The sequence below is a fragment of the Rhineura floridana genome, chromosome 3 (genome assembly GCF_030035675.1).
Source record: "Rhineura floridana isolate rRhiFlo1 chromosome 3, rRhiFlo1.hap2, whole genome shotgun sequence".
In the NCBI taxonomy this organism is placed as follows: Eukaryota; Metazoa; Chordata; class Lepidosauria; order Squamata; family Rhineuridae; genus Rhineura; species Rhineura floridana.
In genome coordinates this window covers 219,279,844-219,346,902 of record NC_084482.1, presented here as the reverse complement: position 1 = coordinate 219,346,902, position 67,059 = coordinate 219,279,844, and the positions used below count along the sequence as shown (strand labels likewise).

General features: G+C 43.4%; 1 protein-coding gene across 2 annotated transcripts; it reads left to right on the top strand.

The window, feature by feature from the left end:
- Nucleotides 1-15,904: 15,904 nt before the first annotated feature.
- LOC133381666 (zinc finger protein 420-like) lies at nucleotides 15,905-59,424 on the top strand. Of its 2 annotated transcripts, none has more exons than XR_009761707.1 (2): nucleotides 15,905-16,005; nucleotides 59,174-59,424. XR_009761707.1 is itself a non-coding variant. In XM_061621030.1 (2 exons), the coding sequence occupies exon 2, from the start codon at nucleotides 43,704-43,706 to the stop codon at nucleotides 45,450-45,452; it is 1,749 nt and encodes a 582-aa protein (XP_061477014.1). In that variant the 5' UTR covers nucleotides 15,905-16,005; nucleotides 43,620-43,703; the 3' UTR covers nucleotides 45,453-52,844. The 2 variants fall into 2 exon arrangements, 1 of the variants encoding a protein (XP_061477014.1); XM_061621030.1 differs by lacking the exon at nucleotides 59,174-59,424 and adding an exon at nucleotides 43,620-52,844.
- The last annotated feature ends 7,635 nt before the right edge of the window (nucleotides 59,425-67,059 follow it).

The window sequence follows — 67,059 nt, the reverse complement described above, 5'->3', positions numbered from 1 at the left end:
CGGGGCACACTCTTGATTTGATCTTCGCCACTGGGCATGGAGATGGTGATCTGGAGGTGGGGAATTTTTTTCGACCCCATTGTCATGGACAGATCACTGCTTGCTGAAGTTTAGGCTTACAGCCGCCCTTTCCCTCTGCAAGGGTGGAGGACCTATTAAGCGGGTCTGACCTCGGAGACTAATGGATCCTTTGGGTTTCCAAAGGGCTCTGGGGGATTTTCCGGCTGATAAGACAGGCGCTCCTGTCGAAGCCCTGGTCGAACTGTGGAACACGGAAATGACCTGGGCCGTGGACACGATCGCTCCTGCGCGCCCTATCCCATGCAGAGCTCATGCAGCCCCGTGGTATACCCCGGAGCTGAGAGCGATGAAGCAAGAGAGGAGAAGGCTTGAGTGCAGATGGAGGCATACTCCTGACGGATGCAATTACGCCTTGGTAAGTGCCTCCACTAAACTGTATACAGAAGCGGTGAGGGCAGCAAAAAAGGGATATTTTGCTGCCACTATTAAATCATCTCTCAACTGCCCAGTGGAGCTCTTTAAAATTGTCTGAGGGCTTTTACATCCTAGCCCTCAGGAAATTATAGAACCTTCAGACATCCGCTGTAATGAGTTCACTGGGCACTTCCAAGATAAAATCTCATGCATCCGCCGGGACTTAGACTCTAGTATTATGGCAGTTGAACCTACTGAGGTATCCGGAGCATGGTCTTGTCGTTATTTATTGGATGAGTTTCAGTTGGTACAGCTTGAGGATGTTGACAAGGTGCTTGGACAGGTGCGTGCAACCACCTCTGTACTGGATCCTTACCCCTCTTGGCTAGTGAAAGCTGGCAGGGCTGGAACAGCCGGCTGGGCCAGGGAAGTGATAAATGCCTCCTTGAGAGATGGAGTGGTCCCTAGTTGCTTAAAAGAGGCAGTAGTGAGACCACTCCTGAAGAAACCTTCCCTGGACCCAGATAATTTGAACAACTATAGACCGGTAGCGATTGTTCCATTTCTGGGCAAGGTCTTAGAATGGGTGGTTGCCAGCCAGCTCCAGGTGCTCTTGGATGAAACCGATTATCTGGATCCGTTTCAATCCGGTTTTAGGCCCGGTTTTGGCACTGAAACAGCCTTGGTTGCCCTGTATGATGACCTATGTCGGGAGAGGGACAGGGGGAGTGTGACTCTGTTGATTCTCCTTGATCTCTCAGCTGCTTTTGATACCATCGACCATGGTATCCTTCTGGGGAGACTCATGAAGTTGGGAGTTGGAGGTACTGCTTGGCAGTGGTTCCGCTCCTACTTGGTGGATCGTCTCCAGAGGGTAGGGCTTGGGGAACATTGTTCGACACCCTGGACTCTCCATTGTGGAGTCCTGCAGGGATCGGTCCTGTCCCCTATGCTTTTTAACATCTACATGAAGCCGCTGGGTGCGGTCATTAGGAGCTTTGGAGTGCGTTGTCATCAGTATGCTGATGACACGCAACTCTATTTCTCCTTTTCTTCTTCAGGTGAGGCTGTTAATGTGCTGAACTGTTGCCTGGCCGCGATAATGGACTGGATGAGAGCTAATAAACTGAAGCTCAATCCTGACAAGACCGAGACGCTGTTGTGAGTGCCTTCTCTGACCAGATGGTGGATGTTCAACCTGTTCTAGATGGGGTTACACTCTCCCTGAAGGAACAGGTTCGTAGCTTGGGAGTTCTTTTCAATCCATTCCTGTCTCTTGAGGCGCAGGTGGCCTCGGTGGCACGGAATGCCTTCTACCACCTTCGGTTGGTAGCCCAGCTACATCCCTATCTGGACAGTGACGATCTCGCTTCAGTTGTGCATGCTCTGGTAACCTCTAGATTGTATTACTGTAATGCGCTCTATGTGGGGCTGCCTTTGAAGACAGTTCGGAAACTACAGCTAGTGCAAAACGCAGCTGCTAGACTGCTGACAAGGACTAGGTGGTCTGCACATATAACACCTGTTCTGGGTCGTTTGCACTGGCTACCTATTTGTTTCCGGGCCAAATTCAGAGTGCTAGTTTTGACTTATAAAGCCTTACACGGCACGGGACCACAATACCTAGCGGAATGCCTCTCCCGATATGAACCTACCCGCTCACTACATTCAACATCTAAGGCCCTCCTCCGAGCTCTGACTCACAGAGAAGCTCAGAGGGTAGTAACAAGATCTAGGGCCTTTTCAGTGGTTGCCCCCGATTTATGGAACAGTCTCCCCGATGAGGTGCGCCTGGCACCTACACTTTTATCTTTTCGGCGCCAGGTTAAAACCTTTTTATTCTCCCAGGCATTTTAAACCATTTGTGTTTTTAATTTATATCAGGTTGTTTACCTGTTTAATAATGTATACTTTGCTGTTTTTGTGATTTTATTGTATTTTCTCCATGTTGTGCACCGCCCTGAGAGCCCTTGGGCTGTGGGCGGTATATAAATCGAATAAAATAAATAATAATAAATAATAAGGTATTTTTGTCGAATTCCCTCCATGAAAAGGACATGAACAGAGGCAATTCCTCTAACATCTGCTCAGCCCCTCCTTGTTCAACAGATCAAGTCGATCAGCTAGAGGTGGGGCCCCCTCTTGTGGGCTGGCTCTTTATGCTGGCGGGTGAGATGGAGAAGGTGAAAGATTTTCTGAAAGTAACCAACTCTTAACAACTTTAGTCAAGCTCCATTCTCTTTTTTTTTTTGTAATAATTTTTATTATTCAAATTTTCATAAAATAAACATAACAAATTCAAACAACAAAAACAACACAACAAAAACAAAAGAAAAAAAAAGAACTTGACTTCGGATTTGTTACAGATCAGCTATAAGTATATAATATATATCAAACCTGTCCCCTACGAAATTCACTTTTTTCCATAGTCTATCTTAATTAATCGTCAAATCCCATTATCATCATTTCATTTTTTTCTTTCAACAAAAAGTCCAAAAGAGGCTTCCATTCCTTAAGAAATGTATCTGTCGTTTTTTCTCTGAGAAGGCATGTCAGTTTGTCCATCTCAACTAAGTCCATTAATTTCAATAGCCATTCTTCCATTGTTGGTATTGATTCCATTTTCCACTTTTGTGCATATAATAATCTTGCTGCCGTAATCATATATAATATTATTCTTCCATATTTCTTTTCCTTTTGTTTATCCATAAAACCCAAGAAAAAAAATTCTGGCTTTGACTGAATATTTATCTTTAAAAATTTTTGCATCATCCTACCTATCTGTGCCCAAAATAATTTTGCCTGTTTACACGACCACCACATATGATAAAAAGATCCTTCTTGTTGTTTACATTTCCAACATACATTCGAAACATTACTATACATTTTTGACAACTTTTCTGGAGTCATGTACCAACGATATATCATTTTATAAAAATTTTCTTTAAGATTATAGCATAATGTAAATTTCAAACCTTTTTTCCACATATTTTCCCATTGATCCATTTGTATATTATAACCAAAATTTTTTGCCCACTTGACCATACACTCTTTTACTTGTTCTTCCATGTCCATTTTCAATAAAAATTTATACATTTTTGCAATTATACATTCATCATTTGTACACAAACCTATTTCAAATTCAGAATGATAAAGTAGTGCAAGAATGTAAGAAGAAATTAAAAGAGTTTTTTGAACATAATTTATACAAAGGAACAGATGAAAATATTGTTTGGGATACAAGTAAAGCATTTATGAGGGGATATTTTATTAAATGTAATTCTGAATTAAAAAAGAAGAAACAACAGAAAATGCAATTAATCTTGGAAGAAATAAAACAAAAAGAGGAAGAATTGAAAAAGAATCCAACTAAAGTTTCTATTGTAAATCAAATTAAAATGTTACAGAAACAAGTGTCAATGTTGACAGTTAGAGAAATTGAAAGGAAATTAAATTTTGCTAAACAAAGGACTTTTGAATTTGCAAATAAACCGGGGAAATGGTTAGCATATAAATTAAGAAAAGAACGACAAAAAAATCTCATTTTAAAGATACAAGAAGGAGAAGCGATGTTGACAGATAATGTAAAAATCCAAAAAGCTTTTCATCAATATTATTCAATGTTGTACAAATGTCAGGAAATTCCTTCTGAAAAAATAGAAGAGTATATATCTAAACAGAATTTGCCTAAAATCACAGATTTTCAGAGACAAGCTATTAATGGTCCTATTACGTTAAGAGAAATATCTGATGCAATAAGTAAAATTAAACTAGGAAAGGCACCAGGACCGGATGGATTATCGGCAGCGTATTACAAATGTTTGGAGGAGGAACTCTTGTTACCTTTACAATGTACAATGAATTTAATTTTGCAAGAGGGGAAGATACCGGATAGTTGGAAAAATGCTAATATAATATTAATACCGAAAGAGGAGCAGGACCTAACTAAAACAAAAAAGTATCGGCCAATATCTTTATTGAATAATGACTATAAAATTTTTACAATGATTTTGGCAGAAAGAATGAAAATAATATTGCAACAATTTATTCAGGAAGATCAAGCGGGGTTTTTACCTAAAAGACAACTACGTGATAACGTCAGGAATGTTTTGAATGTGTTGGAATATCTAGAACAACGAAATGACATACAAGCAGCTTTGATTTACTTGGATGCTGAGAAAGGATTTGATAATTTGAATTGGAAATTTATGTTTAAGGTTCTAGAGCAAATGGATTTTGGAGATAATTTTATAAAATGGATCAGATCAATTTATACATCACAGAAGGCACAGATAATTGTCAATGGGGATTTAACGGACTCATGTGAAATACAAAAGGGTACAAGACAGGGATGTCCACTGTCCCCTCTTTTATTTATTTTGGTTCTAGAAGTGCTGCTTAGACACATAAGGCAAGACAAAAGGATTTTGGGAATAAAGATAAAAAAAGAGGAATATAAACTGAGAGCATTTGCTGACGACTTGATAATTGTATTAGAAAATCCCTTGGAAGGAATTAAAGTATTGATGGATAAACTAAAAGAATTTGGACCATTAGCAGGATTTAAGATCAACAACCAAAAAACAAAGATGTTGGTGAAAAATTTATCTTTAAGGGATCAAAAAGAGTTAATGGAGAAGACAGATTTTAAAATAGAAGAAAAGGTGAAATATTTAGGTATTATTATGACAAATAAAAATTCAAAGTTGTTTCATAATAATTATGAAAAATTATGGACAGAGATTAAGAAAGATTTGTTAAGCTGGGATAAATTACAGTTGTCATTAATGGGTAGAATATCTGTAATAAAAATGAATGTATTGCCGAGAATGATGTTTCTATTTCAAACAATACCTGTAATATCCTCTGATTTACCTTTTAAACAATGGCAAAAAGATATTTCTAAATTTGTTTGGCAGGGGACAAAACCAAGAGTTAAATTTAAATTATTACAAGACGCCAAAGAAAGAGGAGGACTGGGATTACCAAATTTGAGACTTTATTTTGCTGCTTGTTGCTTAGTCTGGATAAAGGAATGGATTGTATTGAGGAACAAAAGATTATTGGATTTGGAGGGTCACAACCTGAAGTGGGGATGGCATGGATATCTATGGTATGATAAAGTAAAAGTTAATGTGGATTTTAATAATCATTTTATAAGACGTCCTTTGTTGAAAATATGGAATAAATATAAAACAAGTTTTTTTTTCGAAAATACCACTATGTGTTTCAAGTCAAGAAGCATTTTATAGAAGAGAAATGGCTGGAAAAGAGAAATGGTTAACTTACCAAGAACTATTAGAAAATGTGCATGGAGAATATATAATGAAAGAGAGAGAACAACTAATAAAGGAAGGATATAGTTCTCAATGGTTTGCCTATTTACAATTGTTAGAAAGATACAAAATGGATAAGAAAATGTATGGGTTTGAGTTTTCCATATTTCTTGACAGATTTTAGTCAGAATTTGGACTGATTCAGTCTCAGTAGCTTGTAGCAACTCTATTGTTATGCCATCTATTCCTGGTGATTTCTTTCTTCCAAGTATTTTAGGAGAAGCTTTCACCTCGCATTCTAAAATTTCTGGTTCTTCATCATATGGATCCTCTGTGAATGAATCTGTCATCCTGGCATCTCTTTTATAGAGTTCTGTGTATTGCTTCCATCTTCCTTTTATTTTATCTCAGTCGGTCAGTGTGTTCCCCTGTTGATTATCCAACATCCCTACTTTTGGTTTAAACTTCCCTTTCATTTCTCTGATGTTTTGGAACAGGGCTCTTGTTCTACCCTTTTGTTGTCCTCTTCTATTTCTATACAGTAACTATTGTAATAGTTCTCTTTGTCCCTATGTACTAGTTGCTGTATTGTTGCACTTAGGGTTTTGACCGTGTTTCTGTCTCCTTTTGCTTTTGCCTTCCTTCTCTCTTTAACCATTTGGAGAGTTTCTTCAGTCATCCATTGGGGTCTTTCTCTCTTTTTAACTAGAGGTATTGTCTTTTTGCATTCTTCCCTGATAACATCTCTGACTTCATTCCATAGTTCTTCTGGTTCTCTGTCAACTAAGTTTAAAGCCTCAAACCTGTTCCTTCTTTGATCTTTATATGCTTCTGGGATGTTATCTAAATTGTATTTTGGCATTCTGATTGCTTTGTTGGTCTTCTTTAGCTTTACTCTGATTTTCGATACGACCAGTTCATGATCTGTACCGCAGTCTGCTCCTGGTCTTGTTTTCGCAGAAAGTATGGAACTTCTCCATCTTCTGCTACCAATTATATAATCAATTTGATTCCTGTATTGACCATTTGGTGATGTCCACGTGTACAGTTGTCTTTTTGGATGTTTAAAAAATGTGTTCGCAAGAAACAAATTATTGGCTTCACAGAATTGAATAAGTCTTTCTCCTGCTTCGTTTCTGTCTCCTAGGCCCCATTTCCCCATAATTCCTAATTCTTCTGTGTTCCCTGCTTTTGCATTCCAATCCCCCATGATTATCAGCACAACTTGTTTTGGTGTGTGATCAATTTCTTCCTGTACGTCTGCATAAAATCTCTCCAATTCCTCTTCTTCTGCATTTGCCGTTGGAGCATAGACTTGTATGGTGGTTATGTTGATAGGTTTCCCATTTAATCTCATTGATATCACTCGCTCAGACCTTGCGTTGTAGCTCCTAATTGCTCTTGCTACATCACTTCTTACTATTAAAGCAACCCAATTTCTTCTTAATTTTTCATTTCCTGCATAAAATCTTGTGTAGTTGCCTGATTGGAAATGTCCCATTCCTGTCCATTTTAGTTCACTCACACCAAGTATTGTCATGTTGATGTGCTCCATTTCTTGCTTGACAATTTCTAACTTTCCCTGGTTCATGCTTCTCACATTCCATGTTCCTGCTGTGTGCGTCATACAACTCCAGACTTTCCTTTTGCATCTTTGCACATCAGCCTGTGGGCTTCCTTTCGGCTTTGACCCAGCTGCGTCATTAGTCACAGCGCTACTCATACTTGTCCTTTGTTCTTCCCCAGTAGCTTGGTGAGTGCCTTCTGACCTGGGGGTCTCATCTTCCAGCACTATCTCGTGTTGCATTTTGGATACTCTGTTCATAGGGTTTTTGTGGTAAGAGATATTCAGAGGTGGTTTACCATTGCCTTCCTCTGAGTTTGGATGCATCTTAGACTGGTGTCTCAACTTTGACCATTCTGCCTTGGGTGTCCCTGTTAGGAGTCTAGCCTCTTGGTCTAGATTCCTAATGGCATTGCTCTCAGCTTCTTCAACACTCTCAAACCCCTTCACCACGTTAAGGCATGCATCCCAATAGGAGGGTTGGAATGGTTACTAAACATTTAATTAAAGTGGCAATTTGATCGAAGTAGGATAGGCAATGTTTGGCTGTGTACTGGCCTATACTACCTTAATTTATGTCATGGTTGTTTCTAAACACTCTACATTTCCACATTAAATTCACAACTTACATGTAATTTTTTTTTTTTACCAGCAATGTATATTTAGATCATCAGGTCTTCACCTTCAAAAGAAAGCTCTTAGCATTGCAGTATTGGAACTAAAGAAAAATTGTTACAATACATTCATTTTGATGGACAGTTAACTGTCACATCACATAGTAGTTCAGAAAATGTGAAAGCTTAGCCAATGACTGTGTCTCTGGAGACAAAGCTAAAAATAACAACAAAAAGGCACCTCCTACATTTTGAATATAAACATATTGATTACTGTACTAATAAGGTAGAGAATTGGTCTGGTCACAGATGTGAATGTCTGGGAGGGAACTGAAACAATTTGGAATAAACTTGTTTTAAACCTAAGTCTTATTTTTAAAAAAGAGAGAGATAAGAGTGGGGTTTTCTATCAAAGCCAAGAGGCGAGGCTCACAGGGGTATATTTCTGCCCTCTCTCAACCCAGTAGCAAAAAAAGCCTAGTGTATTACAGTATAGTTTGATACACACACACAGAGACGAGAGAGAATCATTTAAAGCATTTTTCTTGCATGATATGTACAAAGGTCCATTTAAAGATAAGTTTTTGTGGGAGCCTCTGTGTTCCCATACTTCATCTGTGACATCACTACTACAATCTAGACTATGAACCGTATAGTAGTGTCCTGTTCTATTGCCCATTTGTTTGTGGTTGTATGAAGGGGGTCAAACCTTTCCTTATCATTCTACCCCATCAAATCTTAATGCCCCAAAGGACCAACGCCAGCAGAAGTCAAAGTGTGTCTCCATATCGTCCTGTTAAGGACAATCATGTAGCCTTTGTACTTGAGTTTAATAGCTATACCAGTGCAGTTGCATAAGTGCAAGGGCCGTAGGATTCTCTTCAGTGGGTCCTCCAAGCATGCACTAGCTTACCTCTGTTGGTTTTTTGTTGTATCACGTTACAAAATGTGTCTTCTCACAGTTCGGTCTGCTCTGGTTAGAGTATTCTCAGTCTGTCACTGGTACTGTGTTCATACAGTGCCTGCTCTCGGGGCTCCAACAGTGGAACTAAACTCATAGTGTGCTGAGTAGGAGCCTGTTAGTTCCCACGAGCAATTGAAACATTCCGATTGGACAACCACTACTTGAATCTGACAAAACAGAAGAAGAGGCAGTGTTTAGTCCCCCCTCCCCCCAAGAAATTAAATAGGGTGATAAGTAGACATAACATTAACAAGCTAACTGCATCCCAGAGTATTGAAAGAACTTTCTGGTGTACTCTCGGAACCTCTTGCCATCATCTTTGAGAAATCCTGGAGAACAGGAGAGGTGCCAGACGATTGGAGATGGGCAAACATCGTCCCGCTCTTTAAAAGGGTAAAGAAGATCCGGGGAATTACAGGCCGGTCAGTCTGACTTCAATACCGGGAAAGATATTAGAACGGATAATAAAAGAGTCCATTGGCAACTATCTAGATGACAATGCTGTGATTAGTAGGACCCAGCATGGGTTTGTCAAGAAAAATCCTGTCAAACTAATCTCACCTCTTTTTTCAATCGGGTCACTAGCTTAGTAGATGGTGGAAATGCTGTAGATGTCATCTATCTAGATTTCAGCAAAGCATTTGACAAAGTCCCCCACGACCTTTTGATTAGCAAACTGGTCAAATACGGACTAGATGGAAATACTGTCAGGTGGATTCACAACTGGTTGGAAAACCGCACTCAAAGAGTGGTCGTCGGTGGCTCTGCTTCGGACTGGAAGGAGGTTTCGAGTGAAGTGCCACAGGGTTCTGTCCTGAGGCCGATACTCTTCAACATTTTTATCAATGACTTAGATGACGGGGTGGAGGGAAGCCTTATGAAGTTTGCGGATGATACAAAACTGGGAGGGATAGCTAACACAATGGAAGACAGGAATAAAATCCAAAGGGACCTGGATAGACTAGGAAATTGGACTGAAATAAATAAAATGAAATTTAATAAAGACAAATGCAAGATTCTGCATTTAGGCCACAAAAACAAAATTCACGGGTACAGGATGGGAAATACCTGGCTTAGCAGTAGTGCATGTGAGAAGGACCTTGGAATTGTAGTGGATCGCAAGTTGAACATGACTTAGCAGTGTGATGCTGCGGTAAAAAAAGGCAAACGCCGTTTTGGGCTGCATAAACAGAGCTATAGTTTCAAGGTTGAGGCAAGTAATAGTCCCACTATATTCTGCATTAGTCAGGCCTCATCTGGAATACTGCGTTCAGTTCTGGGCACCTCATTTTAAGAAAGATATAGACAAGTTGGAGCGGGTTCAGAAGAGGGCGACGAGGATGATAGCCGGTATGGAGAACAAGTCTTATGAGGAAAGGTTGAAGGAACTTGGCATGTTCAGTCTGGTGAAGAGAAGGCTGAGGGGTGACATGATTGCACTCTTCAAGTACCTGAAGGGCTGTCACATAGAGGAGGGTACAGATTTGTTCTCTGCTGCCCCAGAGGGTAGGACTAGGTCTAATGGTTTTAAGTTGCAGGAGCGTAGATTCAGATTGGACATTAGAAGGAACTTCTTGACAGTAAGGGCAGTTCGGCAATGGAACCGACTGCCTAGGGAGGTGGTGGGATCCCCTTCGCTGGATGTCTTCAAGCAGAGGCTGGACAGCTATCTGCGGGAGATGCTCTAGCTGTGGATTTCCTGCTGTGAGCAGGGGGTTGGACTCGATGGCCTACAAGGCCCCTTCCAACTCTATGATTCTATGAAAAACAAGAGAAGCTTGGAGAAATGAGGATGTAGATTACAGCAAAATCTCCCTGTGTTGCATGTTAATCAAAGACTGTTCAGTGGAAAGGCGGTTTTAGCATGGTCATGAGGAAGGATGGAGAAAACCCAGCATTTTTTCATTCTGTATCCTGTATCCAGGTGGAGATTAAGAGTTTGTGGGAAAGGAAGGTATTACTTTCATTAATGCCAGGGAACAGAGATCTCCATTTCTGCTGCAGAGTTTGTTATCGATTGAACAGTACTTTGCACCAAGAAATTGTATAACAATACTTCTGCTTCATATGAACTGAGTGCCAAAAATATAACCACTCTCTTCGCATGAAAAGAAATAAAAATAAGGAAAAGTGGAAACCTTAGATCTGGAATTATCTGTAGTTTCTGCCACACAACACATCAAATTATCAGACCTTTAATGCTTCCTTGTATTTCAGATAAAGCAGTTTCTAGATTATACAAGAAAACATCAGGAGGACAGATGCACAGATTTGCATATCATGTGAAATATATTTTTTTATGAAATCTAAAGCTGCAATCCTAAACAGGATTGCATGGGAGTAAATCCCATGGAACTCAATTAGCATGTCAATTATAGAATCATAAAATCATAGAACAATAGAGTTGGAAGGGGTCTGTAAGGACATTGAGCCCAACCCCTTGCTCAGCGCAGGAATCCCAAGTTAAAGCATACCTGAGAAGTGGCTGCTGCTTAACTGCGTTCAGTGTTGGAGAGCCCACTACCTCCCTAGGTCATTGGTCCCGTTGTTGTACCGTTGTAATAGTTAGAAAGGTTTTCTGATGTTCAATCAAAACTTGAGTCCATTATTCCTTGTCTTGCACTCTGGAATGATCGAGAAGAGATTCTGGCCCTCTTCTGTGTGACAATCTTTAAAGAAGAATGCTATCATATCTTCCCTCAATTTTCTTTTCTCTAGGCTGAAGATGTCTAGTCCTTTCAGTCTGTCCTCATAGGGCTTTGTTTCAAGTCCCCTGATCATCCTGGTTGCCCTTCTCTGAGCCTATTCCTGTTTGTCTCCATCCTTCTTAAAGTGCAGCGTCCAGAGGGAGACACAGTACTCAAGGAGCTGAATTGCAGCAAAAGTCTAGAGGACACAATGTTGGGCACCTCTGAATGACAGAAATGTAACAGAAATGGTACCAGTCATCCTTTGCATGTTCATTTCAATAAATAAATATACAAATAAATAAATAAATAAATTTGACTGTCCTATAAGCTTAAACAACAATAACCCCCGCAAGAGCAACGGTGTAAATTACAATTATTTCTATAAAGCACATTTTATTTATGTGTTCTTAAAACAAAACATCTTTTAAAACATCTGAAAAACAATTGCAATACCCATCCCCATCCCCTTCCAATCCCCTCCTTCCCCTTCCCCCTCCTCCCCCTCCCTCTCCCCTTCATCCTTCCCTTGGTCAGTCTTATCTGTCTTTAGCAAGATTGCACAGAAGTCAATACCATTGAACTCTATAAGCATACAAACGATCAAACCTGCCCTCCCCTTCCCCTTCCTTTGCCCCCCTCCAATACGCTCCTTCCCCTTACCAGTCCTGCTCCTCCTCCCACATGGTCAGTTTTTCCTATCCTAACCAAGATTGTATAGGAGTAAATCCCATTGAACTCAATAAGCATGCAAATGATCAGACCTGCTTTCCCTTTCTCCTCTCCCTGCCTCCTCTGCTCCTCTCTTCGTACTGAATTCAATAAACATGCAAATAATCAAACGTGCTCTCATCCTAGTCCTCTCCTTTGTGTTTCCTCCCCACCCTCCTCCTCCTCTGTGGTCAGTTTCACCTATCATAAGCATGACTGCAGGGGAGTAAATCCCACTCAACTCAATAAGCATGTAAATGATCAATCCATTCTCAGCAAGCTTGCACAGGATCCCATTTCTACCCTCCCGGATTAAAAAGCAGGGAAATTCACTAATAGGCAAAAAACCTTGCAGTTTAAGAACATTCCTATAGCCAACAGCTATTTCTATCAAACTTTAAAAAGCAGGGAAATTGGACAGCTATAGTGAATGCACCAGGGGAGCAGGAGACCTGACCTCCTCTCTGAGATATTGGACTGCCCTACAAACTGGTCAAAATGCAAACACCATTTGGGTTGCTCTTTCACAGTCCAATCCACTTCCTATGTAGCTTGGAAGAATTTGGTAACATGCGCCTCTGAGCATATGGTGAGTGGTGGCAACACCTGCCATCTCCAAAGATGGAGAATTATATTTTTGTATGTTTGTTGGTGTTCTTACTTTGCTTCTTTCCTGTGTTACTAATGTTTTTACAGAGAATCTAAACTAGAAAATTTTATTTCCCTCATTCTTCATCCCAGAAATCTGTGTCAAAATTATTTTTATTAATATCAAAGCCTTTTTATTAATCAGTGTCATATGATGGTGAAGACAGCCTTTTGTGTTTCAAATTGGAGGTTATGTTCTATTTCTAGTCTCGGTGCGTTAACAGTGGAATCTGAAACTGCAGTATGATGAAAAATCAGACTGATTCTAATATGTTGCTCCTTCAGCAATGTCTCTAGCAGTTGAAAAAAAGAGGATGCATGTTTTCAGCCTGCTATGTTTAAACCACTTTATTTAAGGCAAGGTAAAATGGAAATGGTCTGCCTTCAAGTTGATCCCGACTTATGGCTACCCGATGAAAAGGGATTTTATGGTAAGCGGCATTCAGAGGGGGTTTACCATTGCCTCCCTCTGAGGCTAGTCCTCCCCAGCTGGCTAGGGCCTGCTCAGCTTGCCACAGCTGCACAAGCCAGCCTCTTTCTTGTCCACAACTGCTAGCTGGGGGGGGCAACTAGGCTCCTTGGGACTATGCAGCTTGCCCATCTTGTCCCCCATGCTGTTTAACATCTATATGAAGATCTTGGGAGCAGTCATCAGGAGCTTTGGGGCGAGGTGTCCACAGTATGCTGATGACACCCAGCTTTATCTCTCCATAACATCTGAATTGGGAGAGGCCATGGAAGCCCTGGACCGCTGTCTGGACTCGGTGGTGGGCTGGATGAGGGCCAATAAACTGAGTCTGAAACGTAGCAAGACGGAGGCGCTGTGGGTTGGTGGTTCCTGAATTCAGATAACTGACCAATTGCCTGCTTCACATTGGGTTGCACTGGCTGCCCATTAGCTACCTGGCGAAGTTCAAGTTCTGGCTTTGGTGTACAAAGCCCTATATACTGTAGCTTGGGACCAGGATACCTGAAAGATCATCTTACCCCTTATATACCCACCTGATCATTGCACTCTGCAGGTGAGGGCCTCCTGCAGATACCATCTTATTAGGAGGTCTGGAATTGCTTTTTAAGATTTTTTAAAGTTGTTTTTAAAATAGTTTTTAAGATGTTCTGTTTTAATATTTTTTAAAGGTTTAGTTTTTAAGATGTTTTAAGGTGCTTTTAGTATTTTTGTTTGCCGCCCTGGGCTCCTTCTCGGAGGAAGGGCGGGATACAAATCTGATAAATAAATTAATAAACAATACTTGAACTATGGGATTCACTCCCACAAGAGGCAGTGATGGCCACCAACTTGGAAGGCTTTAAAAGAGTAGACAAATTCATTCCTTAGTGACTACTAGCCATGTTGTCTGTGCTCTGCCTCCATGCAGGCATTCATTTATTTATTTAATTATACTTGTATACCGCCCTGTAGCCAAAGCTCTCTGGGTGGTTTACAGTAACTAAAAATATTAAAACAAATACAATTTAAAACAGATCTTATAAAAACAATTTAAAACACAATTTAAAAAATTTAAACAGTATAAATCACATGCTAAAATGCCTGGGAGAAGAGGAAAGTCTTGACCTGGCGCTGAGAAGATAACAGTGTTGGTATAGAGGGCCTGCGCCAAGGGGCGGCCAGTTCGGGCCCGGCTGAGGAGCCCTGCAACCCAGAGGGGCTCCTGAAGGACCCCTTGTTAGGGTGGGAGAGAACTGCCATGGATCTCAGGCAGGGAGCTCCCAGGCTGCTTACCCATTCGGTCACTCTACCTACCTCTTTCCTGTGTTCTGCTGCGTTCAGGGCTGCCATCAACCAAGATGGTGACAGAGGCTTCTCTAAGGGGCTTATTGTTGTTGTTGTTGTTATGTTTGTTAGTCACTGGTTCCCCAAAGGTCTCCAAGTAACTTACAACATGGTTTAAAAGAGAAATAATTTCACTAATAGGCAAAAAAAACCCCTTGCTGTTTAAGAACGTACCTATAGCCCGCAGATCTTTCTTTCAAACTTTAAAAAGCAGGGAAATTGGGAAGCTATAGTGAATGCACTTAGGGATCTCTGTCCTTGTTTGGATGCTTATCTTCTGGACATTTGGTGCAACATTTAGCATCTGCAAAGAACAAGAGTAATATCTGCCTTATATCTGTCTGTACCAATTTTCATTTACAGAAAGGAATATCAAAGTGGTTAGCAGTATTAAAAAAAAGGATATCCAATAAAAATCAGTAAAGCCAGTAACATTATCACAATGACCAAGGACATCAGGAATCGATATGAATAATATGAAGGATTGGGGAAAGCATGGGTGAAAAGATATATCTTCAGTGGGGAAAACACCCCACAGTGGATCCCTGCCTGATCTCAGTGGGGCAGGCATTCTACATGTTAGGCCGCACAATCGAGACGGTCTTCTTTTGCACCTCATGATAATCCCGTCAGGTGGTTTAGGGTGATGGACTGGGCTAAGGTCAACCACTCATCCCAGGTTCCGCTTGCAGAAGCAATGATGGATTCACATGTTTCTACCCTGCCTTTCCAAGCAGCTTACAATATAGCCAAACAAGTAAAAATGCACGTTATACCAATATCATAAAACATCAACCTGAAACCATTTTAAATATGGAACACTTAATTTTAATTGCTTTTGAAAAGGAGGCTGAAATTCTGATCACGGGAGAACATGGAACTGCATTTGCAAGATGTATGAGTGCCCCTTTTCCCACAGGCTGCCGCTTTCTGATGGAATCACAAGTCAACACAAAAAGTCCCTGCACAGGGAAATCTAACAGGTAAAGGAAAGAGGGTTTAGGCTAGCCTAAGCTGTTCCCTCGAAGCCCTTTTTAAAAAATGTGCATAGCATTTTTATTTTTAATACGCAGAAGGGTCACCGGCCAGAAAGGGGCTTCCCGCCTCCTCTCTCCCTCCCTGCGAAGCAGCCCAGGAGTTTCAGCCACTTTGCTCTTTAAAGGGTTAACGAAGGAAAGAGCGCGAAGGAGGGACTTCCCTTTCCTGCTCCGCCTCTCTGCAAGAAATGCAGAGTGGAGACGCCAGAGGCCTCTTCATGCGCGCAGCGATGTCGGAGAGCGGGGTTGCGTGGGGGGAGGGAGCCTGGAAACAAAGGTATGCAATGGGGGGCGGAGGGGGAGGGTGGCAGAGGGAGAGCCCCCCTGGAGGGAGAGCCCCCCTGAAGGGCCCCCTCCCCGCAGACCCTCCAAATGGAGGATGCAGCTCTGCCCCAAGCCAGAGCATGGAAAAGTTACTTTTTTGAACCACGACTCCCATCAGCCCCAGCCAGCATGGCCACTGGATTGGGCTGATGGGAGTTGTAGTTCAAAACAGTAACTTTTCCAAGCTCTGCGGCCCAAGGCCTGCCTCTCCCCTGAGCTGAGCTGGCGTTGTTGGGTCAGATCGAAGCATTCCTCGGGCATATCACGCCGCTGAATTTGGTTCCCAGTTCCTTTTTTGCTTGAAAGTTCAAAACACTAAAAAAGAAAAGTTGACAGCTACAGCAACTTCAAGCCAAAGTTAACATGTCTCTGATGAACCCCAAAATATATGTTGGGGTACCCTGTCTGATATATCACTGTGATCGGGGCACTCTCCCTGTCAAGAATAACGATACATTTATGCAATCAAAATCATCAGGCTTCTGATATTATCATAAATGCCTAATGATGTCATAAAATCATAAAAAATAAGTAACTAGGGGTGCCCACACCAATAGCGGGAGAAGACTGAGCCAAAGTAGGAATTGAGCACTTCTGCCTTTTCTTGGTCATCTGTTGCCATTTTGCCATCCTCATGGAGTAGCTGTGCCACCATTACTTTTCTTTTGTCTTTTTCTATGCACATACCTGAGGAAAGCTTTTTTGTTGCTTTTAGCATCGCTGGGAAGCCTCAGCTCATTCTCAGCTTTAGCCTTCCTGACGCCATCCCTGCAATTCCGTGATACCTGCCTGTACTCTTCCTTTGTAGCCTGGCCTTCTTTCCACTTCCTGTACGTGTCCTTTTTTGTTTTCAGGTCCTCACTAAGCTTTTTGTGAAGCCACATTGACTTCTTCTGCTGTTTTCCCCCTTTTTTCCTTGTTGGAATTGCTTGCCATTGCGCTTTTAGAATTTCCTTTTTTAGAAACTCCCACCCATCTTGGACTCCTTTTCTCATTAGGCTCGCTTGCTATGGAACCGTACTTACAATTGTTCTGAGTTTATTAAAATCAGCTTTCCTGAAATCCAGGGTGCATGTATGGCTACTCTCAGCTTTTGCTTCTATTAAAATCAAGAATTCAAGTATGGTGTGGTCACTTTTCCCCAGAGTTCCCGTAACCGCCACTTCATCCACGAAATCATCTCTGTTGGTAGGAATCAAGTCCAGGATAGCTGATCCTCTGGTTGCTTCCTCCACTTTCTGTAGGAGAAAGTTATTTCAAACACAAGTCAGAAATTTCTTGGAGGGGCCGTGTTTGGCAGAATTTGTCTCCCAGCAGATATCGGGATAATTGAAATCCCCCATTAGTACTACATCATGTCTCCTCAAAACATTGGCAATTTGCTTTTCAAAAGTTACTTTTTCATCTTCGTCTTTGATTGGGTGGTCAGTAGTAGACTCCAAGCACCACTCCCCTCGCAGGATTGTCACTTTGTAGTGGTGAGTGGTCTTGTGTGTTCCAATGAACCCTGTGAGCGATGCTGTCGAGAGTGATGTGCTCCAAGCAGGGTCACCCATGGCAGTAGGGTCAAGGGAGAGGAACCAGACAAAGAACGATCCAAGAATGTCCTCAACGGCAGAACAGGCGGAGGATAACAACGTGTGTGAAGGTATGAACGGCTGTGAAGGTAGATGAAGGCTGCAGCAGATAAAGGACTTCCAGTTGTCATGGTATCCATGCCATTGCATCAAAGCCTTTTTCTGTCAAGATTGTGTGTTGATCGTCGTGCGCCGATCTCCCCACATAAAACAAATTCACACACAGGCGTCTTCCAACCAAATTAACTTGGAAGACAATCTGACTCGGCCACAGGTGATCGCCAACCACCCAAGCACCTCATTCCTTTTATTACTTGCCCCATTAATTTTAACCCAGATGCTCTCGGTGGAGCTACAGAACAAAGACAGACAAAAACACGAAAGAAAATATAAGTAACTGGGGGTGCCCACCCTGCGATCAGCTCTGGGCCAGGACAAATCATGTACCCCAGGAATGGGGAGGGTGTCCTCTAGGAGATACCAATGCATCCCATGCAGCCCAGAGCTTCGACTGGGTGCAGGGCACGGATGAGGGCATCTACTCAAAACCAAAATAGACAAAAACATGGAAAAAAATAAGGAACTGGGGGTGCCCACCCCAAAGTCTGCTCTGGGCCAGGACAAATCATACACCCCAAGAAAGGGGAGGGTGTCCTCTATAACATACCAGTGTGTCCTGCCTAGCCAAGCTTCCCCTGGGCGCAGGGCACAAATAAGGGCATCTACAGGAAACCAAAATAGACAAAAACTCACTGAAAACAATAAGAAACGGGGGGCCCACAAGAAAAACCATTCCAGAAAGTGGCATCTCACAGAGGACAATATCCACTTTGCTCAAGTGAATGATTTTTCATAGCCCACAGCAGATTTTGGTCACTGCAAATTACATCTTGTCCCCTATTTACTCTTCATTATTTTAGCTGGGAAAGATGGGCATCTCATAGAATACACCCTCCCCTATCCTGGGGTATATGATTTGTCCTGGCCCAGAACAGATTTTGGGGTGGGCACCCCAGTTACTTATTTTTTTCTGCATGTTTTTGTCCATTTTTGTTTTGCATAGATGCCATTATTCATGCCCTGTGTCCAGCAGAAGCTCTGGGCTAGGCGAGATGCACTGATATGTTATAGAGGACACCCTCCCTTTCCTGGGGTGTATGATTTGTCCTGGCCCAGAGGAGATTTTGGGGTGGGCTCCCCCAGTTACTTATTTTTTCCTCAGTGTTTTTGTCTAGTTTGGTTTTCCATAGATGCCATTATTCGTGTCATGCACCTAGGAGAAGCTCTGGGCCAGGTGGGACACACTAGTATGTCAGAGGGGACACCCTCCCCTTTCCAGGGGTGTATGATGCATCCTGGCCAGAGCAGATTTTGGGGTGGGCATCCCCAGTTACTTATTTCTCTCTGCCTCTTTTTGTCCATTTTGGTTGTGCATAGATGCCATTATTCGTGTCGTGCACCCAGCAGAAGTTCTGGGCCAGGTGGGACAAACTAGTATGTTACAGGGGACACCCTCCCCTTTCCTGAGGTATATGATTCGTCCTGGCCCAGAGCAGATTTTGGGGTGGGCACCCTCAGTTACATATTTTTTCCTGAGTGTTTTTGTCCATTTTGGTTTTCTGTAGATGGCCTTATTCATGCCCTGTGCCGAAGAGAAGCTCTGGGCCAGGTGGGACACACTGGTATGTTATAGAGGACACCCTTCCCTTTCCAGGGGTGTATGATGCATCCTGGCCAGAGCAGATTTTGGGGTGGGCATCCCCAGTTCCTTATTTCTCTCTGCCTCTTTTTGTCCATTTTGGTTGTGCATAGATGCTATCATCCGTGCCCTGCGCACAGCAGAAGCTCTGGGCCAGGCAGGATACACTGGCATCTTGTAGAGGACATCCTCCCCTTTCTTGGGGTGTATGATTTGTCCTGGCCCAGAGCAGATCTTGGGATGGGCACCCCCAGTTACTTATTTTTATGATTTTACAACTTCTATGCATTTATGATAATATCAGAAGCCTGATTATTTTGTTTGCATAAATTTACTGTTATTCTTGATGGTGGAGTCCCCCGATCACAGTGATATATCCTACAGGGCTCCCCAACATATATTTTGGGGTTCAGAGACATGTTAACTTTGGCTTGAAGTTGCTGTAGATGTCAACTTTTCTTTCGTAGTGTTTTGAACTTTCAAGCAAATTGGGAACTGGGAACCAACTTCAGCGCTGTGTCAACATCTGTGTCTTTGATGATGAATTTCAGGGCCTTAAGCTTGGAGATTCAGGCACTTCATAGTTGCAACAGAGCTAAGTCGACAACGGGGCGCTAAATGGGCCGTGTCTTCATGTGTCCTCCTTTGTCCTTTGGTTCAGCTGTGATAGTTGAATAGTGAGGCTCTTCTTTCACTACCTTCATTCTACCAGCCCTCCCCAGTTTCCTATTCTGTTGGAATTAAGGTCACCGTTTAATTCAGGAAAGCAGAAACGTGGCCTTGCCCTCCTTGTTTTAGGGTAGCCCGGCAGACAAACTGTTTAGCGAGTGACATTTTTCCTGAAATGGGTGCAAATTGGTGGGCGCTTCTTCCCGCTCCCTCTTCCTACACCAGGTGTAAGTTCCCTACTAAATCAGAGGGTGTTATCCATGTTTCTCCACACCACACCCCTTTATGGCACATCCACAGTGTACATGGGAAGCATATGGCTTCCTCCAAAGAGTCCTGGGAGTTGTAGTTTATTAAGGATGCTGGGAATGTAGCACAGTGAGGAAAAACTATTCTCCAGGATTCGTTGGGGCAAGTCATGTGCTTTACATTTGTGTTGCATGTGCTTTAAAGGTCTGTGTGATCTTACACTTCTATCGTGGGTCCTCTAAGCTTTTTTTCTACAGCAAAAATTCCCAAATGTTGAGACCCTTGATCATTTTGGTTGCCCATTTCTCTACCTTTTCCACCTCTAGAATACTATTTATGTGGTCACGCAACCAGAACTGTAGACAGCATTCCAAGTAGGATCACGACTTAGATGTGTATTCACTAATACGCAAAAAACCTTGTGGTTTAAGAATGTACCTATAGCCCACAGATATTTCTACCAAACTTTAAAAAGCAGGGAACTTGGGCAGCTATAGTGAATGCACCAGGGGAGCAGGAGACCTGACCTCCTCTCTGAGATATTGGACTGCCCTACAAAGTTGTCAAAATGCAAACACCATTTGGGTTGGTCTTTCACAGTCCAATCCACTTGCTGTGTAGCTTGGAAGAATTTGGTAACATGTGCCTCTGAGCATATGGTGAGTGGTGGCAATACCTGCCGTCTCCAAAGATGGATAATTATATTTTTGTATGTTTGTTGGTGTTCTTCTTACTTTGCTTCTTTCCTGTGTTACTAATGTTTCTACAGAGAATCTAAACCAGAAAATTCCCCCCCTCCTTATTCATCCTAGAAATCTGTGTCAAATGTATTTTTATTAATTTCAGATCCTTTTTATTGGTCATTGTCATGTGATGGTGAAGACAACTTTTGTGTTTTATATTGGAGGTTAGAACATAAGAACATAAGAAGAGCCTGCTGGATCAGGCCAGTGGCCCATCTAGTCCAGCATCCTGTTCTCACAGTGGCCAACCAGGTGCCTGGGGGAAGCCCGCAAGCAGGACCCGAGTGCAAGAACACTCTCCCCTCCTGAGGCTTCCGGCAACTGGTTTTCAGAAGCATGCTGCCTCTGACTAGGGTGGCAGAGCACAGCCATCATGGCTAGTAGCCATTGATAGCCCTGTCCTCCATGAATTTGTCTCATCTTCTTTTAAAGCCATCCAAGCTGGTGGCCATTACTGCATCTTGTGGGAGCAAATTCCATAGTTTAACTATGCGCTGAGTAAAGAAGTACTTCCTTTTGTCTGTCCTGAATCTTCCAACATTCAGCTTCTTTGAATGTCCACGAGTTCTAGTATTATGAGAGAGGGAGAAGAACTTTTCTCTATCCACTTTCTCAATGCCATGCATAATTTTATACACTTCTATCATGTCTCCTCTGACCCGCCTTTTCTCTAAACTACAAAGCCCCATATGCTGCAACCTTTCCTCGTAAGGGAGTCGCTCCATCCCCTTGATCATTCCGGTTGCCCTCTTCTGAACCTTTTCCAACTCTATAATATCCTTTTTGAGATGAGGCGACCAGAACTGTACACAGTATTCCAATGCGGCCGCACCATAGATTTATACAACGGCAATATGATATCGGCTGTTTTATTTTCAATACCTCTCCTAATTATCGCTAGCATGGAATTTGCCTTTTTCACAGCTGCCGCACACTGGGTCGACATTTTCATCGTGCTGTCCACTACAACCCCGAGGTCTCTCTCCTGGTCAGTCACCGCCAGTTCAGACCCCATGAGCGTATATGTGAAATTCAGATTTTTTCCTCCAATATGCATAATTTTACACTTGTTTATATTGAATTGCATTTGCCATTTTCCCACCCATTCACTCAGTTTGGAGAGGTCTTTTTGGAGCTCTTCGCAATCCCTTTTTGTTTTAACAACCCTGAACAATTTAGTGTCGTCAGCAAACTTGGCCACTTCACTGCTCACTCCTAATTCTAGGTCATTAATGAACAAGTTGAAAAGTACAGGTCCCAATACCGATCCTTGAGGGACTCCACTTTCTACAGCCCTCCATTGGGAGAACTGTCCGTTTATTCCTACTCTCTGCTTTCTGCTTCTTAACCAATTCCTTATCCACAAGAGGACCTCTCCTCTCATTCCATGACTGCTAAGCTTCCTCAGAAGCCTTTGGTGAGGTACCTTGTCAAACGCTTTTTGAAAGTCTAAGTACACTATGTCCACTGGATCACCTCTATCTATATGCTTGTTGACACTCTCAAAGAATTCTAATAGGTTACTGAGACAGGACTTTCCCTTGCAGAAGCCATGCTGGCTCTGCTTCAGCAAGGCTTGTTCTTCTATGTGCTTAGTTAATCTAGCTTTAATAATACTTTCTACCAGTTTTCCAGGGACAGAAGTTAAGCTAACTGGCCTGTAATTTCCGGGATCCCCTCTGGATCCCTTTTTGAAAATTGGTGTTACATTTGCCACTTTCCAGTCCTCAGGCACGGAGGAGGACCCGAGGGACAAGTTACATATTTTAGTTAGCAGATCAGCAATTTCACCTTTGAGTTCTCTGAGAACTCTCGGGTGGATGCCATCCGGGCCCGGTGATTTGTCAGTTTTTATATTGTCCATTAAGCTTAGAACTTCCTCTCTCGTTACCACTATTTGTCTTAGTTCCTCAGAATCCCTTCCTGCAAATGTTAGTTCAGGTTCAGGGATCTGCCCTATATCTTCCACTGTGAAGACAGATGCAAAGAATTCATTTAGCTTCTCTGCAATCTCCTTATCGTTCTTTAGTACACCTTTGCCTCCCTTATCATCCAAGGGTCCAATTGTCTCCCTAGATGGTCTCCTGCTTTGAATATATTTATAGAATTTTTTGTTGTTGGTTTTTATGTTCTTAGCAATGTGCTCCTCAAATTCTTTTTTAGCATCCCTTATTGTCTTCTTGCATTTCTTTTGCCAGAGTTTGTGTTCTTTTTTATTTTCTTCATTTGGACAAGACTTCCATTTTCTGAAGGAAGACTTTTTGCCTCTAAGAGCTTCCTTGACTTTGCTCATTAACCATGCTGGCATCTTCTTGGCCCTGGCTAAGGTTATGTTCTATTTCTATTTTGGGTGCATTAACAGTTGAATCTGAAACTGCAGACTGATCACAATATGCTGCTACTTTAGCAATGACTCTAATTGTTGGAAAAAAGAGGATGCATGTTTTCAGCCTGCTATGTTTAAACCACTTTATTTAAGGCAAGGTGTTCATGATCAATTAAAAACATAGAGCACATCTAGAATTTTGCTAGAATATATTTCACCTTCCACTGTCTTATCTTGTGCAAATTGAGATACTTCTGAGGTTCACTGGAGACTATTTTGCAGACGTCAGTGCCATTATTCCACAATTATGTTTGGAGTTTTTTTAGTATAAATTTTGCAAAGTGTTGCTGTACTTCACATATTCATAGAAACAAAAGCAAAAGAAAATGATTTCCTATAGGAAACTTCACTAAAATTGCAAAGTAAATCAGACATATTTAAAGTGACCATCTCAACTATATCAACTGCCTTAATAATGCTGCTTCCTCCAGGCTAAAACAAAATCAGCACAGGACATATCTTCTTTCTATTATTTGGGCTGATTACAGGTGTTGCCACCACTCAGCATATGCTCAGAGGCACATGTTACCAAATTCTTGCAAGCTACACAGCAAGTGATTGGACTATGAAAGACCAACCCAAATTGTGTTTGCATTTTGACAACTTTGTAAGGCAGTACAATATCTCAGAGAGGAGTTCAGGTCTCCTGCTCCCCTGGTGCATTCACTATAGCTTCCCAATTTCCCTGCTTTTAAAAGTTTGGTAGAAATATCTGTGGGTATAGGTACATTCTTAAACTGCAAGGTTTTTTGCGTATTAGTGAATTTCCTTGCTTTTTAATCCGGGAGGTAAGAAATGGGATCCTGCGGAAGTTTGCTGAGAATGGATTGATTATTTGCATGCTTATTGAGTTAAGTGGGATTTACACACACACACACACACACACACACACACACACACACACACACACACACACACACACACACACACACACACACACACACGGCAATCATGCTTAGGATAGGTGAAACTGACCACAGGGGATAGGAGCAGGCAGGAGGGGGAGGGGAGACAGATGTGGTCATTTGCATGTTTATTGAGTTCAGTGGGATTTACTCCCGTGCAATCATGCCTAGGACAAGTAAAACTGACCATGGGGAGGGAAGCCTGAAGTGGACAGGGGAGGAGGCAGAAGGAAGAGGGCAGGGGAGGAGAAAGGGAGAGGAAAGGGGAAGGAGGGAAAAGGTAGGTCTGATCATTTGTATGATTTGAGTTGAATCAGATATACTGCTATGCAATCATGATTAGGATAGGTAAAACTGACCAGGCTGAGCCTGGCAACCAAGATGTCTTCTGTATCTTTCAAAGTTGTGCTGGGGGAAGGGAGAATTCTACCTTGTGGTTTTTCCCATTACAATGTTGCAAAAACACCTGCACTTGGCTGATTTTCTCTTCTCCTAAAGATACAGGATCAGTCTCAGGCCCTGAACCTGGCAACCCTACCTCCCACCCAAATTTAAAACCAAGCTGTCCCTGGTGACATCCACACCAGGCCTCTATTACATTTTGGACAATCATTATCTATTTATCTATTTATTTAGTGTATTTATATACCGCCCCATAGCCAAAGCTCTCTGGGTGGTTTACAATAACTAAAAACATGAAAAACAAATATACAAATTTAAAAACACATCTTTTAAAAACAATTTAAAAGAATTTATCATGGCTTCTCTCAAAGGCATGGCTCAAAGCCAATCATGGCTTCTCTCAAAGAATCCTGGGACGTGTAGTTAGTGAAGGGTGCTGAGAGTTGCTAGGAGACGCCCTGTTCCTCTCACAGACCTTCAATCTGAGTGGCTGACTGTTCATCCACTCTGGCCGCTGCAGCTCTCTCAGTGGAACAGGAGTCTCCTCTCAGTACCCTTCACAAACTACACTTCCCAGGATTCTCTGGGGGAAGCCATGACTGTCTCAAGTGAAATCAAGTCTGGTGTGGGTGTGGCCCTCTTATTAGCCAAGCCCGGCAGCTGTGAGGCTTTTAGAACACTGACAGTTGGTCCTTACTGAGCATGCCCCGCATTATCATAGGCTTCCAGACAAAATGTCTTAAATTAATTAAAGATCAGCCAGGCATTTTTTTTAACTTTTAAACTGCAGTAGATGAAGGTCAGAGTATGGGGCAAGGTCAGTATTAGGATTACAGGTACTCTGTGAACATGGCCGATTTTTAATGAATTTCAACAGATTATGAGAACTCTGGCAGAGAAAAGTCCAAAAGGGCTCTGAATAGTAATAGTAAGTTTATTACGGTCAATGACCAGAAAGATATATCATACAGACAGACAGACATAGGTATTACAAAACAGGGTTAACTATACAGTAGCCACTAAAAGTATGCATATACAAGATATTTAGGCAGATGCTGCAAGGTGCGGTGGTCCCTGGCTTATCAGTACTTTGCGTAAGTCGATCGCTGCAGCGACCTTATATGTAATACGAGAATCTGTGTCTGCAAGAAAATAATGCATATAGGAAGTTATGTCCCTATCCGGCAAATTCTGAAGAAAAGGGGTAATAAATCGTCTGCTGAGATCACTATAAAATATACATTCTAGTAAAGCATGGTTTGCGGTCTCAATAGCCTCTGTATTGCATGGGTAATAATGTTCAGCAAGGGGAGTTTTACGGTACCTTCCATCTAAGAGAGCAGATGGAAGAACATTATATTTGGCCAGTGCGAATGCCTTTCTGAGCCTAGGAGTATGGAGAGAGATTAAATACTGCGCCAGGGAGAAAGGCTTTAAAAGTGGATTAAAAACAAAATTATAGTCAATAAGAGATAAAAGGTGTTGGAATTCCACATCAAAGATTCTCTGCGTAATATCCGCCAGAGCCTTAGATGGTCCGGAGGCTAAAATATTTGGGGGAGAGAAGCCTAGAAGAGCAAGTTTAAGAAATAGAGATTTCTTCCATTTTGATTGGTAAAAGTCCAGCAACACAAGTGGGGCCAATCCAACTGGGGCAAAGATCAATTTGAGCCAATACCTAAATTTGAGTATCCATATGCGAGCCTCGATTGTTGGAAGGCCAGCCTCGAGGCGTAGTTTTGTGTTGGAAACACAGGAAGGGGTGCCAAAGATGCTCCTAAGAAACTTAGATTGTACAGTTTCTAAGGGAGTATAGGTACCATAGGTACTTGTCTGGGCACCATAGAGCAATTGTGAAATCACTTTAGCGGAGAACACTTGTAGCGCAGATGGCACATATTGGCCACCATTCGTATAGAAGAAGGACAGAAGAGCCTTGGTAGTCCTCTTAGCAATCGCACTAGCATTCTTTGCCTGCCAGTGCCAAAGTCCAGAAGAGTGAAGGGTAATTCCCAAATACCCGTAGGATGAAACTTTTTTGATGGGAGTGCCATTTACATGCCATCGATGTTGCAGTCTCTTCCTAGTGAAGACTACAACCTTGGATTTGCTGTGATTTATCACCAGCAGATCCTTGGTGCAATAAACAGAAAGAGCTCTCAGTAAGCAGCGCAGGCCAGTGCTTGACAGCAATAGAAGGACCGCATCATCAGCATACAGTAATATTGAAAGGGGTCTATTTGCTAAGGTGGGATGATGCATAGGGCTTTGCATCAGGCTTTTGATTAGGGAATTTATGTAAAGGTTGAAAAGAGTTGGAGCCAAGATCCAGCCCTGTTTGACTCCCTTAAGAGTGGGGATAGGTTTAGTAAGATTACCCGCTTGATTGCATCTGATCCGTATCTGGGAGTTTTGATGAAGGCCGCGGATCAAAGCTAATAGGCGTCTATCTATGAAGGTAGATTCAAGTTTGGTCCAGAGCTTGTCTCTCGGGATGGAGTCGAATGCCGCCTTAAAGTCGATGAAGGCGGCATAAAGGTATCCCCCTGGCTTGGCAGAGTATTTTTCTATGAGATGTTGTAGCACAAAGACAGCTTGTTCCTCCTCCAAGATATTTTCCTGTTCCATCCAAGACTGAAGCTTAGTCAGTAAGTGGCTAGCATATAGCTTACTCAGGATGTTCAGGAGAGTAATAGGCCTATAGTTAGCTGGATCCGACCGACTGCCCTTTTTATAAATTGGGATGACAGTGGCATAGCTCCAATCTTCTGGAATGCAAAGGGTTTGGTCAGAGCTTGGAAAAGTTACTTTTTAAAACTACAACTCCCATCAGCCCCAGCCAGCATGACCCCTGGACTGGGCTGATGGGAGTTGTAGTTCAAAAAAGTAACTTTTCCAAGCTCTGGTCAATACTTGTGAAAAGGGTTGCTAGGACCGGGGCCCACCACTCAGAATTAGCTTTAATTACTTCTGGAATAATATTATTGGGCCCCGGTGCTTTATGTGGTTTCAAACTAGCAATTAGGGAATTTATTTCACTAACAGAGACTGGGGGCCAAGTTGGTAGTTCAGTTGGCGGTATCTCTGCCCTTTTTCTTCTTGATAGGCAAGAGGAGAAAATATCCTGAAAGTATGACTCCCATGTATTTGCCGGGATATGGTAAATCACTGCAGTGGTCTCATTTACCCATGCCCCAGACACAAGCTTCCAGAAAACAGACGTGTTTCTAGACCTGGAGGCGGCAATCAGAGACTGCCAAAGATTAATCTGGGCTGCTTTTTTTTTTTTAATTAGAAGTTTATATTCCTTTTTTAAAGCAAGGCACTCAGCTGGAAGACCTGGCAGATCATAAAATCTATATTCCCTGTATTTTTCTACAAGCAGTTTCTTCAAATTAACACACTCCTTATCAAACCATGATTTGGAGACTCGAGGACAAGTGGCGGACTTTGCCGCTAGGTGGGAGGTCAGGCAGAGTTGTACATCCGCGATGAGTCCTGGTATGCAACTAACATTGGTTCTCCAGGATCAGCCGTTAAAAGCTGTTCACGACAACAGAGGAAGCGATGCGAGTACAGTAAGGATTTCAGGTTCTTTTCCACTTTTTGCGTCCATCTAACGCACGAAGCTCTTACATCTGGAGTCATATCCAACGTTATAGGTTGATTGGTGCAGGAGATACAAGAGTCACAGCCTATCAGCAAAGTCAGGGGGAGGTGATCGCTGTCTGGGCGATCACTGACCGTGCATCTTAAAATTTTACTGAAGAGGTCTATGGATACAATAAAGAAATCTATTGTTGAGGCTCCTAGGCTGGATAGATAGGTAAATTCACCGTTATTATCACCTTTCGCGGATCCATTTACTAAAACATAGTTCAGTCTAAAAAGTGATTTTATGAGGCAGAGACCAGCATAGTTGAAACCCGGTTCTTTAAAATGACGAGTTGGCAGAAAAGGAAGCTCATCCGGAGCAGGGGAGACTTCGTGAAAATGAGCATACAGAGCATCATCACTAGGGCCTAATCTAGCGTTGAAGTCACCCACTAACACCATCTTCGCCTGGGGGTGGAGCAATGTGTGCTTATCTATATAGGCCTCTAGTTCATGGAAGATTTTGCTAATTCGGCTTCTTTGGCGGGTTGGAGGAAGGTAAACATTCATTAATAACAAGCATATCGAAGGGAACGTAAGGACTATTATTATTATTATTATTATTATTATTTCAATTTATATACCGCCCTTAGCAGAATAGCTCTCAGGGCGGTGAACAAACAAGATAAAATACAATATATCATAGTAAAAAATCAGAAAAACATGTACAAACAAACAACAGAAAGCACAACAAAAACGAAATACAACACAAATTAAGAAGGATACATGTTAAAAGTAGAAAGATTAAGAAAATTAAAAGATTAAAATGCCTGGGAGCATAAAAAGGTCTTTACCTGGCGCCGGAAAGATAGAAGTGTAGGCGCCAGGCGTACCTCTTCGGGGAGCCTGTTCTTCTTGAAAGAAGAAAAAGCTAATGAAGAGGATTCTGCTGAAGTAGAAAAGTAGAGATGGCACTAGCACTACCCAGGGTAAGGATAGATTAGCCTCATATCTCATTACTGCATACTGTGAATTAATTTCCCTGTACACTCAGCACACTAGAAAAAATGTGCATATTTCATGGTGAAACCCTGGATGAAGTAACAGAAATCCAGAAGATGCATTCAAGATAGATTTTTAAATGTAATTTATTTATTTATTTATTTATTATTTCAATTTATATACCGCCCTTAGCAGAATAGCTCTCAGGGCGGTGAACAAACAAGATAAAATACAATATATCATAGTAAAAAATCACAAAAACATGTACAAACAAACAACAGAAAGCACAACAAAAACGAAATACAACACAAATTAAGAAGGATACATGTTAAAAGTAGAAAGATTAAGAAAATTAAAAGATTAAAATGCATAAAAAGGTCTTTACCTGGCGCCGGAAAGATAGAAGTGTAGGCGCCAGGCGTACCTCTTCGGGGAGCCTGTTCCACAACTCAGGGGCCACCACAGAAAAGGCCCTAGATCTAGTAACCACCCTCCGGGCTTCCCGATGAGCTGGTACCCGGAGGAGGGCCTTAGATTCTGAACAAAGTAAACGGGTAGGTTCATAGCGAGAGAGACGTTCCACAAGGTATTGAGGTCCCACGCCATGTAAGGCTTTATAGGTCAAAACCAGCACCTTGAATCTCGCCCGGAAGCAAATAGGGAGCCAGTGCAGACGCGCCAGAATAGGTGTTATATGCGAAGACCGACTGGTCCTCGTCAATAGTCTGGCAGCTGCGTTCTGCACCAGCTGAAGCTTCCGAACTGTCTTCAAGGGCAGCCCTACGTAGAGCGCATTACAGTAATCCAATCTTGAAGTTACCAGAGCATGAACAACGGAGGCGAGGTCGTCCCTGTCCAGACAGGGGCATAGTTGGGCTACCAGACGAAGATGGTAAAATGCATTCCGTGCCACCGAGGCCACTTGGGCCTCGAGAGACAAGGAAGAATCGAAAAGAACCCCCAAACTACATACCTGTTCTTTCAGGGAGAGTGTAACCCCATCCAGAACAGGGTGAACATCCACCATCTGAGCGGGGAAGGTGTTCATCAGCAGTGTCTCGGTCTGGTCTGGATTGAGTCTCAGTTTATTAGCTCTCATCCAGTCCATTATCGCGGTCAGACAACGGTTCAGCACATCAACAGACTCACCTGAAGAAGCTGAAAAGGAGAAATAGAGCTGCGTGTCATCAGCATATTGATGGCAACGCACTCCAAAACTCCTGATGACCGCACCCAGCGGCTGCATGTAGATGTTGAAAAGCATGGGGGACAAGACCGACCCCTGAGGGACTCCACAATGGAGAGTCCAGGGTGTCGAGTGATGTTCCCCAAGCACTACCTTCTGGTGACGGTCCGCGAAGTAGGAGCGGAACCACTGCCAAGCAGTGCCCCCGACACCCAACTCCGCGAGTCTCCCCAGAAGGATACCATGGTTGATGGTATCAAACGCCGCTGAGAGATCAAGGAGAATCAACAGAGTCACACTCCCCCTGTCCCTCTCCCGACAAAGGTCATCATACAGGGCGACCAAGGCTGTTTCGGTGCCAAAACCGGGCCTAAACCCCGATTGAAACGGATCTAGATAATCGGTTTCATCCAAGAGCGCCTGGAGCTGGCCGGCAACCACCCGTTCCAAAACCTTGCCCAGAAAAGGGACATTCGCCACAGGTCTATAGTTGTTCAAGTTATCTGGGTCCAAGGAGGGTTTCTTTAAAAGAGGTCTCACTACTGCCTCCTTGAGGCTACCAGGGACTACTCCCTCCCTCAAGGAGGCATTAACCACTTCCCTGGCCCAACCGGTGGTCCCAGCCCTGCTAGCTTTCACTAGCCAAGATGGGCAAGGATCCAGAACAGACGTGGTTGCCCGAACCATTCCAAGCACCTTGTCCACTTCCCCAAGCTGCACCAACTGAAACTCATCCAATAATGAAGGACAAGGCCGTGCTCCGGACACTTCAATGGATTCATCTGTCGCAACATCGGAGTCAAGATCCCTGCGGATACATGCGATCTTATCTTGAAAGTGTCCAGCAATTTCGTTGCAGTGGGCTTCTGATGTTTCCGTAGTATCGTGGGGGCCAGAGTGTAACAGCCCACACACAACTTTAAAAAGCTCTGCTGGGCGGCATAGGGATGATCTAATAGAGGCAGCAAAATAAAGCTTCTTTGCTGTCCTTACCGCTTTTGTATACAACTTATTGGTGGCACTTACCAAGGCATGATTGTATCCACTGGGAGTTTTCCTCCATCTGCACTCCAGCCTCCTCCTCTCATGTTTCATCGCTCTCAGCTCCGGGGTATACCACGGAGCTGTATGAGCTCTACAGCGGAGGGGGCGCGCAGGAGCGATCGTGTCAATTGCCCGGGTCATTTCCGTATTCCACAGTGTGACCAGGGCCTCGACAGGAGCACCAGTCCTATCAACCGGAAAATCTGCCAGAGCCCTCTGAAAACCTGCAGGATCCATCCGGGTCCGGGAGCGGATCAACTTAATAGATCCTCCACCTTTGCAGAGGGAAAGAGCCGCTGTAAGTCTAAATCTCAGCAAGCGGTGATCTGTCCATGACAATGGGGTAGATGAAAAACACCCCACCGCCAGATCACCATCTCCATGTCCAGTGGCGAAGATCAAATCAAGAGTATGTCCCGACACATGCGTTGGGCCGGTAGAAAATTGAGACAGCCCCATTGTTGTCATGGAGACAATGAAGTCCTGAGCTGCGCCAGATAAGACAGCCTCAGCATGGACGTTGAAATCCCCCAGTACCAAAAGTCTAGGGGATCTCAAGAGCACCTCCGAGACTATCTCTGTCAGCTCAGCTAAGGAAGCTGTTGGGCAGCAAGGTGGACTAAGGACATTGCGAGGCCCGGTAGGTAGTCTAAGGAAGTGGCATGGGCTCTAAGGTTTGTAGCAGTCAGCACACTCAGGCCACCTTTGGGGCGGCCGCCTTTGTCACTAGGAGTAGCTGCCATCAAATAGACGGAGAAGCCGTCAAGTTCTAGTGTCTCAGTACACCAAGTTTCCTGGAGAAAGATAATGTTGTGCTTGTTTAGGTAGTCCGAAAAGGAAGGATCTGCTTTTTTAGACTTCCATCTGCGATATTCCAAGTAAGAAATCTCAGCCGGGAAGCTTAACTGGTGGTTATAGTATAGATATTCCACTCGGAGAATGTCTCCCAAGGAAAAAAGACCTGGAGTGACTGTTCCCAGGATTCCCAGAAGATGGATTTTACGATCATAAAGTGCAGTACAACCCCAGGGTTTAGGGTAATTGGAAAAAACAAGTTTCTGTCGGCTAAGAACCAGAGCCCATTTAGTAACAGGGGGTCAACGTTGAGGTGAATTTGTTACGTGTAATATGTGAGACCAAGGGTCTTGTTGGCCTGTCTTCTGGCACTGAGGAAAGTCAATAGGTATGGGAGGCAAGGGGAGAGGATGTGAGACTACAGCATTCATGGCTGGTTTGTCTACTTTAAGTCTTACTGGTTGAGCAGGGGATTTCCGTCTCACCTCTCTTTTCTGGTTAGGAATGACATCCAGCAGTTGAAAGAGTTTGGTAAAATTCATTTTGCTACGGCATTTGTACTTGAAGGATTTAATATTCTTGCTTTTCTTAGATGAAGAAGAAGAGGTCTTCTTAGCCGTCTTGAGATATTTGATTCATTTATTTCATTTGTTGTTAAAGGCAGTCTCTGCCAGCCTGGTCCCATAGTTCTTAGAATTAGCGCATCGAGATGTTTGTATTGGTCCTGAACATAAGAACATAAGAAGAGCCTGCTGGATCAGGCCAGTGGCCCATCCAGTCCAGCATCCTGTTCTCACAGTGGCCAACCAGGTGCCTGGGGGAAGCCCGCAAGCAGGACCCGAGTGCAAGAACACTCTCCCCTCCTGAGGCTTCCGGCAACTGGTCTTCAGAAGCATGCTGCCTCTGACTAGGGTGGCAGAGCACAGCCATCATGGCTAGTAGCCATTGATAGCCCTGTCCTCCATGAATTTGTCTAATCTTCTTTTAAAGCCATCCAAGCTGGTGGCCATTACTGCATCTTATGGGAGCAAATTCCATAGTTTAACTATGCGCTGAGTAAAGAAGTACTTCCTTTTGTCTGTCCTGAATCTTCCAACATTCAGCTTCTTGGAATGTCCACGAGTTCTAGTATTATGAGAGAGGGAGAAGAACTTTTCTCTATCCACTTTCTCAATGCCATGCATAATTTTATACACTTCTATCATGTCTCCTCTGACCCGCCTTTTCTCTAAACTAAAAAGCCCCCAATGCTGCAACCTTTCCTCGTAAGGGAGTCGCTCCATCCCCTTGATCATTCTGGTTGCCCTCTTCTGAACCTTTTCCAACTCTAGAATATCCTTTTTGAGATGAGGCGACCAGAACTGTACACAGTATTCCAAATGCGGCCGCACCATAGATTTCTACAATGGCATTATGATATCGGCTGTTTTATTTTCAATACCTTTCCTAATTATCGCTAGCATGGAATTTGCCTTTTTCACAGCTGCCGCACACTGGGTCGACATTTTCATCGTGCTGTCCACTACAATCCCGAGGTCTCTCTCCTGGTTGGTCACCGCCAGTTCAGACCCCATGAGCGTATATGTGAAATTCAGATTTTTTGCTCCAATATGCATAATTTTACACTTGTTTATATTGAATTGCATTTGCCATTTTTCTGCCCATTCACTCAGTTTGGAGAGGTCTTTTTGGAGCTCTTCGCAATCCCTTTTTGTTTTAACAACCCTGAACAATTTAGTGTCATCAGCAAACTTGGCCACTTCACTGCTCACTCCTAATTCTAGGTCATTAATGAACAAGTTGAAAAGTACAGGTCCCAATACCGATCCTTGAGGGACTCCACTTTCTACAGCCCTCCATTGGGAGAACTGTCCGTTTATTCCTACTCTCTGCTTTCTGCTTCTTAACCAATTTCTTATCCACAAGAGGACCTCTCCTCTTATTCCATGACTGCTAAGCTTCCTCAGAAGCCTTTGGTGAGGTACCTTGTCAAACGCTTTTTGAAAGTCTAAGTACGCTATGTCCACTGGATCACCTCTATCTATATGCTTGTTGACACTCTCAAAGAATTCTAATAGGTTACTGAGACAAGACTTTCCCTTGCAGAAGCCATGCTGGCTCTGCTTCAGCAAGGCTTGTTCTTCTATGTGCTTAGTTAATCTAGCTTTAATAATACTTTCTACCAGTTTTCCAGGGACAGAAGTTAAGCTAACTGGCCTGTAATTTCCGGGATCCCCTCTGGATCCCTTTTTGAAGATTGGCGTTACATTTGCCACTTTCCAGTCCTCAGGCACGGAGGAGGACCCAAGGGACAAGTTACGTATTTTAGTTAGCAGATCAGCAATTTCACCTTTGAGTTCTTTGAGAACTCTCGGGTGGATGCCTTCCGGGCCCGGTGATTTGTCAGTTTTTATATTGTCCATTAAGCTTAGAACTTCCTCTCTCGTTACCACTATTTGTCTCAGTTCCTCAGAATCCCTTCCTGCAAATGTTAGTTCAGGTTCAGGGATCTGCCCTATATCTTCCACTGTGAAGACAGATGCAAAGAATTCATTTAGCTTCTCTGCAATCTCCTTATCGTTCTTTAGTACACCTTTGACTCCCTTATCATCCAAGGGTCCAATTGTCTCCCTAGATGGGCTCCTGCTTTGAATGTATTTATAGAATTTTTTGTTGTTGGTTTTTATGTTCTTAGCAATGTGCTCCTCAAATTCTTTTTTAGCATCCCTTATTGTCTTCTTGCATTTCTTTTGCCAGAGTTTGTGTTCTTTTTTATTTTCTTCATTTGGACAAGACTTCCATTTTTTGATGGAAGACTTTTTGCCTCTAAGAGCTTCCTTGACTTTGCTCGTTAACCATGCTGGCATCTTCTTGGCCCTGGCGGTACCTTTTCTGATCTGCGGTATACACTCCAGTTGAGCTTCTAATAGAGTGTTTTTAAACAACTTCCAAGCATTTTCGAGTGATGTGACCCTCTGGACTTTGTTTTTCAGCTTTCTTTTTACCAATCCCCTCATTTTTGTGAAGTTTCCTCTTTTGAAGTCAAATGTGACCGTGTTGGATTTTCTTGACAATTGGCCAGTTACATGTATGTTTAATTTAATAGCACTGTAGTCACTGCTCCCAATCGGTTCAACAACACTTACATCTTGCACCCGGTCCCGGTCCCCACTGAGGATTAAGTCCAGGGTTGCCATCCCTCTGGTTGGTTCCATGACCAACTGGTCTAGGGAATAGTCATTTAGAATATCTAGAAACTTTGCTTCTTTGTCATGACTGGAACACATATGCAGCCAGTCTATGTCCGGGTAGTTGAAGTCACCCATTACTACCACATTTCCTAGTTTGGATGCTTCCTCAATTTCATATCTCATCTCCAGGTCTCCCTGAGCATTTTGATCAGGGGGACGATAGATCGTTCCCAGTATTAAGTCCCTCCTGGGGCATGGTATCACCACCCACAACGATTCTGTGGAGGAGTCTGCCTCTTTTGGGGTTTCGAGCTTGCTGGATTCAATGCCTTCTTTCACGTATAGAGCGACTCCGCCACCAATACGTCCTTCCCTGTCCTTCCAACATAGTTTATATCCAGGGATAACCGTATCCCACTGGTTTTCTCCATTCCACCAGGTCTCCGTTATGCTCACTATATCAATGCTCTCCTCTAAGACCAAGCACTCCAGTTGTCCCATCTTGGTTCGGAGGCTCCTAGCATTAGCGTACAGGCACTTGTAAGCAGTGTCTCTCTTCAAGTGTCTTTGGCACTTGTGGTTAGGCCTGTGGTAATTTTGCTCTTCTGAATTGATATCCTGTGCCCCTGCTCTCACAATGCCTACTTCTAGGCCTACCCCTTTTAAAATTTCATCATTTCTTTGGTTTTTATCCCAGGGGGGAGGTTTATTCCGAACCGGACCTTTCTCAGCTCCTGTCGGGTTTCCCCCCTCAGTCAGTTTAAAAGCTGCTCTGCCACCTTTTTAATTTTAAGTGCCAGCAGTCTGGTTCCATTCTGGTTCAAGTGGAGCCCGTCCCTTTGTACAGGCCCGGCTTGTCCCAAAAAGTTCCCCAGTGCCTAACATATCCAAACCCTTCCACCCGACACCATCGTCTCATCCACGCATTGAGACTGCGAAGCTGGACCTGTCTGGCTGGTCCTGCGCGTGGAACCGGTAGCATTTCAGAGAAAGCCACCTTGGAGGTCCTGGCTTTCAGCATCCTACCTAGCAACCTAAATTTTGCTTCCAGGACCTCACGGCTGCATTTCCCCATGTCGTTGGTGCCAACGTGCACCACGACCACTGACTCCTTCCCAGCACTGTCTACCAAACTATCTAAACGACGGGCGATATCCGCAACCTTCGCACCAGGCAGGCAAAACACCTTGCGGTCTACACGCCCATCACACACCCCACTGTCTATGTTCCTAATGATCAAATCACCCACTACAAGGATCCCTCCAGCCCCTGGAGATATATCCTCAGCACGAGAGGATAGCTGCTCATCCCCCAAGGAATGGGTCCCTTCTAAGGGATCGTTTCCCTCTTCCTCAGCTGGATGCTCTCCTTCCCCGAGACCATCGTTGTCCATGATAGCAGGAGAGCTATCATCGTTGGAGTGGGACACAGCTATAACGTCCCTGAAGGCCTCCTCCACACACCTCTCTGCCTCTCTCAGCTTTTCCAGGTCCGCCACCTTGGCCTCAAGGAAATGAAGTCATTCCCGGAGAGCCAGGAGCTCATTGCACCGAGAGCACACCCACGACTTCTGTCCAACAGGCAGATAGTCGTACATGCTGCAGGCGGTGCAAAACACTGGAAAGCCCCCACACCCCTGCTGGCTTCTTACCTGCATAGTTTTGTTTAAGGTTTATTACGTCAATGGGTTGGAGACTGCGGTTTAGTTGAGGTCAGGGAACAGACGGGCAGAGTGGGGGGCCCTGGCCTCCTCGCCCTGCTGCCGAACTCGCTCTGCTGCTTAACTCGCCTTGATGCTTTGTTATTTGGGACTACCTCAAGCTCGTGGAGCAGTCCTGGGCCCGTCTGAGTGCCTCTAGATACAGTCCCCGCAGATCGGGTGAATTTACTGGAGGCCTCTACTAGGATGGAAAGAAGGGTGTTTGATTCAGACAGGAAAGACTTCATTAAATCTATGTCTTTAGCTAGCATAAAGAACCAACAGTCAAGAGGAAGGTCTCCGACCGGGAGTGATCTGTTTACATCTTCTGAAAGTTTGGGAAGGTGATGTGAGGGGGTGGGAGGCAATGCTTCCTTACAAGGCAAGCGGCTAAGGGGGTGTTGGAAACCCTGTTCAGGTTCAGAAAGATCTGCTGCTAGCAAGACAGTTTCTGAATGAGTCCTGTTTTCCACAGCAGCTAACTCTGAAGCCAGGTTTGTTGAGGGAGGGTCAGGGGATCCCAGTTGCAAAGCACCTTTTAAGTCCAAAGACCAGTCAAGGGGGATATTTGTCAAGGGAGATGTCTCTTGGATTTGTGCTTGTGTGGTCAGAAAGGGTACTGTGTTCCCATCCGATATAGGGGTTCTAGAGCTGGAAATCTCACTTGCCTCACTTCCCTCAGGGCTTTTCTCATCCCCCACGACTTCTAAGCTCCCCTGCCCAGTTCTGGAGCCAAAAAAGGACTTGATCTTGGTTTGTTTAAGTTTCTTGGAGTGCAAGGCAAGTTCCATAGGGACCAAGCCCAAAGTTTTGTAATTCCTCCTGGTAAAAACCATAGCCCCAGCAGTTAAAAGTTTAAAAAATTAAAAATGCCAGAATTAAAACAGAAAAGGGCGGAGTACTCAGAGCCGCATAGGTATAAGTAAAAGAGTTATTTCGTTGTTGTTACTGTTGATAAGAAGGCTAAGAGCAGAGAGTTGTAAGGAGATGTTTTAGAGTCTTTCCTTATTTGTTTATACAGCTGGCGCTAGATCAAAGTCCCACAATATATCTTTCACTCTCCCTCGGCCTCCAGTGAGCAGCATTAGCCTTTAGTGTTTACAGAAGCAGCTGGGACAGAGATGGAAAAACTTGCATCCAAATGCAGCGGGAGAAACCCCATCAATTACTCACTCAAAAGATGAATTCAAACAGTTGGTTAGTTTGAGGTAAAGTAGTTTAAAAATAGAAAAATGCTGCAGGGATATCTCAGATTTGCTTACCGATGGCTGCCATCTTGAAGCTCCTCCCCCTGATCGGGGCTCTGAGGTTTTTTTCTCTCTTTTTAGACTTTGAACTCTCAATTCTCTCTGACTCTTTTGTGTATCGCCATGAAAATTGACAGGGTTGTTAAGCATGTGTTTCTGAGTTCAGGACTATATGTTTTGTAAGGTTTTGTTTTGAAATGAGCTTATGGGAAGCCTCAGAATGGCATGCAGGGGTATTTTCCATTTAACATTGCGGAATGTGAAAAATCCCCGCTGGCTATAGTATTCATGAGAGGGACATGTTACCAAATTCTTCCAAGCTACACAGGAAGTGGATTGGACTGTGAAAGAGCAACCGAAATGGTGTTTGCATTTTGACCAATTTGTAGGGCAGTCCAATATCTCAGAGAGGAGTTCAGGTCTCCTGCTCCCCTGGTGCATTCACTATAGCTGCCCAATTTCCCTGCTTTTTAAAGTTTGATAGAAATAGATGTGGGCTATAGGTATGTTCTTAAACCGCAAGGTTTTTTGCTTCTTAGTGAATTTCCCTGCTTTTTAATCCGGGAGGTAAGAGATGGGATCCTGTCCAAGTTTGCTGAGAATGGATGGATCATTTGCATGCTTATTGAGTTCAATGGGATTTACTCCCCTGCAATCATGCTTAGGATAGGTGAAACTGACCACAGAGGATGGGGAGGGGAGGAGGAGGAGGAGGGAGGGGAGGACTGGGTGGGGAGCAGGCAGGATGGGGAGGGAAGGAGAAGGACAGGTTTGATCATTTGCATGTTTATTAAATTCAGTGTGATTTACTCCTGTGCAATCATGCTTAGGATAGGTAAAACTGACCGTGGGGGGGGAGGGAGGGAGGGGGGAGGGAGAGGAGAGGAGAGGGTCTGATCATTTGCATGCTTATTTTCAATGGGATTTACTCCTATGCAATCTTGGTTAGGATAGGAAACACTGACCATGGGGGGGGGAGTGGGAGTGGGAAGGAGCATATTGGAGGGGGGCAAAGGAAGGTGGAGGGGAGGGCAGGTTTGATCATTTGCATGCTTATAGAGTTCAATGCTATTTACTTCCATGCAATCACGTTTAAGATAGGTAAAACTGACCATGGGGAGGAAGAAGGGGAGGAGGGGGAAGGGGAAGGGGAAAGAGGGGTTGGAAAGGGATGGGGAGTGAGGGGCAAAGGAAGGGGGAGGGAAGGGGTGAGAGGAGGGGATAGGAGGATGTAGAAGGGAGGGTGGGTTTGATCATATGCATATTTTTTTAGTTCAGTAGGATTTATTTCTATGCAATCATGTTTGAAAATGAAAATGGACTGCCTTCAAGTCAATCCCCACCTATTGTGACCCTTTGAATAGGGTTTTCATGGTAAATGGTATTCAGAGGTGATTTCACCATGCCTTCCTCTGAGGCTAAGAGGCAGTGACTGGCCCAAGGTCACCCAGTCAGCTTCATGGCTGTGTGCGGATTTGAACTCTGGTCTCCCAGGTCATAGTCCAACACTGACCCAGGGAAGGGGCACGGAGTGGGAGGGGAAGAGATTGGGTGTGTGGGCACAGGGCAGAAGGGTAGCCCCTTTCCTTTCCAAAAGGAAAACATTGTAAACAGAATCATTCTTTTTCAGGCTTTCCCCCACCTTTTTATTCTACAGCAGACACATGTAGCCTCCCACCCAAATTTAAACCAAAGCTTTCCCTGGCCACATCCACACCAGGCCTTTATTTCACTTTGGACAGTCACAGCTTCTCCCAAAGAATCCTGGGAAGTGTAGTTAGTGAAGGTGCTGAGAGTTGCTAGGAGACGCCCTGTTCCCCTCATAGACCTTCAATCAGAGTGGCTGACTGTTAAACTGTTCTCTCAGGGGAATAGGAGTCTCTTAGCACCCTTCACAAACTACACTTCCCAGGATTCTTTGAGGGAAGCCATGACTGTCTCACATGAAATCAAAGTCTGGTGTGGGTGTGGCCCCCTGATTAGGCAAGCCCAGCAGCTGTGAGGCTTTTAGAACTCTGACAGTTGGTTCTTACTGAGCATGCTCCGCGTTATCATTGGGTCCCAGCCAAAATTTATTAAATTAATTAAAAATCAGCCAGGCCTTTTTTAAACTTTTAAACTGCAGCAGATGAAGGTCAGAGTATGGGGCAAGGTCAGTATCAGAATTACAACAGATTATGAGAACTCAGAGAAAAAAGTCCAAAAGGGCTCTGAGGTTTTTTCTCTCTTTTTAGACTTTGAACTCTTGATTCACTCCGACTGTTTTGTGTATCGCCATGAAAATTGACAGGGTTGTTAAGCAAGTGTTTCTGAGTTCAGGACTATATGTTTTGTAAGGTTTTGTTTTGAAATCTCTCGTGGCTGTATAATAATGGCATTATGATATTGATAGTTTTATTTTCAATCTGGGTCTTAATGATTCCTCAGATGGAATCCACCAATTTCATAGCTATAACATCAGTACCTTAATTGAGGCATCCTCTATGTCCTCGAGTTATCTCTCCTGTCAGTCACCACCGGTTCAGTTTGGATTTTTTTCTTCTGTGCATCACTTTACACTTGCTTACATTTAATTGCATTTCCTCTTTAATACCCAAGCCCGCTTGGAGAGTTCCTTTTGGAGTTCCTCACAATCCTTCTTTATTTTAATCACCCTGAACTTGATATCAATAGTAAAGCTGGTTACCTCACTTCTCACCCCACATCCATGTCATTTAGAAACAAGTTTAAAAGCACAAGTCCTAATCCTGATGATTGGCGGGGGGGCACTTCTTACATCCCTCCATTGGGAGAACTGTTCATTTATTCCTGCTTTCTCCTTCCTGATCTTTAAACACTTACTGATGCATGAGAGCTTATTTCCTCGTATCCCATGATTGATGTGTTGCACTCCATGTTTCGTAATTCTGTCTTTGATAATATTTTCCACTACTTTTCCCAGAACAGCTCATAGGCCTCTGATTTCCCAGATACCTTCTGTGTCCTTTTGGCTTTCAGACTGTAATACATTTGCCAATCCATACGGTAGCAAGTCTTTGAGACAAGGTACATATTTTTGTTAGAAGATCAGCAATGTCTGCCTTCTTACTCCCTTCCCGGCACCAACCATTGAATGGTCTGACACTGTCTTTGGCACTATGTCTGCTGACCACAAATTTGAGAGCATGCAGGCAGATATTAACACATGATGCAGCCAGTTAAATCAAAAATACCCCCATGCCAATCTGATGCTTCCCATAAGCTCATTTAAAAACAAAACCGTACAAAATTCGTAGTCCTGAACTCAGAAATGTTTGCTTAACAACCCTCCCAATTTCCATGGTACTACACAAAACAGTCAGAGAGAATCAAGAGTTCTGCTGGGAGGAAGGGCAGGACACAAATTAAATCATTGATTGATTGATTTTATTTGTATCCTGCCCTTCCTCCCAGCAGGAGCCCAGGGCGGCAAACAAAGCATTAAACCACTTTAAAATATCATAAAAAACAGAACTTAAAATACATTAAATCAAAAACAGCATTAAAAACATTTTTAAAATAACAGCTTAAAGAAAGGGTTAAAAACATTATTAAATAACATATTAAACAATTCTGACACAGATGCAGACTGGGATAGGTCTCAACTTAAAAGGCTTGTTGAAAGAGGAAAGTCTTCAAAAGGTGCCGAAAAGATAGCAGAGATGGTGCCTGCCTAATATTCAAAGGGAGGGAATTCCACAGGGTAGGTGTTGCCCACAAAAGTCCGTTTCCTATATTGTGCAGAACAGACCTCCTGATAAGATGGCATCTGCAGGAGGCCCTCACCTGCAGAGCGCAGTGATCGGCTGGGTATATAAGGGGTAAGACGGTCTTTCAGGCATCCTGGTTCCGAGCTGTACAGGGCTTTGTACACCAAAACTAGAACCTTGAACTTGGCCCGGTAGCAAATGGGCAGCCAGTGCAGTTCTTTCAGCAGCAGGGTGACATGTTGGCGATACCGTGCCCCAGTAAGCAGTCTTGCTGCCGCCTTTTTCACCAGTTGCAGCTTCCGGACCAACCTCAAGGTCAGCCCCACATAGAGCGCATAGAGGAAGGCTGGGGTATAAATAAAATAATAACTAACTAACTAAATAAATAAAATAAACATCCAAGGCCTTCCTCCGAGGGAAGGTGGGAGTCTGTCAACAAGGGAGAGGGCCTTCTCAGTGGTGGCCCCCAAATTATGGAATGATTGTGGTGATGTGTGCTTGGCGCCAATAGTGTTATCTTTTCGGCTGCAGGTCAACACTTTCCTCTCCTCCCAAGCATTTTAGCACGTGTTTTTAAATTGTTTTTTAAAAATGTGTTTTTAAATTTGTGTATTTGTTTTTAATGTTTTTAATTGTGGTAAACTGCCGAGAGAGTTTCGGCTATGGGGCGGTATACAAATGCAATCAATCAATCAATCAATCAATCAATATTAGAGCAACCCAGTTTCTTCTTAATTTCTCATTTCTGCATAAAATATTTTGTAGTTGCCTGAAAATGTCCCATTCCCATCCATTTTAATTCACTCACGCCAACTATTGTAATGTTAATGCATTCCATTTTTTGCTTGACAATTTCTAACTTTCCCTGGTTCATGCTTCTCACATTCCATGTTCCTATTGTGTGCGTCATACAACTCTGGACTCTCCTTTCACAACTGTGCGCATCAGCCTCTGGGCTTCCTTTTGGCTTTGACCCAGCTGCATCATTAGTCACAGCGCTACTCGTACTTGTCCTTTGTTTTTCCCCAGTAGCTCGATGAGTTCCTTCTGACCTGGGGTCTCATCTTCCAGCACTGTCTTGTGTTGCAGGTAACAGGGGCTAACACTTTGGGAGAGAAGGACGGGATGCCAACTGCCCTCTGGCAGTGGAAAGGGCCATGTTCCTGTCAGACAGGATCCATTCTAGGTTTGTAAATTCCAGCTGTGCATAAATACTTGGTTGTTCACCTTAAATGGAGAAACAAGAGAGCAGTTTTTTGCTACAACTGTCTCTCTCTGTGTCTCTTTTCACAACCTGTTACCAAGCACCTACTGCTAGACTAACTACATACGAAGCCTCGAGCTTTGACATTTAGACTGTGATATCAACAGAGCTCTCAGAAATATGTTTTCAAAGTACAACTCATAATATATTCACAGGATTTTATCACATTTCCTTTTCATTCCATCAGGATTCATCTGGAAGGGAGAACCATCTGAAGTATCAGTGGAAAAAGCTGAGGAGCAGGTTCAGGAGCAGAAACTGAGGAGTGAAGATGGAGCAGAGACAAGAGGAGAGACAAACTCACACAGGAGACAAACATTATACATGCTTGGAGTGTGGAAAGAGCTTCAGTCGGAGTGGAACCCTTACTTTGCATCAGAGAACTCATACAGGCCACAAACCTAATAAATGTTTGGAGTGTGGAAAGAGCTTCAGGTGGCGTAGCGACCTTACTTCGCATCAAAGATGTCACACAGGAGACAAACCTTATACATGCTTGGAGTGTGGGAAGAGCTTCAGTCACAGTAGCACCCTTACTTCGCATCAAGGAACTCACAGAGGAGACAAACCTTATAAATGTTTGGAGTGTGGAAAGAGCTTCAGTCGGAATGGAACCCTTACTTTGCATCAAAGAACTCACACAGGAGACAAACCTTATACCTGCTTGGAGTGTGAAAAGAGCTTCAGTCGCAGTAGCACCCTTACTTCGCATCAGAGAACTCATACAGGGCACAAACCTTATACATGCTTGGAGTGTGGAAAGAGCTTCAGTCAGAGTAGTGCCCTTACTTCGCATCAAAGAACTCACACAGGAGATAAACCTTATCAATGTTTGGAGTGTGGAAAGAGCTTCAGTCGGAGTGGAACCCTTACTTTGCATCAAAGAACTCACACAGGAGACAAACCTTATACCTGCTTGGAGTGTGGAAAGAGCTTCAGTCAGAGTAGCACCCTTAGTTCGCATCAAAGAACTCACACAGGAGACAAACCGTATCAATGCTTTGAGTGTGAAAAGAGCTTCAGTGACTGTAGCTCCCTTACTTCGCATCAAAGATCTCACACAGGAAACAAACCTTATCAATGCTTTGAGTGTGGAAAGAGCTTCAGTCGGAGTGGAACCCTAACTCTACATCAAATAACTCACACAGGAGACAAACCTTATAAATGTTTGGAGTGTGGAAAGAGCTTCAGTCACAGTAGCACCCTTACTTCGCATCAAAGATGTCACACAGGAAACAAACCTTATAAATGCTTGGAGTGTGGAAAGAGCTCCTGTTGGAGTAGCTACCTTACTTCGCATCAAAGAACTCACACAGGAGACAAACCTTATAAATGCTTGGAGTGTGGAATGAGCTTCAGTTGGAGTGGAACCCTTACTTCACATCAAAGAACTCACACAGGAGACAAACCTTATACCTGCTTGGAGTGTGGAAAGTGCTTCAGTCAGAGTAGCACCCTTACTTCACATCAAAGAACTCACACAGGAGACAAACCTTATCAATGCTTTGAGTGTGAAAAGAGGTTCAGTGACAGTAGCTCCCTTACTTCACATCAAAAATGTCACACAGGAAACAAACCTTATAAATGCTTGGAGTGTGGAAAGAGCTTCAGTCACAGTAGCAACCTTACTTCGCATCAAAGAACTCACACAGGAGACAAACCTTATAAATGTTTGGAGTGTGGAAAGAGCTTCAGTCACAGTAGCACCCTTACTTCGCATCAAAGAACTCACACAGGAGACAAACCTTATAAATGCTTGGAGTGTGGAAAGAGCTTCAGTCACAGTAGCACCCTTACTTCGCATCAAAGATCTCACACAGGAGACAAACCTTATCAATGCTTGGAGTGTGGAAAGAGCTTCAGTCAGAGTAGCACCCTTACTTCGCATCAAAGATCTCACACAGGAGACAAACCTTATCAATGCTTTGAGTGTGAAAAGAGCTTCAGTGACAGTAGCTCCCTTACTTCGCATCAAAGATGTCACACAGGAAACAAACCTTATCAATGCTTTGAGTGTTGAAAGAGCTTCAGTTGGAGTGGAACCATAACTTTTGCATCAAAGAACTCACACAGGAGACAAACCTTATAAATGTTTGGAGTGTGGAAAGAGCTTCAGTGACAGTAGCTCCCTTACTTCGCATCAAAGATGTCATACAGGAGACAAACCTTATCAATGCTTTGAGTGTGGAAAGAGTTTCAGTTGGAGTAGCAACCTTACTTCGCATCAGAGAACTCACACAGAAGACAAACTTTATCAATGTTTGGAGTATGGAAAGAGCTTCAGGTGGTGTAGCCACCTTACTTCTCATCAAAGAACTCACACAGGAGACAAGCCTTATAAATGCTTGGAGTGTGGAAAGAGCTTCAGGTGTAGTAGCAAACTTAATTTGGATCACAGAACTCATACAGGGAACAAATCTTTTACCTGCTTATAGTGTTGAAAGACCTTTCGTCAGAATGACTACCTTCAGGCACATCAAAGGATCCAATCAAGGAAAGAGATGTATAAATGCATTGAATGTGAAAAAAGCTTTAAGCAGAGTTCTACTCTTTCTGTGCATCAAAGGATCCATGCAGGAAATCCAGGCTACCAACAGAGGGGTTTTGCCTTTTGCAGAGATGGGTGAGCACCTATGATGGATGCTGAGGCCAAGGTGGCCGCAGAAACCAAAATGACCTCTCAGTTGTCTAGTTTTTCCCCATCATATTCCCACCCTGGCAGTTTCTAGCTGCCAAATTCAATAATCAATTAATGACATTTCCTACATTACTTTATCTACTTCCTGTAGATCCTCCCCCTCTGTCATTTTTACCTCCTTGTGCATCATTCGAACATCGTTTTTTGTGATAGACTTAGTAGTCTTTGTCTCACATTGTCTAATGCAACATAACACCAGCTGGACTATTACATATATATGAGGAAACTTAATCCGGTTATAACATAATTTAGTAGATGTTTTACTCTGCCTCCTCCATCTGTAGTGAGCAAATAGTCCAACACCATCCTGATTTGGAGAACCGTTTTTCTTATTTGCGTTTGGGTTGCTGGTAAGATATTTATAGCCACAGAGGCCATAGGGAGAGCTTCTTTTTTCTCATCTGCAGGAATTTCTACTAAAGATTGAAGTCTCAAAACTCCAGAACCTACAGTGGCCGTGCCAGCCAAGGGCAGGAAAGACCACCCTACTACTGAGCCCATCGTTAAGGGCCTGCGGTTTTCTATGACTCATTGTGCAGAGCGGCGAACAGGTTTTGTTTTTTCTCTTTTCTCTCGGATTGGTGAGGCTCTCTTGTTCCTGATTCTACCAACTGGGAGTACCTGAGTGACCCTGACAGCTGGTATAAGCCAGGCAACATAGCAGGAGTCAATCCAATATTTGGCAATACTTTATAGGCTTTATCCCCAGAACAATAATGTTCAACTAGAGCTTCCCATGGGCCTTTGTGGAAGAGGGAAAGACCAGCTTTTCCATGGTTGAATGTACTACCATCACCTGGATCATAAGAACATAAGAAGAGCCTGCTGGATCAGGCCAGTGGCCCATCCAGTCCAGCATCCTGTTCTCACAGTGGCCAACCAGGTGCCTGGGGGAAGCCCGCAAGCAGGACCCTAGTGCAAGAACACTCTCCCCTCCTGAGACTTCCGGCAACTGGTTTTCAGAAGCATGCTGCCTCTGACTAGGGTGGCAGAGCACAGCCATCATGGCTAGTAGCCATTGATAGCCCTGTCCTCCATAAATTTGTCTAATCTTCTTTTAAAGCCATCCAAGCTGGTGGCCATTACTGCATCTTGTGGGAGCAAATTCCATAGTTTAACTATGCGCTGAGTAAAGAAGTTCTAGTATTATGAGAGAGGGAGAAGAACTTTTCTCTGTCCACTTTCTCTATGCCATGCATACTTTTATACACTTCTATCATGTCTCCTCTGACCCGCCTCTGACCCGTTGGCATAACAGGATAGAGAGTGCCCTTGTTTAGGGAGATATTTTACTATCCTACCTGCGTCTATATTTTTAAGCATGTTTTTTCTTTTTATGTATTTGGGCTTTGAGGAATTTCTCTAAAAAGATAGCAATAATTTTTAAAACTCTGCAGGCCAAATGCAGAATTCACCACAAAGCCAAGAAATGTTTTTTTTTAGATTCTTCTTCCTCTACATTGTCTTCCATGAGAATCAAATGTGTATGGTTTGATCTCAAACCTACAGAATTTGATAACATGATTCTGAAGAAGTGGGTTCAGCAGCAGTCTCAGCAAAAAAAGTTTCTCTGTGCTGACTGTGAACCCATTCCCCCCAAAAGATCTTGCAGAACGTTTCTACATTTATTACTCTGGGTACACCCATTTCTTCAAAGTTTATTTTCGGATATGCTTTGTGCAAGTTTTGAATCCCTAACTTGACCTTAATTTTAAGCATTTTTCTAAGGTTCATTACTCCTCACAAACTGGCAAATCTGAATCTTTAACTACTATTTTGCAATCTGGGTTTGAACAGATTTGAAGGCAAAATGTAGTATCTTGTGCATGATGTAATTTTCAAGCCTTTGGTCAGCATACCTTAATTTTCTAATGTAAACCTGTTTAGCACACCTTTGAATCCCACCAGTTATCACATTCTGTAAACAGACAATAGTGAATTTACGTAAAAAGGAGACCAATTCTGCATCACTATGTTGGTTGGCCCAGCCTGATATATTCCAAGACAGGAACGAAATTAAAAATTACACACTTCTTTGCCACTCGTACACAGAAGTGCCTTGAGGAGTCCTTTGTTAACAAACATCCCCTCCCCCTTGACTGGTCCTTTTCTCTCAAGGATAATATCCAGTGGAAATTGGGAGAATCTCCCTCTTTAAGTCTAGCTGACGAAATTGAGTTAGCGAAGAGCTTTGACTTTGAGTTCAAAGAAACAGGCCACTCATCATCTGGCTCTCTAAAGACCACAATGCACGAGGAGCCCCAGGATGTCATTAAGGTCCAGACAGGAGAGTGCTCATCTAATGTACCAGCAACTCATCTTCCGTCGTCAGAACAAAAGCTTATCCAGGATAAGGTATCTTTGTCGAATTCCCTCCATGAAAAGGACATGAACAGAGGCAATTCCTCTAACATCTGCTCAGCCCCTCCTTGTTCAACAGATCAAGTCGATCAGCTAGAGGTGGGGCCCCCTCTTGTGGGCTGGCTCTTTATGCTGGCGGGTGAGATGGAGAAGGTGAAAGATTTTCTGAAAATAACCAACTCTTAACAACTTTAGTCAAGCTCCATTCTCAACCTGCAGCTGACCCTCTGTTTTTGAAACAAACAGCGCCTTTGTCTATTGAGATCAAGCCCCCTCCACCGAAGGAAAACTTTCGTCGGACCAAGAAAAATAAACGAGATACTACTTTGAAGAAGAGTAAAAACCGTAAAAGTCAAAAACCGGGACGAGGTTCCAAAATGAATTTTAAGCCCTTGTTTGATCTATTGCATAAGGTTCCATCTCCGCCTAAGGAGAAAGAGACCGTATTACCTTCCAAATCCATCCGTATGAGAGATATGGCAGTCCAAAAGGAGACACATCCCTTTCCCTGTTCCCCCATTCCTTCCTTGACTCCAGCCTCCCTGTCCCCCTTAGGCATGCAGGTTAGCCATTTGCCCTTTCAAGATCCGTGGCAGGGAGTTTTGTGACAGGAGAAGGGATTGAAGTCTCTCCCACAGATGCAATCTCCTAGAGTGCCAGGATGGAATCTTGTACTAAATCCAAGTCAACTGGCTTTTATTAACTTCCCTAAACCTAGGGGTTTAATATAACAGCTTGCACGAAAAAAAACACTTCGTCAATATCTTAAAGGAACTCCCCTCCCTAAATATACATATACAGGATATTGTATTAGTGGAGTACCTTTACTATGATGACATTAGAGCAAGGGCGGTGGTTACTTTCTCTTCACCCATAATAGTATGCCACATATTGGCCCAGAAGGATCGATTGCTTAAATGGAGTATTGTGCCTGTACGACTTTTTGAAAACAGAGCCAAGCGCGTGGACCTCCTCCCACAGCAGAAGTCGTACTCTACACAGGAGGCCCTATGACCTCAGGGTCCACTCATAGACTTGGAGGTCCCAGAGGGAAACTCATCGAACGGAGTCCCTTAGTCCTGAATTTTACAAGGGAAGCCGCCTGACCTGCAACATTTGGGGCAACCCCGGGACAGTCAGCCGACCTGCCTACTTGATAATGATGAACTGGCCCTGCTCCACTCTTTGGGAGTGTTACCTCTAGGTGGCTGGCTAGAAATACTACAAAGATTGGAGCAGTTACAAGCTCATCTTTTAAACATCCATGAGAGGGAACTAATTACACCCTCTATAGAGGGTGATCCCACAGAGAAAGGGGGGGAAGAGGAGTCAGGTCTGCCGACTACAGGGAAAGGAGCTCTTCCCGCAATACAAGGGAACATAAGGAATTATATTGTAACATCTAACCTCCCTACTGCTACCCCAGTCGAACCACACCAACCATGGGCCACAAGAGCTAGAACTAGCAATATTTTTTCTCTCCTCATTGGATCTAAGCACTTGTCTCCCCAGGAGACCGAATTGCCCTCCGCTAAGTGCCCTTACAACCCTTCTTTTACTTACTTAACTACTAGGGGAGCGAGTGTAATCGACTATATATTTGTGTCCAATAACTTACTTACAGAAGTGTTAAGTTTTGATGTTATCAATAGGGTGGAAAGTGACCACTTTCCTCTCTCAATGTGAATGAGGCTTTTACTTCCAATCGCCCCCCCGCCACAATTAAGTTTGGAAGGTATTCACCTATCTGAACAAAGTGTGTGCTGGTCTGCCTCCCTGTGCTCCTCTATTTCGAATTTCCTATCTAGTAATCTTTCTGTAACCACCAGACAAGCAATACTCATATCCGATTCAGATGTTCTGCAGGCATACCAATCAATGGTATCCTTTATGAGACCCACGTTGTCCTCGAACAAACAATTGAGGGGCTGTGGGCCTCTGAATAACGGGTGGCATGACCGTGAATGCAAATTAGCCAAACACCGGCTGGCAAATTATGCCCGTCGCGCAACGAGATAATCGGATAATTTTGAGCGCACGCATCTTGTCCTTTTGCGTGCCTCGTATAAGTCATTATTAAAATGGAAAAAAGAACTATATTCTATCTCCCGGTGGCAACTACTAGACCAGGCAGTAGCAAAAAAAAATGAGCGACCGTTCTGGGATCAGGTGGCCAAAGGGATGCGTACAACAGGCTCCCTCAGCCCTTGCCAGATCACTGCTGCCACCTGGTATACACACTTTAGTAGGCTTTATGCGATGCCCACTGAAATCTCTGTGGCCCCTTCACAATGGGTCTTCTCTTTGCCTACATGGCCCCCAGTCTCGGCCTGTCAAATTAAAACACTTCTGTCTACATTGAGATTGGGTAAAGCTCCGGGTGAGGATATGCTCCCCCCTGAAATTTTTTTAAATTTCCCGGACTGGTGGGCACCCATATTAGCCAAATTGTTTACACAAATAAATAATACAGGCATTTTTCCGATGGGATGAAAGCAAAGTATAATCATTCCCATATATAAGAAAGGCGAGAGACTGGACCCTAATAATTACCGCCCATCAGTCTGCTAGATACAGCAGTGAAATTGTACTCTAAATACCTGTTATCTAAATTTGAAGAGTGGGAAGCCGCTAATCGGGTCATTTCCCCGGAACAAGACGGTTTTCGTAAAGGTCAAAGCACGATGGACCGCTGCTTTACCTTATACTATATCGGCCCTATGAAACATCTATACGCGGCCTTCGTGGATTTGGTGGCGGCCTTTGACTCTATAGATAGAGCAAGGTTGTGGGCCAAACTGGCCAAAACTAATATAGACAAGCGTCTTCTCTTCCTCATCGGAGAACTATACACTGACAACAGTGCTAGAGTTAGGGTGGGCCTTTCTGGCACCCTTACAGACTCCATCGTTACTAATAAGGGAGTTAAACAGGGTTGCCTCTTGGCCCCATCTCTAGTTAATTTCTACCTTAACGAAATAACCTCTGAATTGGCCGGCCCTGATTTCTTTCCTCCCGCCCTTCAAAACAGGAAAGTGTTAATTCTCTTATATGCTGATGACATGATCCTGTTGTCCATTACACGTGTTGGCCTAAGGAGATTGCTTAGGAAATGCAGCGCTTATTGTGCAATAGAAAACCTCCAGATCAGTTATTCCAAAACCAAAGTTATGGTTTTTGGTAAAAGGCATAGAAATTTTTCCTGGACTATAGATGGCCACCCGATGGAGCAATGTCATGCTTTTAAGTACCTGGGTATTTATTTCCAGGATAATCTTTCCTGGAAAAAACATATAAACAATACTAAAAAAACAGCATTAAGATCCTGTGGGGCTATCTTGAGCTTCTAGAGAAGAGTAGGAGGCAATTTAGTCCTCCCAGCCCTAAAAATTTATACAAAGTTCTTCCCCAGATTATATATGGTGCACCTGTTTGGGGATGGGAAAGTTCCATCTTGTCCTCCCTTGAGACAATTCAAACCAGTTTTTTTTTAGAAAACTCCTCCGCCTCCCCCCAGGCACGCCGGCAGCATTACTCCGAGCAGAACTTGGCCTCCCCCAAATTAGAGCCCGTGCTCATTATACCCTGCTCAATTTCTGGGAATCTTTAAAAAACGCTTCTACCAAACTCTCAAAAATCTGCTATGACCAGGCATTAAATGATCGTTTTTCGTGCTCCAGAATAGCAAGCCTATATCACTTGTACCACATAACAACCCCGGATTTACTCATCTCGAACCGAGTTAAGTTGAAAGATGCCATTTTTCAACACTGCTTCTGGATTGATCATCTGGCCATTCATAATTCCAAATTTTCAAGGTGGTATGGAGCAATTAAGTCGGATCATCAGAGGGCTAGTTACGTGTCCTATCCTATGCCAACAAACTTTAGACACGCATTTACCGCCCTAAGGTTCCAGACAGTGCTGACGGCGGTCTTGTTAGGCTGCTATAGCCAGATCCCTTGGCCACAGCAATTATGTATTTGTGGAGCAGAGGTGGCCGAAGATCTGCCCCATTGCTTGCTGGATTGCCCATTATATGCCCACCCGAGAGCTAAATTCCTTGATGGTTTGTTGTTACAACAGGGAACTTTGCAAGAAATCATGGTCCGTCTCTTATTGGACCAGGACCCATTAGTCACACACAGAGTAGTCCTCTTTGCCTTTGCTGCCCAAAAGCTACGGGCGAAGTATGCTGAAGTTTTGCTAACCAATCCTTAGTGAGTAGTATCATGGATATGTACTTTTTATCTGTTTTAAATGCTGATATTTTTATTTTTTTTATACTGTAAATTTTATAATGTATATTGCAAAGGCCTACGGCTAGGCAATAAACTTTGACTATGACTATGAGTTATCACATTCTGTGTTTCTTTAGAACTTAGAGAAACTAACTTGCCAAATATGTTGGTGTTCTTTGTTGCCATTTGGTTTCTGCTCACAGATCTTCTTTTTGAGCAACTAGCCAAAAATTGTGTGATGTTCATGGTAATAAGTATGATGTGCAGCAGGCCCTCCCTTAGCATGTGCGGGGCCCGGGGCAAAAGCATAGTTGCCCCCCCACACATTCTTTCTCTCTCTCTCTCTATCCTTTCCTCCAGGTAGCGGTGGAGGCTTTGTATTGGGGCTGCTAGGAGCTTACGGCTGTGGCTCCCTTTTTTGCAGCCTTTGTTGACGGCAGCGGCAGCGGCTTTGTATTTTTCAGCTTTGGCTCCCTTTTTTGCAGCCTTTGTTGTAGATTCGCTTAGCGTTTCTCGCTGCGAGGTTTTCTCCTTCCCGGCTCGCTACCGCGGCTGTCAGGACACCGCCGCTGCACCTCTTCTTCCCGGCTCCTTTCTACACTCCTCAGCTTGATATTGCGGCCGTGAGGAGGACATGGCTGCTGCTTTTATATGCAGATCGCCAAGCACGGGGCCCCCCTAAAGTGCGGGGGCCGGGGCAACTGCCCCACTTTCTGGTGCCTAGGGGCGGCTCTGATGTGCAGAATGGTGTGGTGTGGAGATGTCACCTACAGGAGTCTTCCTTTTATTCTCAGCATATTTGGCTTTCTGAGCTTCTCGCTTACGCTGTACCTTTGATGGCATATTGATAGTGACCTAGAAAAATAAATGAATACAGATAAGTATGTTAAAGTATTACCTAATCTAAGATGTAGGTAAAATAATAGAATGCCCCTCAGAGCAGTCAACAGACATTTCCTTCATCTATAATTTCTGGCAGTCAGTTGATATTGTTAAAATATTTGCATTTAACTGCAAATATTTGGAAAATGTATAACCTAAGTGTATGTATTGTGCCATTGTTTCTATCTGGAGTATGGAGATGGACTAATAATGTTGGAATGCTTGTTGTTGTTATGTGCCTCCAAGTCGATTATGTCTTATGGCGACCCTATGAATCAGTGACCTCCAAGAGCATCTGTCATGGACCACCCTGTTCAGATCTTGTAAATTCAGGTCTGTGGCTTCCTTGATGGAATCAATCCATCTCTTGTTTGGCCTTCCTCTTTTTCTACTCCCTTCTGTTTTTCCCAGCATTCTTATCTTTTCTAATGAATCATGTCTTCTCATTCTGTGCCCAAATATGATAACCTCAGATTCATCATTTTAGCTTCTAGTGATAGTTCTGGTTTAATTTGTTCTAACACCCAATTATTGGTCTTTTTTTGCACTCCATGGTATCCACAAAGCTCTCCTCCAACACCACATTTCAAAGGAGTTGATTTTTCTCTTGTCTGCTTTTTTCACTGTCCAACTATCACATCCATACATAGAGATCGGAAATACGATGGTCTGAATGATCCTGCCTTTAGTGTTCAGTGATACATCTTTGCATTTGAGGACCTTTTCTAGTTCTCTCATAGCTGCCCTCCCCAGTCCTAGCCTTCTTCTGATTTCTTGACTATTGTCTCCATTTTGGTTAATGATTGTGCCAAGGTATTCATAATCCTTGACAAGTTCAATGACCTTATTGTCAATAGTAAAGTTGCATAAATCTTCTGTTGTCATTACTTTAGTCTTTTTGACGTTCAGCTGTAGTCCTGCTTTTGTGCTTTCTCCTTTCACTTTCATCAGCATTCGTTTCAAATCATTACTGGTTTCTGCTAGTAGTATGGTATCATCTGCATATATTAAATTATTGATATTTCTCCCTCCAATTTTCACACCTCCTTCATCTTGGTCCAATCCTGCTTTCCATATGATATGTTCTGCGTACAGATTAAATAAATAGGTTGATAAAATACACCCCTGTCTCACACCCTTTCCGATGGGGAACCAATTGGTTTTTCCATATTCTGGCCTTACAGTAGCCTCTTGTGCAGAGTATAGGTTGCGCATCAGGACAATCAGATGCTGTGGCACCCCCATTTCTTTTAAAGCATTCCATAGTTTTTCATGATCTACACAGTCAAAGGCTTTGCTGTAATCTCCAAAGCACAGGGTGATTTTCTTCTGAAATTCCTTGGACCGTTCCATTATCCAACATATGTTTGCAATATAATCTCTGGTGCCTCTTCCCTTTCTAAGTCCAGCTTGGACGTCTGGCATTTCTCGCTCCATATACGGCAAGAGCCTTTGTTGTAGAATCTTGAGCATTACTTGCATGGGATATTAAGACGATAGTTCAGTAACTACTGCATTCCCTGGGATACCCTTTCTTTGAAAGTGGGATGTATATGGAACGCTTCCAGTCTGAGGGCCATTGTTTAGTTTTCCATATTTCTTGACAGATTTTAGTCAGAATTTGGACTGATTCAGTCTCAGTAGCCTGTAGCAACTCTATTGGTATGCCATCTATTCCTGGTGATTTCTTTCTTCCAAGTATTTTAAGAGAAGCTTTCACCTCGCATTCTAAAATTTCTGGTTCTTCATCATATGGATACTCTGTCAATGAATCTGTCATCCTGGCATCTCTTTTATAGACTTCTGTGTATTGCTTCCATCTTCCTTTTATTTTATCTCGGTCAGTCAGTGCGTTCCCATGTTGTTTATCCAACATCCCTACTTTTGGTTTAAACTTCCCTTTCATTTCTCTGATGTTTTGGAGGAACAATGGTCATCAGGTCTTCACCTTCAAAAGAAAGCTCTTAGCATTGCAGTATTGGAACTAAAGAAAAATTGTTACAATACATTCATTTTGACGGACAGTTAACTGTCACATCACATAGTAGTTCAGAAAATTTGAAACTTAGCCAATGACTGTGTCTCTGGAGACGAAGCTAAAAATAACAACAAAAAGGCACCGCCTACATTTTGAATATAAACATATTGATTACAGTACTAATAAGGCAGAGAATTGGTCTGGTCACAGATGTGAATGTCTGGGAGGGAACTGAAACAATTTGGAATAAACTTGTTTTAAACCTAAGTCTTTTTTTTTCTGAAAAGAGAGAGATAAGAGTGGGGTTTTCTATCAAAGCCAAGAGGCGAGGCTCACAGGGGTATATTTCTGCCCTCTCTCAACCCAGTAGCAAAAAAAGCCTAGTGTATTACACTATAGTCTGATACACACACGCAGAGACGAGAGAGAATCATTTAAAGCATTTTTCTTGCATGATATGTACAAAGGTCCATTTAAAGATAAGTTTTTGTGGGAGCCTCTGTGTTCCCATACTTCATCTTTGACATCACTACTACAATCTAGACTATGAACCGTATAGTAGTGTCCTGTTCTATTGCCCGTTTGTTTGTGGTTGTATGAAGGGGGTCAAACCTTTCCTTATCATTCTACCCCATCAAATCTTAATGCCCCAAAGGACCAACGCCAGCAGAAGTCAAAGCGTGTCTCCATATTGTCCTGTTAAGGACAATCACATAGCCTTTGTACTTGAGTTTAATGGCTATACCAGTGCAGTTGCACAAGTGCAAGGGCCGTAGGATTCTCTTCAGTGGGTCCTCCAAGCATGCACTAGCTTACCTCTGTTGGTTTTCTGTTGTATCATGTTACAAAATGTGTCTTCTCACAGTTCGGTCTGCTCTGGTTAGAGTATTCTCGGTCTGTCACTGGTACTGTGTTCATACAGTGCCTGCTCTCGGGGCTCCAACAGTGGAACTAAACTCATAGTGTGCTGAGTAGGAGCCTTTTAGTTCCCACGAGCAATTGAAACATTCCGATTGGACAACCACTACTTGAATCTGACAAAACAGAAGAAGAGGCAGTGTTTCATCCCCCCTTCCCCCAAGAAATTAAATAGGGTGATAAGTAGACATAACATTAACAAGCTAACTGCATCCCAGAGTATTGAAAGAACTTGCTGGTGTACTCTCGGAACCTCTTGCCATCATCTTTGAGAAACCTTGGAGAACGGGAGAGGTGCCGGAGGATTGGAGATGGGCAAATGTCGTCCCGCTCTTTAAAAAGGGTAAAAAAAGAAGATCCGGGGAATTACTGGCCGGTCATTCTGACTTCAATACCGGGAAAGATATTAGAACGGATAATAAAAGAGTCCATTGGCAACTATCTAGATGACAATGCTGTGATTAGTAGGAGCCAGCATGGGTTTGTCAAGAAAAATCCTGTCAAACTAATCTCATCTCTTTTTTCAATCGGGTCACTAGCTTAGTAGATGGTGGAAATGCTGTAGATGTCATCTATCTAGATTTCAGCAAAGTGTTTGACAAAGTCCCCCACGACCTTTTGATTAGCAAACTGGTCAAATGCAGACTAGATGGAAATACTGTCAGGTGGATTCACAACTGGTTGGAAAACCGCCCTCAAAGAGTGGTCATCGGTGGCTCTGCTTTGGACTGGAAGGAGGTTTTGAGTGGAGTGCCACAGGGTTCTGTCCTGAGGCCGATACTCTTCAACATTTTTATCAATGACTTAGATTACGGGGTGGAGGGAAGCCTTATGAAGTTTGCGGATGATACAAAACTGGGAGGGATAGCTAACACAATGGAAGACAGGAATAAAATCCAAAGGGACCTGGATAGACTAGGAAATTGGGCTGAAATAAATAAAATGAAATTTAATAAAGACAAATGCAGGATTCTGCATTTAGGCCACAAAAACAAAATTCACGGGTACAGGATGGGAAATACCCGGCTTAGCAGTAGTGCATGTGAGAAGGACCTTGGAATTGTAGTGGATCGCAAGTTGAACATGACCCAGCAGTGTGATGCTGTGGCAAAAAAGGCAAACGCCATTTTGGGCTGCATAAACAGAGCTATAGTTTCAAGGTCAAGGGAAGTAATAGTCCAACTATATTCTGCATTAGTCAGGCCTCATCTGGAATACTGCGTTCAGTTCTGGGCACCTCATTTTAAGAAAGATATAGACAAGTTGGAGCGGGTTCAGAAGAGGGCGACGAGGATGATAGCCGGTATGGAGAACAAGTGTTATGAGGAAAGGTTGAAGGAACTTGGCATGTTCAGTCTGGTGAAGAGAAGGCTGAGGGGCGACATGATCGCACTCTTTAAGTACCTGAAGGGCTGTCACATAGAGGAGGGTACAGATTTGTTCTCTGCTGCCCCAGAGGGTAGGACTAGGTCTAATGGTTTTAAGTTGCAGGAGCGTAGATTCAGATTGGACATTAGAAGGACCTTCTTGACAGTAAGGGCAGTTCGGCAATGGAACCGACTGCCTAGGGAGGTGGTGGGATCCCCTTCGCTGGATGTCTTCAAGCAGAGGCTGGACAGCTATCTGCGGGAGATGCTCTAGCTGTGGATTTCCTGCTGTGAGCAGGGGGTTGGACTCGATGGCCTACAAGGCCCCTTCCAACTCTATGATTCTATGAAAAACAAGAGAAGATTGGAGAAATGAGGATGTAGATTACAGCAAAATCTCCCTGTGTTGCATGTTAATCAAAGACTGTTCAGTGGAAAGGTGGTTTCAGCATGGTCATGAGGAAGGATGGAGAAAACCCAGCATTTTTTCATTCTGTATCCAGGTGGAGGTTAAGGGTTTGTGGGAAAGGAAGGTATTACTTTCATTAATGCCAGGGAACAGAGACCTCCATTTCTGCTGCAGAGTTTGTTATCGATTGAACAGTACTTTGCACCATGAAATTGTAGAACAAAATTTCTGCTTCATACGAACTTTGTGCCAAAACTAGAACCACTCTCTTTGCATGAAAAGAAATAAAAATAAGGAAAAGTGGAAACCTTAGATCTGGAATTATCTGTAGTTTCTGCCACACAACACATCAAATTATCAGACCTTTAATGCTTCCTTGTATTTCAGATAAAGCAGTTTCTAGATTATACAAGAAAACATCAGGAGGACAGATGCACAGATTTGCATATCATGTTAAATATATTTTTTATGAAATCTAAAGCTGCAATCCTTAACAGGATTGCATGGGAGTAAATCCCATGGAACTCAATTAGCATGTCAATTATAGAATCATAAAATCGTAGAACAATAGAGTTGGAAGGGGTCTCTAAGGACATTGAGCCCAACCCCTTGCTCAGTGCAGGAATCCCAAGTTAAAGCATACCTGAGAAGTGGCTGCTGCTTAACTGCCTTCAGTGTTGGAGAGCCCACCACCTCCCTAGGTCATTGGTTCCATTGTCGTACCGTTGTAATAGTTAGAAAGGTTTTCTGATGTTCAATCAAAACTTGAGTCCATCATTCCTTGTCTTGCACTCTGGAATGATCGAGAAGAGATTCTGGCCCTCTTCTGTGTGACAATCTTTAAAGAAGAACGCTATCATATCTCCCCTCAATTTTCTTTTCTCTAGGCTGAAGATGTCCAGTCCTTTCAGTCTGTCGTCATAGGGCTTTGTTTCAAGTCCCCTGATCATCCTGGTTGCCCTTCTCTGAGCCTGTTCCTGTTTGTCTCCATCCTTCTTAAAGTGCAGCGTCCAGAGGGAGACACAGTACTCAAGGAGCTGAATTGCAGCAAAAGTCTAGAGGACACAATGTTGGGCACCTCTGAATGACAGAAATGTAACAGAAATGGTACCAGTCATCCTTTGCATGTTCATTTAAATAAATAAATATACAAATAAATAAATAAATCAATTTGACTGTCCTATAAGCTTAAACAACAATATCCCCCGCAAGAGCAATGGTGTAAATCACAATTATTTCTATAATGCGCAATTTATTTATGTGTTTTTAAAACAAATCATCTTTTAAAACATCTGAAAAACAAATGCAATACCCATCCCCATCCCCTTCCAATCCCCTCCTTCCCCTTCCCCCTCCTCCGCCTCCCTCTCCCTCCCCCCTTCATCCTTCCCTTGGTCAGTTTTATCTGTCTTTAGCAAGATTGAACAGAAGTCAATACCATTGAACTCTATAAGCATGCAAACAATCAAACCTGCCCTCCCCTCCCCCTTCCTTTGCCCCCCTCCAGTACGCTCCTTCCCCTTACCAGTCCCCCTCCTCCTCCCACATGGTCAGTTTTTCCTATCCTAACCAAGATTGTATAGGAGTAAATCCCATTGAACTCAATAAGCATGCAAATGATCAGACCTGCTTTCCCTTTCTCCTCTCCCTGCCTTCTCTGCTCCTCTCTTCATACTGAATTCAATAAACATGCCAATAATCAAACCTGTCCTCCCCCTCCTGCATGCTCCCATCCTAGTCCTCTCCTTTGTGTTTCCTCCCCACCCTCCTCCTCCTCTGTGGTCAGTTTCACCTATCATAAGCATGACTGCAGGGGAGTAAATCCCACTCAACTCAATAAGCATGTAAATGATCAATCCATTCTCAGCAAGCTTGCACAGGATCCCATTTCTTACCTCCCGGATTAAAAAGCAGGGAAATTCACTAATAGGCAAAAAACCTTGCAGTTTAAGAACATACCTATAGCCAACAGATATTTCCATCAAACTTTAAAAAGCAGGGAAATTGGGCAGCTATAGTGAATGCACCAGGGGAGCAGGAGACCTGACCTCCTCTCTGAGATATTGGACTGCCCTACAAACTGGTCAAAATGCAAACACCATTTGGGTTGCTCTTTCACAGTCCAATCCACTTCCTATGTAGCTTGGAAGAATTTGGTAACATGCGCCTCTGAGCATATGGTGAGTGGTGGCAACACCTGCCATCTCCAAAGATGGAGAATTATATTTTTGTATGTTTGTTGGTGTTCTTCTTACTTTGCTTCTTTCCTGTGTTACTAATGTTTTTACAGAGAATCTAAACTAGAAAATTTTATTTCCCTCATTCTTCATCCCAGAAATCTGTGTCAAAATTATTTTTATTAATATCAAAGCCTTTTTATTGATCAGTGTCATATGATGGTGAAGACAGCCTTTTGTGTTTCAAATGGGAGGTTATGTTCTATTTCTAGTCTCGGTGCGTTAACAGTGGAATCTGAAACTGCAGTATGATGAAAAATCAGACTGATTCTAATATGTTGCTCCTTCAGCAATGACTCTAGCTGTTGAAAAAAAGAGGATGCATGTTTTCAGCCTGCTATGTTTAAACCACTTTATTTAAGGCAAGGTAAAATGGAAATGGTCTGCCTTCAAGTTGATCCCGACTTATGGCTACCCGATGAAAAGGGATTTCATGGTAAGCGGCATTCAGAGGAGGTTTACCATTGCCTCCCTCTGAGGCTAGTCCTCCCCAGCTGGCTAGGGCCTGCTCAGCTTGCCACAGCTGCACAAGCCAGCCTCTTCCTTTTCTACAACTGCTAGCTGGGGGGGGGCAACTAGGCTCCTTGGGACTCTGCAGCTTGCCCACGGCTGCACAGGTGGCAGGACACATAACCCCTGAGCCACTTCATTTAAGGCAAGGTGGGCACGGTCAATTAAAAACATAGAGCACACCTAGAATTTTGCAAGAATATATTTCACCTCCCACTGTTTTATCTTGTGCAAATTGAGACACTCCTGAGGTCCACTGGAGACTATTCTGTAGAAGTCAGTGCCGTTATTCCACAACTATTTTTGGAGATTTTTTTAGTGCACATTTGGCAAAGTGTTGCTGTACTTCACATATTTACAGAAATAGAAACAAATACAATGATTTCCTATAGGAAACTTTACTAAAATTGCAAAGGAAATCAGACATATTCAAAGTGACCATCTGAACTATATGAACTGTCTTAATAATGTTGCTTCCTCCCTGCTAAAACAAGATCAGCACAGCACATGTCTTCTTTCCATTATTTGGGCTGATTGCAGGTGTTGCCACCACTCACCATATGCTCAGAGGCACATGTTACCAAATTCTTCCAAGCTACACAGAAAGTGGATGGGAGTGTGAAAGACCAACCCAAATGGTGTTTGCATTTTGACCAATTTGTAGGGCAGTCCAATATCTCAGAGAGGAGGTCAGGTCTCCTGCTACCCTGGTGCATTCACTATAGCTCACCTCAAGAAGGATATTGTAGAGTTGGAAAAGGTCTGGGAAAGGGCATCCAGAATGATCAAGGGGATGGAGCCTTATGAGGAAAGGTTGCAGCATTTGGGGCTTTTTAGTTTAGAGAAGAGGCGGGTGAGAGAAGACAAGAGAGAAGTGTATAAAATTATGCATGGCCTTGAGAAAGTGGATAGAGAAAAGTTCTTCTCCCTCTCTCATAACTCCAGAACTTGGGGACATCCAATGAAGCTGAATGCTGGAAGATTCAGGAGAGACAAAAGAAAGTACTTCACCAAAGTGCATAGTTGTTCACCCTGATGCATGACCTTTATCGGGAGGATGGGGACTGCAACTGTGTTACTGATCTCTTGGTGGCTTTTAATAACCATTGACCATGGTGCCCTTCTGAGACAACTTGGTGAGATGGAACTGGATAGACTGTTTTACAGTGGTTCTGATCCTATCTCCAGGGTCGCTCTCAGAGAATAGCGTTGCGTTACTGTCTTTCAGCCCCCTGGCAGTTGTGCTGTGGGGTTCCACTGGGTACCATCTTGTCCCCCATGCTGTTTAACATCTATATGAAGACCTTGGGAGCAGTCATCAGGAGCTTTGGGGCGAGGTGTCCACAGTATGCTGATGACACCCAGCTCTCTCTCTCCATAACTTCTGAATTGGGAGAGGCCATGCAAGCCTTGGACCGCTGTCTGGACTCGGTGGTGGGCTGGATGAGGGCCAATAAACTGAGTCTGAAACCTAGCAAGACGGAGGCGCTGTGGGTTGGTGGTTCCCGAGTTCAGATAATTGACCAATTGCCTGCTTCACATGGGGTTGTACTCCCTCTGAAAGAGCACGTTTGTAGTCTGGGGGTGCTCCTGGATCCGTCTTTGTCACTAGAGGCCCAGGTGACCTCAGTGGCTAGAAGTGCCTTTTACCAGCTTTGTCTGGACTCCTGGGAGGACGGGTGGGATAGAAATTTAATAAATAAGACATCTGCAGCTATTTCTGGACAGGGATAGCCTGACCACTATTGTCCATGCATTACTAACCTCCCGGCTGGATTACTGTACTGAGCTCTATGTGGAGCTGCCCTTGCGGTTGGTCCAGAAGCTGCAGCTGGTGCAAAATGCTGCAGCAGCACTCACTGGGGCAGAGTATCGGCAACATGTCACCCTGCTGCTGAAAGAATCGCACTGGCTGCCCATCAGCTACCTGGCCAAGTTCAAGTTCTGGCTTTGGTGTACAAAGCCCTATATACTGTAGCTTGGGACAAGGATACCTGAAAGATCATCTTACCCCTTATATACCCACCCGATCATTGCACTCTGCAGGTGAGGGCCTCCTGCAGATACCATCTTATTAGGAGGTCTGGAATTGCTTTTTAAGATGTTTTATTTAAAAGAGTTTTTAAGATGTTCTGTTTTAATATGTTTTAAAGGTTTAGTTTTTAAGATGTTTTAAGGTGCTTTTAGTATTCTTGTTTGCCGCCCTGGGCTCCTTCTCGGAGGAAGGGCGGGATGCAAATCTGATAAATAAATTAATAAACAATACTTGAACTATGGGATTCACTCCCACAAGAGGCAGTGATGGCCACCAACTTGGAAGGCTTTAAAAGACTAGACAAATTCATTCCTTAGTGACTACTAGCCATGTTGTCTGTGCTCTGTCTGCATGCAGGCATTCATTTATTTAATTATACTTGTATACCGCTCCGTAGCCGAAGCTCTCTGGGCGGTTTACAGTAACTAAAAATGTTAAAACAAATACAATTTAAAACTGATCTTATAAACACAATTTAAAACACAATTTAAAAAATTTAAACAGTATAAAACACATTCTAAAATGCCTGGGAGAAGAGGAAAGTCTTCACCTGGCGCCGAGAAGATAACAGTGTTGGTATAGAGGGCAGGCACCAAGGGGTGGCCAGGTCGGGCCCAGCTGAGGAGCCCTGCAACCCAGAGGGGCTCCTGAAGGACCCCTTGTTAGGGCGGAAGAGAACTGCCGTGGATCTCAGGGAGGGAGCTCCCAGGTTGCTTACCCATTCGGTCACTCTACCTACCTCTTTCCTGTCTTCTGCTGCGTTCAGGGCTGCCATCAACCAAGATGGTGACAGAGGCTTCTTTAAGGGGCTTGTTGTTGTTGTTGTTGTTATGTTTGTTAGTCACTGGTTCCCCAAAGGTCTCCAAGTAACTTACAACATGGTTTAAAACAGAAATAATTTCACTAATAGGCAAAAAAACCTTTCTGTTTAAGAACGTACCTATAGCCCACAGATCTTTCTTTCAAACTTTAAAAAGCAGGGAAATTGGGAAGCTATAGTGAATGCACTTGGGGATCTCTGTCCTTGTTTGGATACTTATCTTCTGGACATTTGGTGCAACATTTAGCATCTGCAAAGAACAAGAGTAATATCTGCCTTATATCCATCTGTACCAATTTTCATTTACAGAAAGGAATATCAAAGTGGTTAGCAGTATTTAAAAAAAGGATATCCAATAAAAATCAGTAAAGCCAGTAACATTATCACAATGACCAAGAACATCAGGAATTGATATGAATAATATGAAGGATTGGGGAAAGCATGGGTGAAAAGATATATCTTCAGTGGGGAAAACAGCCCACAGTGGATCCCTGCCTGATCTCAGTGGGGCAGGCATTCTACATGTTAGGCCCCACAATCGAGACGGTCTTCTTTTGCACCTCATGATAATCCTGTCAGGTGGTTTAGGGTGATGGACTGGGCTAAGGTCAACCACTCATTCCAGGTTCCACTTGGAGAAGCAATGATTGATTCCCATGTTTCTACCCTGCCTTTTCAAGCAGCTTACAATATAGCCAAACAAGTAAAAATGCATGTTATACCAATATCATAAACCATCAACCTGAAACCATTTTAAATATGGAACACTTAATTTTAATTGGTTTTGAAAAGGAGGCTGAAATTCTGATCACGGGAGAACATGGAACTGCATTTGCAAGATGTATGAGTGCCCCTTTTCCCACAGGCTGCCGCTTTCTGATGGAATCACTCATAAGAACATGAGAACATAAGAAGAGCCTGCTGGATCAGGCCAGTGGCCCATGTAGTCCAGCATCCTGTTCTCACAGTGGCCAACCAGAGGCGCAGGGCAAGCTCACAAGCAGGACCTGAGTGCAAGAACACTCTACCCTCCCGTGGCTACCGGCAAGTAGTTTTCAAAAGCTTAGTGCATCTGAAGATGGTGGCAGAACACAGCCATCGTGGCTAGTAGCCATTGACAGTCTGATCCTCCATGAATTTGTCTGATCCTCTATTAAAGGATTCTCTGAATCCTAGCAAGACGGAGGCACTGTGGGTTGGTGGTTCTCAAGTCTGAATAACTGGTCAGTTGCCTGCTTTGGACGGGGTTGTACTCCCTCTGAAAGAGCAGGTCAGTAGTCTGGGGGTGCTCCTGAATCCATCTTTGTCACTAGAGGTCCAGGTGACCTCTGTGGCTAGGAGCGCCTTTTACCAGCTTCGGCTGGTAAGACAGCTGCGGCCGTTTCTGGACTGGGATAGGCAGACCACTGTTGTCCACGGACTGGTAACCTTCAGGCTGGATTACTGTAATGTGCTCTATGTGGGGCTGCCCTTGAAGTTGGTCTGGAAGCTGCAGTGCAATGGTGCAACTGCTTACTGGAGCAGGATATCACCATCATATTACCCCACTGCTGAAAGAATTGCACTGGCTACTTATTTGCTGCCGGGCCAAGTTCAAGGTTCTAATCTTGGTGTTCAAAGCCCTATGCATATTGGGACCAGGATACCTGAAAGACCATCTTACCCCTTATATACCCAGTCGATCACTGTGCTCTGCAGATGAGGGCCTCCTGCAGATACCACCTTATCAGGAGGTCTGTTCTGCACAACACAGTAATCGACTTGAAGGCACATAACAACAACATCAAATATTAGACAGGCGCAATCTCTGTTATCTTTTCGGTGCATATTGAAGACCTTCCTTTTTCAACAAACCTTTAAGTAGAGATCTTCTCCCAGTCTGCACCTGTTTTGGAATTGTGTTTTAAGATGTTTTCAAAGATGTTTTGACTTTGAAATTTTAAGATGGCTTTTAGTGTTATGTCCTTTGTTTGCCACTCTGGGCTCCTTCTGGAAGGACGGGTGGGATAGAAATTTAATGAATAAATAAATAAATGAAGCCCTTTAAGTTTGTGGCCATCGCTGCTTCTTGTGGGAGTGAGTTCCACAGTTTAACTATGTGCTGTAAGGACTTTTGTTTATCTGTCCTCAATCTTCCAACATTCAACTTCACTTGATGTCCACGAGTTCTGGTTGGATTCACCTTCTTGCGTGGAGATGGTTCCTTCAGTGCAGGGAACACAGTCGTAGCAGCACAGTGGATTTCCTTCCTGAACCACCTTGAAAGATCCGGACTGGCAGCTTTCCACACACCTAGAATGCCTGTGAAATTGAAACTGCACTGTTGCTTGAGGTCTGCAATATGCCACATTCCTCAGCTACAGATGTTACTAGACAGGGATATCTGGCGACCTCCCAGTTGTACTACTGCAATACGCTCTATGAAGGGCAACCCGTGAAGACAGAATGGAAGCTGTGTCCAGTGCAGAGTGTGGCTGCTGGGCTATTCTGTGTGGGACATCCAAATGGGAACACGTCACCTCTAAGAGCTTCAGCGGTTGCCTTTTTGCTCTAAAGCCCAATTCACAGTGTTGGCACTCATCTCTTCCCTCTTTAAGAAATCATGGCCACTGGATTGGGCTGATGGGAGTTGTAGTTCAAAAAAAGTCACTTTTCCTTTTTTTTTTTTTTTTTTTTTTAATAATTTTTATTCAAATTTTTCCAAAAACAAACAAAACAAAGTCAAAAAGACATAACAATACATCAACAAAAAAATGAAAATAAAAAAAGTCACTTTTCCAAGCTCTGGATGACACCCTGGATCCACTCGGTCAAACCCTCTCGGCAAGCTTTAAGAAGCCAAGAAGGGCCAACCGAAATCCATACAAAGAACTCCAATTTCATGAGTTGTAAATGAGTTACGTATTGTTTTGTGTTTTAGCTGGGGGATTGTTTTATCCTCTTTCAATGGTAACCCTGGGACCTCCTGGTGAAATATGGATAAGAAACACTCCTGAGAATTCTGCTTCTAGGCTACCAGCTTCAAGCACACTTAGGAAGCAGCAGGATTCGACTCTCATCTCTTTATCGCACATTTGTTCTGATTTCTTTATGGGCGGGTCATGCAACCACGAATGAGCATTCATCCTGATTTGCTCGCAGGATGTTCACAGGTCTTAGGAGTGCACTGTC

What these genes read in the sequence shown, in the direction of transcription:
- LOC133381666 (XM_061621030.1), top strand. Translation starts at nt 43,704, where the DNA reads ATGGAGCAGAGACAAGAGGAGAGACAAACTCACACAGGAGACAAACAT.